This window comes from Mustela nigripes, chromosome 14 (assembly GCF_022355385.1).
Source record: "Mustela nigripes isolate SB6536 chromosome 14, MUSNIG.SB6536, whole genome shotgun sequence".
In the NCBI taxonomy this organism is placed as follows: domain Eukaryota; kingdom Metazoa; phylum Chordata; class Mammalia; order Carnivora; family Mustelidae; genus Mustela; species Mustela nigripes.
In genome coordinates this window covers 17,733,850-17,791,771 of record NC_081570.1, presented here as the reverse complement: position 1 = coordinate 17,791,771, position 57,922 = coordinate 17,733,850, and the positions used below count along the sequence as shown (strand labels likewise).

Here is a 57,922-nt window from a genome sequence, read left to right as displayed (position 1 = left end):
TCCTCCTCATCCCTGTCCAAAATACCTCAAAGACCTCACACACATATCAGCAAGGGTATATATATGAGAATTTCTTTCTTTCTTTAAAAGATTTTATTTATTTATTTTGATAGAAGGGGAGAGAGTGAGCACGGACAAGGGGGAGCAGGAGACTCCCTGCCAAACAGGGAGCCTGATTCCAGGACCCTGAGATTAAGGACCTGAGTGGAAGATAGATGCTTAACCCACTGAGCCACCCAGCAGCCCCCCTTTCTTTCTATCTTTCTTCTTCCTCTTCTTTTTTTTTTAATCAGAGAGAGAGAGAGTGAGCACAAGCAGGGTGCGTGGCAGGCAGAGAGAGAAACAAGCTCCCCACTGAGCAAGGAGCCCGATGGGACTCAATCCCAGGAAGTTAGGATCATGACCTGCGCCGAAGGCAGCCGTTTAACTGGGTGAGCCACCCGGGCATCCCTTGAGAGTTGCTTTCATTTTGTGTATGTAGTCGGAGCCGGAGGCAAACTGTATCTGCCATTAAGGAGATGGGTGAGAAGAATATGGCATGTGATAAACACTATGTGGTCGGCAGAAATAATAAACTGGATTTATATTCAGCAATATGGCTAGATCTTAAACAAAATACACCTAATGATAAAAGAAACAGAATATCTATATCACATTTACATAAAACTTACATAAATTCAAAACATTTATCCTTAAAGAAGATTGTGTGTTTTTCAAGACACATTCATTCATTCAATCATGTATCCACTGAGAATTTTTTCATTATTTATTATGCAAGGCACCACTCTTGACATCAGAAATACAGCAGCAAACAAAGGAGAATTCTGATTTTTGTGGAACTTACATTCTGTTAGAAGAAGACAGATAATGAAACACAAAACGAGGCCCACAAAATGGAGATTGTTGATAAGCCAGAGGTGCTGTTTTACAGAGGGTGGCCATGGAAGTCCTATCTGATAAGGTGACCTTTGAACCTACTTTTAAAGAGGAGGAGCAAGACTGTGGCTATGTGGAGAATTCCAGGCAAAGAGACCAGTAGGTGCAAAGGTCCTGAGGTGGGCATGTGATTGGCGTACTTTAGAAACATTAAGGAGATCAATATGGGGCTAGAGTGGAGTGAGAGAGGGAGCTGCAGGAAGTGAGAGAGGCTCTGATGGCCAAGATTCTGTTTGGAATGAAATGAGAATCCATTAGAGGCCTTTTAGCAGGGGAGTGAAATGATCTGGCTTCTTTTTAAAGGATTGTCTGGGTTACTGTGCAGAGCCAAGACTAGAAGCTGGGAGAGCAGGTGATGGTGCTGTAGAATATTGTGGAAAAGATGTCAAAGGCTAAAAGAGAAAAATGAAACAAAACAAAACACAGGCTTCAGGAGAAAATCTTTAAGGACTAGGAATAGGGAATACTTCTCTAGACAAGATATATATTTTTAAAGCATTAACCATAAAAAAAAAAAAAGAAGTTGATAAATTTGACTGCACTTTGTTCCTCAAAAGATACCACAAAGAGAGGAAAAAGACAAGTTGCAAAGTGAGAAAAGATACACAATTTAAAAATAGATCAGACTGGGGCACCTGGGTGCTCAGCCAGTCAAGTGTCTGCCTTTGGCTCAGGTCATGATTGTAGGGTCCTGGGATGGAGCCCCGCATCGGGCTCTCTGCTCGGTGGGGAGTCTGCTTTTCCCTCTCCCCCTGCCTGCCGCTCCCCCTGCTTGTGCTCTCTCTCTCTAATAAATAAATAAAATCTTTAAAAAAAATAGCGCAGACAATTTACTCATGGGTGGGTGTGAGAGAAATAAAACAATCAAGGATGGCTGAGGGTTTGAGCCTGAACAACTGGGAGAACAGAGGTGCTTGTCGCTGGGTGGGAAAGACTGGGGAGGAGGAACTTCAGGTGGAAAAAGCCAGAGTGTGTTTTGGGCTGTTGGAGATGCAGATTACACACCCAAGCAGAGCTATAGGTGGTCTGTTGGCCATTTAGGTCTACAAGTTGAGGAGAATTCCGATGATACTCATTTAGGAGTAGTAGCATATGGATAGTGCTTAAATCATGGAATTAGATAAAGTCACCAGGAGAATGAGCACCCATGGCCAAGAAGTCTGAGACCAAACCCTGAGAGGCTCATTATTTAGGAATAGGGAAGGTGATGAGGAGCTAGCAAAGGGGGCCCAGAAGGAATGGTCACTGAGGTCAGAAGAGAGCCAGGAAAGGCTGGGGTCCTGAGGGCCAGCAGGAAGGAGTGGTAGGCCATGCCCTGATCTGCTGTATGTGGTCCGATGTGCAAGGAGGAAGGAGTTGATCCAGAATGGATAATTTCGTGCGGTGATGGGGTTGAAGATGTCTCTGGAGAAGGTTCTAGAGAGACCAGGAAGAGAAGTGAGAGCAAGCAGAGACAGCACTTTTTTGTTTTGTTTAAATGTTTTGTGGGCAGAAGATCTGTGGATTTGATTTCTACTGGCCACTCTCTTGATTCAACTAGAGATCTGAAACACAGAAACTGTACAAAAATCAGGCTGTGAGATTAGCCACTAACTCCCCTCCTCCCCATCGCTCCCAAATCAGGACCATGGTTGATGTTTAACTGATGTTTATCCTTCCTCCTCCTGCTCCCTGCTCTGGCCAGGGCCCCGGTCTTCCTGGAAGCCGCCACCAACCAGTGGGACAGGGGAAGTCTGTGAGTGGCAGCTTAGTCCTCTGAGAGCAGGGGGTGGGGACACGGGGTGCACCTCTAGCACCCCTCTCTCTCCCACCTTTTCATGGTCCCTTGATCCTAAACACAACAACATGGTCCTTCTGATCCCTCATTCTCAACCGTACAGCCCCTGAAAGACTGCCCAACGTGGATGGTCCCCGTGCCGAAGTCACCCCTTCCCTGGTATACAACTCCTTCTTTTGGCAGATGTCCCTGCACAGCCTCGACACACCTCTGACCTGGAGGTCAGAGGCTGGAGGTTTGGGGCACCATTATGACAACTTGCCCCAGTAGCCCCAGCACCTCTAGAAGTGACCGCAGTGATGTCCCCTCCCCACTCCCCCCTCTCTTGTATCCCACTTCCTTTTTTTTGTTCCTCTGAGCTTTGCTTCTCCTTTTAAGGATGCTCCTGTCTTCCAACCCAGACTTCCACCTGTAACCCTGAATATGTGCATATCTTCCTGTTACATATCTCATGAATTTCTCTACCACAAGAGAGGTGACGATTCCTCCGACTGCCCACAGTCCCACAGACAAACGGGGCCCTTCCATGGTGCTCCAGAGAGAATAAGGAGGGACGAGGAGCAAGAAGGCATCTGCCAAGAATTCACCCTAGGCAAAACGGAACTAGATCTGGAGGGGAGCGTGGCTCCAGGAACATGGACTCCTCTGGGACAAGGAGGAGGAGTTGTGGACATGGGCACTATGGCCCCACAGGTCCAGACAGCCACAGTGTCCAGCTTGATGCCTGGAGCGGTAGACTCCCTATGGCTTCTATGGCTGTGCTCAGGGCCATGTTCATGTCCTCCATGGTAGGGCTACGATAGGAGTGGCCATGGTGCAAATCCTCATGTGAATGTCCATGGTTGCAGCTATGGGTATGTCATGACTATGGCCATGGCCATGGGTATGGCTGTATTCTTGGTGGAAATCCATCATAAGTGCCCATGACAATGGCCATGGAAGTGCTCGTGCAGGTCACCATTATCCCTGTGTCTGGTCACCATCACCCCCAAGGCCACCCAGGTCAGCAGTCCTGGAGGGGTGGTCCCCAGGCCTCTGGCCATCCAGCTGACCAGAGGGAAGGAGACAGTGACTTCATTTGACTACCCCTCTGTGGGATCTGCTTCTCTCCACTCATGCCCTCTGTCCACGACTATGGGCTGCTCCTCAACTCCGTTCTGTCCCCAACCACGTTGTTCCCAATGCCATTCCCGAGACAGCACTTTGGAAGAGTTTTGCTCTCCAGGAAAACAGAGAGGTGGCACAGTACAGTACCTGAAGGAGCCTATGTGGTCAATGAAAAGCTTACCTTTGTTTGACTTTAATATGAGACAAATTAGATAAATTAAGAGAAGTGTCTACGGCAAGAAGAAAAGTGGCAGTGGGGGTTCAGGGTGAAGTAGGGAAGACGAAATAAGAGTGTGGTCTCTGAACTCAAAGATGACAGCGCGCTATGAATGGAAGAGAATGGTAGAATGATTTCTGCAGAGGGCCAGCCAGAGGGGAGAAGCAAACAGAACAAAACAAACATTACCCTCTTCTCTCCTCTGATCTTTACTATGCAGAGCAAACTGCTCCATTCAAAGTCAAGAATACTTGGGGTGCCTGGCTGGCTCTGTCTTGGAGTATACGGCTCTTGATCTTGGGGTTGTGAGTTCAAGCCCCATGCTGGGTATAGAGATTCCTTAAAAATAAAACCTTTAAAAAACCCCAAACCCACACAAAGTTGTGAATGCTCGCACATTTACATTTTTTCCATCTCTTTTACTCCGATGTGCCTCCCAAGGCAAGAACTGGAAAGGGGGAAAGAATGAATAAATTGGCTGTTACAAGTCTTTGAGATTGATTAAGGCATCACAGCATTTTTAAGAGCCCGAGGGGCCACGGCAAAATTCATTCAAGGGTTTTGAGCAGGGAAGGGACTCTCTCTGCTCATAACTGGGCTGTCATCAGACAGAGGGCTTCACTTCACTAGAGACCTGAAAGTCAGTCTTGTTTCTACCTGCTTCTCCCAAGCGTGGGCTGACGGTCAAGAGTCTGGGACAGCAGCATGTGTTGAACTGCAGCGGTTTGCTTCTTTGCCAGGAAATTTTCTGGGCAGGGAAGGGGTGTTGGGGGGACAAAAGGCTACAGAGTTGATACAATGCCCCTGCTGTGTGCTCCCATCCAGTGGGCCCGAGGCAATTCCTGGAGACATTTTTGTTGGGTTACTGCACACCCACAATTAGCTACTTAAAAAAGGGGAAAGAACAAAACTTTGCAATTAGAGGGCTATTTAGAAAAGGCATTTAAAAACTAACAGATAACAGATGCACGTGTTACTTCTTGCAACTGGACTCTGAATTCTTCTCCCCTCCTCCAGTCTCTCCCACGCCAGTCCATTCTGCACACTGCAGCAGGATTAATCTGAAAGCCCAGATCTGAATTTGTCACTTTGACGCTCAAGCACCTTCAATGGCTCCCCACTGCCTTTAAAATAACCAAGCAGGGGCACCTGGGTGGCTCAGTGGGTTAAGCCTCTGCCTTCGGCTCAGGTCATGATCCTAGGATGGAGTCCTGCATCAGGCTCCCGGCTCCATGGGGAGACTGCTTCTCCCTCTGACCTTTTTAGCTCTCCTGCTCTCTCTCACTCTCTCTCTCAAATAAATAAATTAAAAATAAAATAAAATAACCAAGCATTGAAGATCCTTGATACTGGAATCTTTCTTCTCTTCCTATCCCCCCACCCCCCATCTCCCACTGCTCCCTTGGACATGTGCTAGACTAAAGCTTCTCTCACCAGCGGGATTCTCTTGATTTCTTGTCCTGTCCTCTTACTCTTCCCCGGATTCGCTCCGATTCAATCTTTCCACTCTCAGTTTATTATCATTTCTTCTGGGGAGCTCTTTTCCTACCTACCAAGCTCTGGGCGGACTAGGCACTCTAGCAAGAGGCTTATATAAAACCCTGGTGTTCCTTCTATCACAAACGTAATTGCTGTGAATTGTAGTTGTTGGTTTAACTGTCTTCCAAGCTACACAATAAGTTCTCTGAGGTCAGGGATCATAGCCATCTCACTCAGTACTGTCTCTCCAGGGCCTGGGATGCACTCGTGAATGTAGGCAAGCAAGAAAGAGCAAGTGAACTGAACAGTTGGCCTTGACTCCCAAGTTTTATTCTTGCTTTTCTTTTCCCCCACTTGACCAGTCTTTGCCACCATTCTTGGTCTACAAAATTTCTACCCAAACCACACATACTCAGTCACTGGATTCATAAGAAAGTTGACACTGCAGGACAGAATGGCCTTTTCAAAAAATGGTTCTGGGGGCACTTGGATGGCTCAGTGGTTTAAAGCCTCTGCCGTCAGCTCAGGTCATGATCTCAGGGTCCTAGGATCGAGCCCTGCATCGGGCTCTCTGCTCAGCGGGGAGCCTCCTTCCTCCTCTCTCTCTCTCTGCCTGCCTCTCTGCCTACTTGTGATCTGTCAAATAAATAAATAAAATCTTTTTTAAAAAATGGTTCTGGGTCAATAGGACATCTATATGGAAGAAAGGAACCTTGACCCTACCTTGCACATATACCAAAATCAATTTCAGATGGATTATATATATATTTATTTATTTATTTTAAAAGATTTTATTTATTTATTTGACAGAGAGAGATCACAAGTAGGAAAAGACAGAGGCAGAGAGAGAGAGAGAGGAGGAAGCAGGCTCCCTGCTGATCAGAAAGCCCAATGTGGGACTCGATCCCGGGACCCCGAGATCATGACCTGAGCTGAAGGCAGAGGCTTAACCCACTGATCCACCCAGGTGCCCTGGATTGTATGTTTAAATCTGAAAAGTAAAATAAGACTTTTGGAAAAAAACTTATGAGAAAAATCTTCAAAACCTTGAGGTAGACAAAGATTTCTTAAACAGGATACAAAAAGTACTAATTATAAAGGAGAACATTGGTAAATTACCATTTAGGTTAAAAAGTTCTTTTCATTAAAGCATACCATTAATAGACTTAGAAAGGCAGACACAATAGAGAAATAATAGAGAAAATTAATGAAACCAAAGCTGGTTCTTTATAATAATTAATAAAATTAACAATCTTTGGGGCACCTGGGTGGCTCAGTGGGTTAAGCCTCTGCCTTCGGCTTAGGTCATGATCTCAGGGTCCTGGGATCTAGCCCTGCATTGGGTTCTCTGCTCAGCAGGGAGCCTGCTTCCACCTCCTCTCTTTCTCTGCCTCTCTGCCTACTTGTGATCTCTTTCTCTCTGTCAAATAAATAAATAAAATCTTTAAAAATAAATAAATAAAAATAAAGGTAAGCCACAGGATAACAAAGATGAAAGACATATCCATAATGTACATAAAGCTCCTCCAAGTCAATAATGAAAAATGAAGACAACCAAAACCCAAAAAAGAGACAAATGGAAAAGTAACTTCACAAACGATGACGTCTAAAGGGCCAATAAACATACAAAAATGCTGGGGGGGGGTGCGCACCCGGGTGGTTCAGTCGGTTCAGCGTCTGCCTTTAGGTCAGGTCATGATCTCAGGGTCCTGCGATTGAGCCCTGTGTAGTGCTCCCTGCTCTGCCGGAAGTCTGCTTCTCTCTCTCTTTCTTTGCCCTCCCGCCCCCCCCCCGCCCCCGGGTCATGCTATTTTTCTCTCTCTCTCTCAAATAAATAAATAAAATATTTTTTAAAAAACAAAAACAAAACAAAACAAAAAACAAAAAAAGATCTAGTTCCACCAATCATCAGGGAATTCAATTAAAACCATCATGAGACAAACCATAAGTGACTCTTAATCTCACAAAACAAACTGAGGGTTGCTGGGGGTGGGGGTCGGGAGAAGGGGGGTGGGGTTATGGACCTTGGGGAGGGTATGTGCTATGGTGAGTGCTGTGAAGTGTGTAAACCTGGCGATTCACAGACCTGTACCCCTGGGGATAAAAATATATTATATGTTTATAAAAAATAAAATAAATAAAAAAATTTTAAAAAAAAGAAAAAAACATGAATAATTAAAATTTCTCTAAAATGAGAAAAAATAAACCATCATGAGATACCACTGTGGGCACATAGGAATGACTGAAATGCAAGATTCTGAAAATATCCTAGTGTTAGCAAAGGATGTGGAGGAAGAGGAACTCCCCTACGCTACTGGGAGAGGGAACATAGGTTGGTGCAACTCTGTTTGGCACTGCTGACGAAGGCTCAATATGTCTCTACCCTGTATAATACTCAACTGGAAATATTCCCCACAGAAATACGTACATGACCAAAACTGTTCTTAGCAGTCCTCCTCGTTACAGACCCAAACTGCGAACAACTTTTCTGTGCACTGAACAATAGAGTGAATAAACCAAAGGCATCCCTTAATGAAGGTGACCACAGTGAGCACCAACGACCTTCAGCTCCATGTGACACAATGAACAAATGTGACAGATGCCATGTTGTGCGAATGAAGCCAGAAACAAAAGTTTACACTGTGATTCTATTTTCGGACAAAATTGTTCTAGGGGGGTAGCAGTCAGGATGCTGGTTAACTTTTGTGGGACATGAGGCAGGTAGGCAGAGGATGGGAGCTTCCTGGATGCTGGTTACACAAGTGAGCTTGGTTTGTGAACATCTTACGAGCTGCACACATACGTGTGAGTATGTGTGTATGAGTGTGTGTGTTGTATTTCAATAAAATAAAAAACTTTACTTAAAAAAAGAAGTCCTCTCCATTCTTCCAGGTCCTTTTTGAAATACTTCCTCCTTGGGGTGCCTGGGTGGCTCAGTGGGTTAAGCTTCCGGCTTTGGCTTGGGTCATGGTCTTAGGGTGCTGGGATCGAGCCTCGCATCGAGCTCTCTGCTGAGCGGGGAGTCTGCTTCCCCCCCCCCTCTGCCTGCTTCTGCCTACTTGTGATCTCTGTCAAATAAATGAACAAAATCTTTCAAAAAAAAAAAAAACCACTTCCTCCCTAACGAAGTCTCTGAGATACAGGTCATTGGAGGCAACTCTACCTTCTCCATGACTCCATAGCACATCGTGGATCCCTTGATCACTTAGCGCCCACTGGAAGCAGGTGTAAGAGCAAGAGCTTCGGAGACCTGGGTTCTGGTGCAGCCACTTCCGAGGGGGGTGGCCGTGAACCAGCCTGTTCCCTGCCCCCACCCTAGCAGCCTCACTAGCAGCAGGAAGTGGCTGCTGGTTGAAGCAGAAAATGGAACAAGGTAGTTGCTGGAATTTCCAGAAGGCTAAAACTGGTCTCCGTGGAATGCTATCAGGTATGGGGCTTAAGATCACACTAAAGAGCCTATTTGGTAGACACCACAGCTGTTCCTGTCAAACTAAGCTCACATAGCCAGCTCAGCAGCTACAGGGCTGGACTCAAGAATGGCCCGTCATGCTGTTCAAGCTGCTACTGTTGCTAACTTTTGAAAGGCAACAAGCCAACCTACCTGCCACCAGAGCGTATTTTGCATGGTCTCTGACCCTTGATGTTACCAACTTCTGGCTTCAAAGTCCACTGTGGGGGCACCTGATCAGCAGGGCCTCTGGACTCCAGGAAGATGACTGTCCTTTTCAGCATTGACAGCAGGAGGTGGTCTTGCTTCTTAAAGTAGCAGACTCCCCAAACACAAGAAATGGTCACCACAAGAATGCCACCTGTCCATTGCATCACCCAAGGACATGTGACCTTCCTGTTCCTGTGTTTCCAGAGTAAAAATAGCGATGGTTCCTATACATGGGGATTGTAACAGTTAGAGGAGCTGGTAGGTATCCAAGACCCATCATGTACCTAGAACACACCAGAAGCTCAGTTAACTGGAAACTCCTTCATTGATGACTTGGGTTGCATTCTAAGGTCTACTTCACTCCCAGGGGTCCCTAAACCTCAACGTATCAGAGCATCTGGTGTTTAACAGCAGGCTCTGAAATGGGATTCCTTTTGTAACAATCAAGCTGTTATTAACTAACTAATAATTAAGTAATTAATCATGCTAACAAGTTTTCTCACTCATGGAAAGGCCGGTTGCTGGAACCCAGCTTCCCCATCACCTGTTAGCAGGAAGAGTACAATTTGCAACTGCTCAGGCTTTCCCACAGGACCGTATTTACATGGTTAGGGAAAGGAAATTCTTAGAAAAGGTATTCATTAACTCTAACATAGATTGACGTCAACTCAACAAATGTTTGATTTAAGTCTCTTTATTTTTAGACATTTTTCTTTAGATGTTTAATATCTTTTATTGATTCAGCGGCCAAATAAGGTGGCATCAGTTAGGAAAGGCACCTGACAGAAATGAAACACTCCACTGTGTTGCAAGCTCCCTGTCCCAGGAGACCGGTGGCAGACTCCTTGAGAGTGGGGACCGGAACAATGTGTTTAGTAGCACCTCAACTTACACATAGGAACCCTTAAGGGATGCTTATTGAGTTATCTTCATTCGTTAAAAGCAAAATATTAAAACCTCTTTCTTGGCCTCCCCTTACCTCTCAGACTCTCCCCCTCCTCCACTTCCAAGCTTTCATTTAGCAAAAGAACATATAACAAGGGATGATTCCTCTAGTAATTCCAGGAAGAGTCCAGTATGAGCAGAAGAGTTTGCTTTTAGGGCTGGAGCATTCCAAACAAACAAACAAACAAACAAATTTTTTTTTTATAAAGCAGAACACTTTTGGGAAAAAGTATCTATTTGGGGTTTGAGTCCTTTAGGAAATGCCTTTCCCTGGTTGGATGGCATTCCATCCCTTGCTCCTTGAGTATAAGGGTTATGGGATACGAAACAGGAATCCTAAGAGCTTTGATGGGCTCAGAAAGGGGTCCTTTGGCTCCAATCCTGGGAGCCCAAAGGAGGCTACCAAAGTGGCTTTGCTCCTAGTGTCAGTTTGGAGGTCAGACTCCTGACCTCTGCTCAGACACATGGACAAGCCTGTCCTTCTCCTGTTTGGCCCATAAAAGAATCCATGTTCTTTGAGCCAGGATGTTAGGGAAGAAAGTGGTGCGACAGAGAGAGGCACTTTGGAGTCAAAGATGTGGGTTTGTGTCTTATCTTTGCAACTTAACTAGCTGTCTGACTGGGGACAAGTACCCTTCTCTTGGAGTCTGCAATTCTCACCTGCAAACAGAACAAATAATTCCTCCCAGGGTTATTGGGAAAAAATAAATCCAATGGGATAATTTATGTGAAAGCATCTTGCCAAGTACCTGGTACTTGGTGGATATTTAAACACAGTCGGTAGGAAAAATGTTTGGGGAGGAGGAATTTGCCAGTATTTTTATAGTGGGATGACATGACTCCATGACCTTGGGTCAGCCTTCTTACCTTCCTAACCTTCAATTTCCCCTCAGAAGAGATTTCTGACTCCAAGAGGAAGAGACCCCTAGAATTTAAGGTCAAAGGTCAGACGGTGTCACTTTCTGCAACAGATTCAATATTTATTACCTCACTTCCAAGATGCCTTCAATTGTACGGTGCACAACTGAATAAAAAAAATAGCTTTTGGAGAGAGAAAAAAACCGCTACATTTATGGACCCATCAATTTAAAGACATATTCTGATTTCAGAATCATTAGCATGTGAACAAATATGTCTTACAGTTGAAGAAATACTGTAACAATAATGCCGGCTCTCCTTTATTAAGTGTCTGCTGAGTGCCAGGGACCACCTGAGTGGCTCTACCAAGTCCTTCACTCATTAAAGTCAGTCTGTTAGTCTTATGGTTAGCAAGCCCAATATGGAGCTTTCATGTGATTCTTTCAAGTCCACATGACCAGGAAGTAGGGCTTGGAAGGGAAGCTTTAATTTCAAAATGCTTTTCCCTCTCAATGGATTGTTCTCCGGGCTAAGAGTTAAAGAGATCAGCTCCGTACAGAGAAACACTTTTTGAATTTGGGGCTTCGAGGGTGACTGGGGCAGACACAGGTCACATAAACAGGGTTGTAATCTTACCAGTCTCTAATACTGGTTGTTGGAGGGAAGGTATGGCCAGAGAGAGAGAAGATTGCTCAGAATCCAAAGGGAAGCCAAGAAATGAGACCGAGTCAGGCTTAATCCAGCTCCAAAGGGAGAGGAGAGGCTCTGACCCGCTCCTGGCTCATTCAGGCCCACAGACACTATACTAAGCTTTTGGCCTAGAGGCCATCTTTCCTCAAGGTCACCCTATTCCTTCTCTGAGTCTCTACGATTAAGTAGAAAACTTTCGAGAAGAACTGTCTTTCCCATTACCTTTCTTAAAGACAGAGAATTCGGCTAACTGGTTGTCATGAGCTAGCTAGCAGTCATCTAGTACTGGAGCAAGTTATAGATTAACAAGTTAGTTTTTTGGTTAGTTAGCCCAAGTTAGTTCCCCTGTGCCTGATGAACGGCATGGAATATTTTGCTCTGCAAAGCTGTGGCTACATACAGCACTTATTATGACCGGACCTCAAGAGCAGACCCTTTGGTGATATACTTGGGAGCATGCTTGGACTCCTGATTCTAGACCAGAAGACCCCTGGGCTGTCTGTCTAGCAACGGTGGGGAAGACAGCTACACCCACTGCAGTGGATTCCCAGCACAGCCGTTCCTCATCAGAGCACAAAAGAATGTTCCACAGCTTTCTGAAAGGGTGGCAGCAGGGAAGTGGAGCAGCTAGGGTGGGGCAGGGCGGGGTTGGGGGGCTGCCTGAGCATCTGGACTTGCGTGAGATGCCCCTTGTCGACCCAACCGGAACGGGAAGGAACTCAGTGAAGCTGCCGGAGGAGAAATGTGCTTCTGGATCTTGAATGGAGAAGGCTCTTTGGACGGTGGCCAAGATAGCACCATGGTGGTGGGGGGCGGTCATCGAGTTTCCACGTGGACGTCAACAGGACTGAAGGTCACAGTAGGAGGGTGTTGGCTGCTGTTGTTGTTTGAGCCCAAGGCAGATGGGGAGGCTGGCTTGGGCCCCTTGGGCTCCAGCTCCCGCCTGGTCCTCATCTTCCTGGAATGAGATACCCATGCAATGCTTGAGTCTTTCACCTCCTATACCCTGTGATTTTGATTCTGGCAAGGACATTAACATAGATCATCATTAAATCATGTTGCTTGATTGCCAACCACAGAATTGTACAACTAACCGGAAGGTGCCTTAGACATCAGCTAGCCTGACCCTTCTATTTTTGTGCGTAACTTAGATTAGATATTGAAAATGCTTTTTCTCCTGTTAAAGAATGAGTGTCCTATATTAAGATTATATTAAAGACAAAATGAAAATACTATGATTTTTTTTCTATTCCCAGTTGGGGCAGGAGTTAAATTTTGCAGTTTCCTTACATTTGCCAAGTCGACTGCTAGAAATATTTAAGAACTTTTTGCATAATTGAGAAGAGAATGGACTTAAAATGTATATCCAATCTTTCATTTCACATGTCAGAAAATTCAATGACTACAACAATCATTAATTCAAACGTCTACATGAAATTTCATCTTATTGACCTAACAAGATGACCTAACCACCTAACCTTTTTTTTTTTTTTTTAAATTTCAAATGCTCAGGAAAGTTGCACAAATAGTACAATTCATACCTGTGTACCCTTCGTGGAACAATTCACTGATTACCAGCAGTTTGCCACATTTGCCTCTTTGTCTCTCTCGGTTCATTTACGCATGTGGACACACATATACACACAGAGAGTCTTTTAAAATCCTGAACTATTTGAGTCCATTGCAGATGTCACGCCACGTCGCCCCTGACTACTTCTCAAAACAAAGGCATTCTCCACGTAACCGAAACTCAGCTGTCCCACTTGGAGAGGCTTCCATTTTAAAGATGACACAATCAAGGCTCCGGGAGGTTAAATGACTTGCCTGCCTTTGAGAGACCAAAGACCGAGCTCCAGTCTCTGAGTTGCAGCCCCGGCATCATTGTAAACAGGGTGGGGTGGGTAGATCTCGCCCCAGATTACAACCAGGAAAGGGGCTCAGAGCGCCAGCAGTGATGGCCAGGAATAAAAGGCAGACACTGTGGTTGGATGCCACTTCCTGGTCTGGGATGGATCCAAACTGTAATACCCTCAAAATTTTAAAAATAACTTATTAAGCGTTATTATTATTATTACATATGGCGGTGTGAGTATTTTCTTTGAAACCACATGTACTGGGTTTAAAAATCCCAACTCTGGAGCACCTGGGGGACTCAGTTGGCTAAGCAGCTGCCTTCAGCTCAGATCATGATCCTGGAGTGCCGGGATCGAGTCCCACCCACATCTGGCACCCAGGTCAGCGGGGAGTCTGCTTCTCTCTCTGACTCTTCCCCCTCTCATGCTCTCTCATTCTGTCTCTCTCAAATAAATAAATAAATAAATAAATAAATAAATAAAATAAAATAAAAAAAAAATCCCAACTCTGCCAGCAAGGCTGAGTAAACTTGGGCTTGTTGGCTCATTTCTCAGTGCGTGTTTCACACCTACAAAATTGGGGGACATAGAATCACCCACCTGGTAGGGTTGTAGTGAGGATCCAATGAGTTAATACATACAGGGAGCTTAGAATCATGCCTCGCACATCATAAGAGATCAATAGATGTATACCATATATGCGTACATAATATATACATTTTATACACATATAATATATAATATAAAACATATATTTTATAAATAACATTATACAATGCATGTTGGCACCTCCTCAAAATAAAGATGTGTCCCCCCTCCCCCTGCAAAAACCAGCCAACCAGCAATCCCATCATGCGGACACACTGGATATTAACACCTGGCCCTGTAGAATTTGAATCCTTGGTTTTGTGTGTGTGACCCACGTGTGTAACTATAATGTACATATTATCTTTTTATACTTTGCCAGTATATTGTAAACAGCTGTCCTCATCAATAAACACACTTCTACGGTATCTTTTTTTTTTTTTTAATGGCTTCCAAGTCTTCTATGATGTGGTTGTGTTTATAGTCTATTTTGATTTCTTGCCTGGGAAAAATAACCTTCTAGCCAAGCTGGGACTTAAAGGTGATTACACAACATTGAGTCTTTAGGCAATCACATGATGTTCTTTCCTCCTATTGGGTCCCAGAAAGTGGAGCTGGGGGTATAGGCATTCCAGTATTTGTCCCCTTAAATACTCACATGGTCTGCTCAACACAGCCTAGCAGAGGGCTCTCTGAGAGAAAAAGACTGAATCATATTATTCCATAACTGTAAGTTACCTTACTGCAGTGTTCAAGGCCATTAGCATTGACATGATTATAATATTTAACAAATATTTCTGCAGGTACCAAAATATTTGGTTACCATGAAGCTCCTACAGGAGAACAGATGTCAAAAAAGGGCCCACAAAGGGTTAGAGCATTTGACGAAGGACTCATGGGTACCTCCTGGCACACGGCTGGCACCCACAAGTGTTAGCTCCCATTCACTCTGACATCACGGAAGGGACAAGACCATCAGACCCCAGGGCATCGCGTACCTGTTGTACATCTTCAGCAGGATCAGAACCACAGTGAAGATGATGATGACAACTACCACAATGGCAGCAACAATGGCTCCAGAACCTAAGAGGAGAAACGTGGAAATGGCAAATGTGCAACTTGAAAAAAGGGAAGCATCCAGAGACTAAGAGGGGGACCTCCACCCAGCACCTCGCATCCTCACTGGATCAGGCAGGGAGAGAATGTGCTGTCCTGGCACCCTGACTACTGACCCCAGGGCAGAGACATACCCAGAGCAGCAGTGCACCCCTCCCCCCAGAGAGCTTCATCTGCCAAACTCCTATCTCAAGCCATCCTGTTGTCGTCAGTCCTAACATAGCATCCAACTTCCTTTGTGAAACAGGCAAGCAAAACACCCTTCCCTGTTTTTGATAATACAAAAGCATTATTTCTGTAGTTAATTTTGAAACTAAAAATACAAGCCCAAAAGGGAACTCATTGCCCCAGGAACCACGGATCACCTACACATGCATACATGCACCAATGCCATCACGTATATGCAGGTATGCATATTAAATACCTACCCAACATTTTTTGAGTAACTGATTAATCCTGTCTGAAAACCCACCTCAAGGAAATAAAAGTGGAAAAATAGCACTTGATAAAAATGGAACCATGTTCTGTACACAGTTTTACAACCATAACCTAATCATCTTTCCATGTAATTACATTGTTTTTCATGATTTTGATGGCTGTGTAGACCTCCATTGTTTAGATGTGCCATAATTTGTTTACCAATGCCGTACTGAGGATATTTATGTTGTTTTTAATTTTATACCATGAAAAACAACGCTCTAATGAATGTCCTTGTGGCTTAATAGCATCTAATTTCAGTATCAGCAACCAGTTCCCATGGCCACCTCTCATTTCACGTTCAGAATCAACGTCCCTGTGTGAACTGAAACTGAAAATACAAAAAGAAACCCCCATAAAGTGTGTGGGGGGGCACATTTTAAGCCAATCTATTTGATTCTGGGGAGTTTATCTTAGGGAAGAATCCTATATACAGAAAAAGCTGCATGAATCAATATGCTAATTACATCATTTATATTCTAAATACGGGAATGATTCATTAAGGTATGGCATGCCTAACTCATGATATATTATACTATAATCTGAATGACATGTGGAGAAGAGGATATGGTATTTTGTACATACCCACATATACACATTATGTTGCAACCACTAAAATATATGCATAAAAACATAACGATGAGTAAAAGAAGCCAGAAATAAAAGGGTGTGTACGGTATACTTCCATTTCCATAAAGCTCCAAACCAGGTAGAACTAATGGCCAGTGGGCGAAGTCAGAATAGCAGGTTCCCTTGACCAGGTGGGGACAGGGTGGCAAGGGGCGCTGGGACGCCTGGGATCCTGGTGATGGATGGTCCTCTTCTTGATCTGCAGACTGGTGACCTAACCTAACTGTGTTCATTTTGTGAAAATTCACCCATCTGTGCACTTAGGATTTGTGCCTTTTGGTTTTTTTTTAAAGGTATGTAATGCTCTTATGAAAAGGTTTACTAAATAAAAACAAAAACAAAACTATGTCCAAATATTCACAGAAGAAAGACTGGAAAGAAAGAAAAGGACTGGGGTGGGGATTCTGTTATGGAGTAATTTTTTGTCTCTTTTCTGATGAGTTCTGTGATAATACTTTAATCCACTGTTTTTCAACATTGCCTGCATAACCCTTTGCTGAGGGGACCCTCCCGTGCCCTGTACAATGTTCAACAGCATCTCTGGCCTCCACTCACTAATGTCATTAATACTGCTTTCTCCTCGCCAGCTGTGACAGGCAGAAGTGTCCAAACATTGTCAAATGTCCCCTGATAGTAAAGTGGCCAGATAAAGTACCAGGTACTTATTTAAATTAAAATTTCTGACAAATAATGAGTAATTTTTGCGATGTCTCACCTATTACATGGCATGTCCTTATAGTGCACAAATACTGTTACTCTTCAATTCAAATGTAACTGGGTATTCTGTATCTTATTTTTGATCTCTGGCCATCTCATCTAGGGGGCAGAATCATCTAGTTGAGAACCCTTCTTTTAGTTAAATAAGAGCAGAATCGTTCCCATCTTGCTGATGGAGATTCAATCTACCCTGCATTTCCTTTCAGAACTGTTTTGAGCTACTTCGACAGGCCTCTCTCTGTAGGTGTCCCCACCTGGCCAGGAGCAGGCAGACACACAGGACCCTGTCCCAAGACTGACCCTTTCTGGGTCTCCGTGGAAGACCCACATCCTGCCAGAAATAGGTTTCCTGCCAGGACCATGGTCTGGAGCTGTCATCATTAGGGAAACACTCCACGTGTGTTGGGAAGCCTGTTCCACGTGCGGGGGGTACGTGCCAGACCAACAGAAAAGACGGAAACAGTCCCAACTTCCCCTCACGTGATTAACTGGTATTCTGAAGAGTGGTTGTTAAGTTTCCTTCCGGGCATCCCTTGTTCCTGCCAAATGTCTCCCAAGGACTACTCCCACCCCCACTCATTTACTCCTTTGTCAATTGATGGGTTTTGCCTTGTAAAAACAGTATGAAGAATATGAAAGTAGTTACATTGTAAGGTGACTCATTGAGGGACCTCTTACAGGAGAGTCAATGTCCGTTGCCCTCCAGACCCCAAAAGTCCCTGATGACAACAGGAGTCACAGCAGTAGTCACAACACTAGTCACATTACTACTCATTAGGTAGTTTGTGTGACTTGAGGCTATTCTAAGCTCCTTACGTGGTCATCTGGTTTAGTCTTCACACCATTCACGTGTGTGATGCTAAGAGTAGCTTCATTAATATCCCCATCTTACAGACGAGGAAACAGACACAAAGCTATGAGGTCACGTGCTCACGGGCCTATGGCAGAAGTGCCACTGGGGACCCAGGTAGTCTATCTCCGGAACCCACGCTCTTGACCTCAACACCAGGAGAAGACCACAGTTCTCATCCCACCATCCCTCCCCTGGCTGCCAAGCCAACTTGACCTTACTCTTGTACAGAAAGTCTTCTTCTCTGGTGGTCACGTTCAAGGAGAAGAAGGTAGTACCCCCCAAAGGGGTGGCTGTGGTCATCTCGATCCTGGGAAGAACAAAGATAAAATTTCATTTAACACCAGGGTGAGCTTTACAATGCCTGTGTGATGCCTCCTTTGGTCCTCACCTGGATGACCAGAGAAGAGTCAAGCAGGCGGTTTCTCTTAGCAGCAAGTAAACAAATACAAGTCCTTTCACTGTCTACTGTGGAGAATTAAAAATAATGTCTGACATTTGTAAAGAACTTCATCGTTCATGGTTGTTTAAATTAATTCAATAATATTTATTAAATTTTTCCTAATGAGGTTGTACCCAGAATGTCTAAACAGTTATCTTCTAGAAACTGTGTGAGGGAGGCGATGATTGCCATTTTCCTGATGAAAGTAAAGTCCCCTAGGCTTCATGGAGCCCCAAGTTCGCATTTAACCCAGGACACGGGGTGCGGCAGTCAGCATCTCGTAACGATGCCCAAAACGATGCTCCTGCTTTCAGAAGCTTTGCAATCTAGGGAGGCCAACATAAATAAACCAATAAGCAAGTAGATGGAAAATTTAACTATGCTACCAAGCAGTCAGGGACATAAGCCATCCCTGGCTGTGAAGAATGGTTTCAAGGACAAGCTAAATTTGCATGGGCCTTGAGGGACAGACATGGCTTGGGATGGCAGGACAACAAAGGCCAGGCCGCACACAGCCCTCAGCGGGAGGACAGGCCATGTGTGCTGAGCGTCCGCCAGGCACCGGGCCCTGTTACAGGCTTCACACCTGTATCAAGCTCACTCGTTAATCATCTTCTCAGTCATCACCTTTGGCTGCTGAGCAAACTGAGGCTCAGAGTGGTTGAGTGAAGGGACAAAAGTCACACAGTAAGGAAGACACAGAGCTTGGACCCAAACAGACTCTCTGAGGGCACAGTATAGCTTCTTTCCCTGATGGCGGCAGGAATCCAAATTCACAAGCCTGCGATTTTACACTTAAGGAGTGAGCCAGGAGGGACGCCGCTCATGCAACATCATGCCCTCAGGAACGAGTAATTGAGATCCTCCCAAGAAGTGTATTCTGAGCCTATGGTAGTATCCACACGTGCTCTGAACGACAGGCATTGAGAAGAGGAGGGACACGCACGAGGGTTTCCTGCTTCACTGTAGCTGCTGACAGTCTGGAGGCCTGTGAAGGATCGCCACCAAGGAAAGAATTATCCAGGCCTATTTGTCACGCTAAGAAGCCATGGGCTTCATGGCGGTCACTCCATCTTCCGGAGAAGAGATATTCTTTACACCTAACACAATATTTGTACACCAATTTGCATTTTTTCATTTTTAAAAAAAGATTTTATATATGTATTTGAGAGAGAGAGCGTGCACAAGCAGGGGGAGGGGTAGAGAGAGAGAGGGAAAGCAGACCCCCACCCCCAGCAGGGAGCACGATGTGGGGCTTGATCCCAGGACCCTAGGATCATGACCTGAGCCGAAGGCAGATGCTCAACCGACTGAGCCACCCAGTCACCCAATTCATTTTCTTCTTAAGATAAATATTTTAAAATTATAAATAATAATGTCATAGGAGTGCATGTACCCAGCACTCAGATGGAACGAATGTTCACGATCCTATTCTCTTCAGTTCTTCTTTATTAAAGAAGAAAAGCGAGACTCTGCTGAAATCCTTTTTCTACTCCTACCTCATTTCCTCCCTCCCCCCGAAGTAACCACGACCTTGACCATTAGTGTGTCTTCTTATCCAAGTTTTAAAATGTTTACCACGTCCGCATATACAGACTGTGGTTCTACATATTTACTAAAGAAATACTAACTGAGCACCTACTAAGTGACGGCCGCTGTGCTAGGAGCTGGGAACACACTGGTGAAAGGCCAGGTAGACTTCCTTGCCTCCAGACGCTCACATTCTAGTGAGAGAGAGACAGAGCATTCTCAGGCTCAAAAAAACAATAATCGTCTCCCAGTGCCCACACTTGAACAGCTGGCAGCGAAAACACTTCACTGGCTGTTTCCAGCCTCTCTAGTCTCTCTGCTCCTCACATCAACCTCTGCCTGACTGCCCTGACAAGGGACCACTCCATCCTCCCCCGGCATTCCTGGGCCTTGCTGCCCAGGCTCCGTGCCCCCCCCCCCCCCCCCCCCCCCCTTCCCACAGTGGACATCTCCTGAGAGTTCCCACCTCCCGGCCGCAGCTCCCCACTCCCCCAGCTCCTGATGGAAATGGGTCAGCGCACCTGAACTGGAGGCAGGTCGTCAGGCTGGGGCCTCTGGTGGCTGTGGCCTGTCCCACCCCATGGGGGCCTCAGCCTCAGAATGGCCCTCTCTGCCTTCACCTTCTCTGCCCTCCTTTAAGCCACGGGGCACTACTTAAAAACCCATAGTTCTTGTCTGTCCCTTCCTCCCAAACACCAGATCCTCAGGACTCCCATGACTTGGGCTCTCCCAAGGAGCCCTGTGTGGCTCTGCCTGACTCTTTGTACTGGTCAACCTTTCTTCCTCGCTGGGCTTCCTGTCTCCTGACCTCCTTCAACAGGCCCACTGGCCATGTTCCCCTGGTGGCTGCCTCTCCAAAATGAACACATCCTTCAGGACTGAGCCTAGCCATGCCTAAGAAGGCTCCCCCATCCCCTAGCCAGAATTAGCCTTTGGTCCTCCGTTCCCACAGCAGAACTCCGCAAAGAAGCATGACCACAGCATGTGTCTCAGTCGCTCTGTCTGGCAGTTAGCCTCCCATGTTCACTGCCGGGTCCTTGAGGGTAGAGGCTGTTTGGGGTCTTTTTTGTATCCTCCTCCTACGTCTCCCAGATAAACTGGCCGGTTCTTCTCACCTCTGCCAGGAGAAGTACGGAAGCAAGTGGCTGAACTTCTCCCAGCTTGGTTTGCTCGTTTGTAAAATGAGGTGGCTTTTCCCAAGGGAGCTGAGGGTTCAAGGTTAAGTATGGAAAGTGCTTTCAGTGCTTGATAAATGGCAGCTCTGAGTATTTGGGGGATGGGGGTGAGGATAATAGCAAATATTTGCTGAACTCAGAGCCAGGTGGCTCTCTGGAGCTCAAAACAAGGAAAAATTCTTTCTATAAAAATAAATTAGGACCCATATGACAATATGGAATGAAAGTCTCCCCCAACCCCTGCCCCCACTGCTACTCCCAAGAAGGAGAGGCACCTGCCCCCCACTGCCCATCATTCCCCCATCTGATCGTAAAGAGTTTTATGATGCATTTGCCTAAACCATCTGCTTCTACCCACACCAATATTAATCTGAGAAGACCCATAAATACTGTTTTTAATTCAATTCCTTTTAAAAACAGAACAAGAGAGACAAATAGCCACTGATCCAGGGTTACTTAGTGAGAGAGGCATGGCATCGTCACTGATAAGGCTAAACCCTGCCTGGGGGACACATCTCCTTTGGACCAACATGCACAAAAATGATAGACACCATCACCCAAGTGCCCACTCCGTGCCAAGACCTTGGGCCAGGCATTTTCTTTTTTAATCCATGCTTTGATTTAATTAGCGAAGGCCATGTAAAATAGGGTTTCCCCTCCCCTGGATCAGAGGAGGACCCCAAGGTTTGGGACTCTAAAGCTTTCTCTGCCCGCTTACACAGTCTGGAAGATGCAGAGCTGGCCTATGTACCTGGGCCTGCAAACTTCAAAGCTCACTTCACCAATCTGCTGCTCGTACCTGTGTGTCTAGAGGGGCTCCTGACAGGTTACAATGGAAAAAGGCGCGTGTGCACGCGCACACACACACATACACACACACATATACACACACACACACACTGACCAGTAACGCAGCTGCCCAAGGCCACCAGGACACAGATTCCTCCGCAGACCCTTCAAGGTGACCTCAAGGGGGCCTACTTCTGGGTGCAGACCTCCTTTCGGACAGGCAGGGTATTCTTTCTGAGGGAACAGTGAGTCATCTCAGAGTATATCTTGCCTTATGTCAGGCCCCAAGGCTCTCAATCACATCTCTGTTCCTGCCCCATCAGGGAAGGTGGGAGGGAGGGCGGTGGGACATTGATGGCCAAGGCTGTGGGTGTTTTCATGTGTGGGACCCAGCCATTCCTGTTAACCAAGTGAGGCCCAGCAAGGGCTTTTCAGTATCCAATGTGTCTGTTACCAGATCCATGGCCACAGAAAAGCAAGGAGGGGGCAGGGAGAGTGGGAATGGTTTTCACTAACAGAGGTTAATTTAATAATAATAAATAATAATAATAATAATTAATAATAAATTATGTGCCAACATGGTACTCAGTGCTCTATGAAGGAGGTCTCATTAAATCCTCATACCTCTTGGGTAAGGAACGTGGAATCACTGCCCCTTCTACAGATGAAAAAGCTGAGGCTCACAGTACAGAAGTAATCAACCTAGACTCACAAGGCTAACGGAGTGTCATGCTAGGATTTGTGCCAGGGTCTGTCCTACCCCATGGCCCCTTCTCCGCATATCCTTACTGGACAGCCTCCCGGGGAATATGCAAGACACAAATGGCCTGGCACCCAGGCCCTGAATCCGCAAAGCTTTGATGAGAAAACCCACATAGGCTGGGGCTCAGCTCTGCCCCAGACCCCTGACCGGTCCTGTCTGACTGGTCCCTGCTCTCAGCCACACTCTGAACCTCTGTCTTCAGCCTCTGTCTTCAGCCTTAATCGCATTTACAGAATCTACAAGGAACTGTTGTTCCCCTGGGTTGTTTACAAATGGTCCTGTGTGGGAGGTCAGTCTGGGAAGTGATGGAAGGTCAGGACCATTTACCCTCTGAGTCACTCCTCTCTGCCTATCCCTTGGTCAAATGTTCAAGCCGTATCTGGAAGATAAACATTCCCAGATCTCACCTCTTCCAAGTATCTCCCCCACTGCTCGGTCCCGTTGGAACCCTAGAAGTTCCTCCCTGGATAAGACAACAAAGATGCTACCAACACTGGCAGACCCCACTCAAACGGCCAACTGTAACTCAGAGTAGGTAACCCAGGAAGACCCCAGACCCACCAAAACACTGGGATTGATTTCTTCCCATTGCCCAAACCTTGGGAGATTCAGCATGAATTGGTTTCTCCCACAGACATGAACCTCACTACTCCCAATCAGCCCCTAGAGTTTTGTAGATTTTTTTCAGAAAACTAAACTTCATGTCAAAACCAAAATATCCTTCCTTATAATTTTCACCCATTGGTCCTAATTCTCTTGCCATAAAGGTACATATGCTGCGTCTTATGCACAACCCACCAGATTTGAGCACTTCTGTGTAAGAAAGGTGAAACCAAGCTTCAGGGATGAACAGCGACAGCGGTCCCAGTCAGCCCATCAATTTTACCTCCCACCAGTAGGTGGCGCCAGCAGCTGGCTACAGTTTATCCCGTTTACACTAACCAACAAACGGTTGGTACACGTCCTGGGAACCCAACCTATTTCTAAAGAAAGGAGCTTTACGCCCATGAAAACAGCAATGATATGTTCTCTGACCATTTTCTCCTCCAGGACAAATATACTAAGCTCCTTCAAACAATCTTTACAATGATCGTGTCCTTTGTGAGATCATTACTCTGTGTTAACGTCCCTGTTAAATACAGCACCCCAAATGGGACCCCTATCTCCGGGGTGGGGTTGGGGGGTTGAAATGTCCAGAAGGACATTTGTCTTGATACTTCTCAGACCTAAGCCTGAATTTTAGCTCTGTGACCTTGGTCGGACTTTCTTCCCCTCTTGGTTTCTGATCTGTGCAACATGGGTTGTTGTGAGAATTAACAGAGATCAAACGTGTAATACATTTAGAACAGTGGCTGAGCCCAAAGTCTACTGATATTCCACTGGATTAATGCAAACAAATAGCTCTTTACCCTTACAGGCTGTTGCAGCATACACACCCTATTGGTATACTCCCAAACCTTTTCCAGACTTACTCTCATGCTTGTTTATGGTCCATCAAAGCTCTGAGTTCGGTAAGTGGAAGAAGGGCTTTCTAAACTTCAAAGTGCTTTGGAAATACAAGGCAACAGCAGCCGCGTTATGACGGGACAATATTACGATAAGCTGCTGCCCAGTAACCAGGTCTCCATTACACTCCTGTGCAAATGTCATTTTGAACTTAAGTGTAAGACTTTGCACTGGCCCCTGTTAGCCTTGACCTCATTGGTATGGGCCCTCAGGAGAGCAAGTCCAGCTCCTCCTGGGTGGATCTCAAGACCTCCTGGTAGTGTTGTGACAGAGCACGCTGTCTAGGAGGTCATGACCCAGCGAGGGCTCTGGGGTCAGGGAGACCTGGGTTTTGATCTTGACCTCATCTCTGACCAGCTAGCTCTATGAGCTGAGGCACTTTTTAGGCTTCAGTGTTTTCATTTGTAAGGATAGCGTGCTATCTTGTAAGGCTGTGACAATCAGGGAGCTATAATTACCCAGCATGGTCCCTGATGGGTGGTGGGTGAATGGTCAAGGTCAGTTCCTAGCCCCTCTTCTTGCTTTTCTATCCTCAGTCTGTGCTCTCCCTGCTCTCCTTGGACCTTGAGCTCCCAGTTCTCTACCTGGTCAAGTGTTTGCTGATATGGTCAAACTCTATATGAACAGGGAAGTCAGAAAATCAGACCATGAAACTATGTCCCAAGGAGGGGATTTGAAGAGGGATTCACTAGAATTTCTGGAGGGTTCAACCTTCTCTTCCATTTCCACTGAGGAATAGTAAAACCTCTGCCAGGAAGGCAAAAATCCTCATGGGACTGGTAGAGCACGGGGCTTGCGGGGCTTGCTGGATGGAGAGGGCAAGAGCATGCCATAGATACCTAACTGGAATGGAATTGTTTTCTTTTTAAAAAAAGATTTAATTTGAGAGAGACAGAGGGAGAGAGCAAGTGAGTGTTGCGGGGGTCGGGGGGAGGTCAGGGGCAGAGGCAGAGGGAGAAGCAGGCTTCTCACAGGGAGCCCAACGTGGGACTTGATTCCAGGACCCCAGATTATGACCTGAACTGAAGGCAGACGCTTAATTGACTGAGCCACCCAGGAGCTCCTGGAATTGTTTCCTTTAAGATTCTTTCCTCCAGGGGTGTCTGGGTGGCTCAGTGGTTTATTAAAGCCTCTGCCTTCAGCTCAGGTCATAATCCCAGGGTCCTGGGATCAAGCCCCGAATCCGCCACTCTGCTCAGTGGGAAGCCGCTTCACTTCCTCTCTCTGCCTACTTGTGATCTCTGTCTGTCAAATAATAAATAAAAATCTTAAAAAAAAAATCTTAAAAAAAAAAAAAAAAGATTCTTTCCTCCAGTCAATACTGAGTGGGGATCACTGCCCCCCCCAACCCTGCCTAGCCCAGCCCTGATGACTGAGAGGCCTGATCAATGTCATAGTGAAGTCCTTTGGAAAAAGCAGGGGCCTTTGCATCCGGAAGCTCAGGTTTCAGATCCACCACATCTATCAAGTCTTAATGACCTGCCCTGTCAATGGCTTGAACATCCTTTATTTCTGATTTTTGGGCCCACATTCTAAATTTTTTTTTTTTTTTTTAAAGATTTTATTTTTTTTATTTATTTATGACAGAGGTCACAAGTAGAGAGGCAGGCAGGGAGAGAGAGGAGCAAGCAGGCTCCCCACGGAGCAGAGAGCCCGACGCGGGGCTCGATCCCAGGACTCTGGGATCAGGACCCGAGACAAAGGCAGAGGCCTCAACCCACTGAGCCACCCAGGCGCCCCTGGGCCCACATTCTAATGAGAGGTGCCCCCAAAGAGCTTCCAGCCAAGACGCAAGCCTGATAAGTTCCCTGTACCGAGAGATATAAATAGAAATCCCAGATGAAAGCAGTCACAAGGCAGATTTGTGCCTGGTGCCAAAAGGGCAGCACAGGCCGTGCCAGGAGTCGGCAGGAAGAAGACCTGTGGGCGTTGTGGCAGGGACTGACCGAGAGCTGGAATCTGACCCGCGGCTTCCATTTGCCCCTGGGTCTCGCCCTTGCAAGCCAACAGCCAGCTCCCAAGAGTCCTCAAACTCCACCTGAAGGCTCATGTAAGCCTGCATGTGTCCCACTGACCCCAAGGGAGAGAAAGGTTAAAAGGTTAAAAAGTTGATGCCCTTAAAGGAATAGGTTGGAGGGAAAGAATTCTCCCTTGACACGCCGTCAGGACGGGGAGTGACAGTTTAAGATGCCAACACAGCGCTAGGCACTGGGCTTCGACACGGTTGCTCTTAACACAAGGTAGGTTGTTTTATGGCCACTTTGCTGACAGACAATAGGCTCAGAGAGGTTAAGTGACTTGCCCAAAGTCTCATAGCAAGAGAGGGCAGGAGCTGAGGATCCAACTTGGACCTTCCACCTTGAGATTGCTCACAGCAGCCAAACCTCCCAGGAGGTAAGGAATATTCCTGGGGATGCTCTGGGGGTCCACAACCCTGCTGGGCCAGGACTGTGCTCACCCCTCTTTCTCCTTGTTGATGTTGTGAGCCCAAGAGGTACGACAAACATCCAGAGGGTGGCAGGGTTCCTGGGCCACGGCCCCATTTACCATTCACATTTCGTAATTCTTCTTTTTTTTTAAAAGAAGCCTGTATGGAATTCTTCTTCTTCTTCTTCTTCTTTTTTTTTTTTTTTTAAAGATTTTATTTATTTATTTGACAGACAGAGATCGCGAGTAGGCAGAGAGGCAGGCAGAGAGGAACAGGCTCCCTGCTGAGCAGAGAGCCCGATGCGGGGCTTGATCCCAGGACCCTGGGATCCTGACCTGAGCTGAAGACAGAGGCTTTAATGCACTGAGCCACTCAGGCTCCCCAATATTTTGTAATTCTGTGCTGTGGGGACCACCCTGGGAAAGGCAGGATCCCCCACCTCTGCCCATGAGCTGCCAGAGCACCCCCAGGTCTCTAGGCGTGCTGAGTGTCCTCAGGGAGGCAAATCGCCCCAGGCTGGAGAAGAACTAGAGGCCTGGCAACAGTTCCCTATCTTTTCTACCCCAAAAATGTCTAGACAACAAAGAAAATGTCTAGTCTGTACTTACATCTGTGGACAGAAGGTCGGCAGAGACGGGGACGGTGATTGCAAACAGGACGGTGATTGCAAACGGTGACTGCAAACAGGACCACGGCCCGTCCATCCAGGGCCTGCTGAGTACCTGCTACCATGCTGAGTTCTTCACATGTAACCTCTATTTTCCCGCGGAGAGAAGTGAGACTCAGAGAGGGCAGGTAACTGGCCCGGGGTCTCTGGGCTAATACAAGGCAGAGCTAGGAGGCATTCATTTCCTAGGACTGCGTAACAAATCACCACACACGAAGTGACTAAAAACAACAAAAAAATTGCTTTTCTTAGCATTTCAGAGGTCAGAAGCCTAAAATCAGCATCACTGGGCTAAAATTGAGGTGTTGGCCTGGCTGTGTTCCTTTTGGAGCTTCTAGAAGAGAATCTGTTTCCTTGTCTGTTCTAGCTTAGGCAGGTCACCAGCATTCCTTGGCCCAAGGCCCCACCGTCCACCTTGACCTCCAAGCTCACGGTATAGCATCTTCCTGTGTCTGTGTCTCTGACCTCTGCTTCCATCATGATGCCTCCTTCTCTCTGGTTCTCTGGCCTCCCTACGGGATTTTCGTGATTACATTGGCCATACCTGGGTAACCCAGGATCATCTCCCCATCTCATAACCCTTAATTTCATCACACCCGCAAACTCCTCTTTGCCATTAAGGGGACAGGGTCCCAGGTTTGGGGGATTAGGATGTGGATACTGCTGGGGGTCATCACTCAGCCTCACACATGGTAGATTTCGACTCTCATCTCACTGACCCCAAGGTTTGTACTCAATCCACTCCTACCTCCTCCAACGAGCCTGAAAAGGCATATCCTGCTGTCGTGCGGGATTCGAAGGTAGATCACATACCCAGGGAGCCGTGGGTACCAGCACCCAGCGGGAGGGAGTATGGGAGAAGTGCTGTGAGAGGAGCAGAGAAAGGGTCCCGGAGACCCTGGGCCGGCTAGCTGGGGCATAGCTGTGTGGGTGAGCTCGGGGGCATGGGGTGGGAGTGGGTGTGGGGCAAGAGGACAACTAGGCAGTCTTGACTGTCCCCCACCCCCATTGCCACGCAAGCTGTTTCCCATAAGCCTTAGCACCTACCTCCAACCTAAGCTTCAAGTACATCCGTCTGTAGTTCCTCTGTCCTGAAGGGCCCGCTCAGCCCAGCCTCCACCCATCTGTGTGATTTGTTAGTTAACTGATAACCAGTCTCAATTTCCCCTTTCCAAATCTCCTCCCTGCCAAAGGCTTAGAAAGTCTTTAGTCTTATAAATGCTCTCCCTGCTCTGCTCTGCTCTGCTAGGGGAGGAGGCGGCGGTCCGACCCCGCCCGAGCACCCCAGTCCCTTTACAGAATCAAGAAACCACATTGAGTGGGTTAGCCAGGCTCTTTCTCCCCAGACAGGCAGAGCCTTTGACTTCTTCCAGCAGCCCTCAGGCTCGGCAGTGACTTAGGGATGGTTTCTCTAGGCTCCTGGGCACGACAAATATCCCGGCCCAAAGGAAAATGAGAGATGAAGGGACAAATTGAGTGTTGCATCATCCCGGGAGAAACAAAGTTTGGGAACTATTTTTTTTTTTCTAATTAAGTTAGTTATTTGAGAGAAAGAAGAAAAAAAGATTGTGGGCATGAAGAGGGGGAGGGAGAGGAGAGGGAGAGACTCTCAAGCTGATTCCATGCCTAGCAGATGTGGGGTTCGATCTCCTGACCCTGAGATCATGACCTGAACTGAAATCAGAAGTTAGATGCTCAACCAATTGAGCCACCCAGGCGCCCCAGAACCATTTTTATCTTTTTAAAAACTGCAAAGGGGGGAGGCACCTGGCTGGCTTCATCAGTGGACCCTGTGACTCTTGATCTTGGGGTCGTGAGTTCGAGCCCCACTTGGGTGATTACTTAAAACAATAAAATCTTTAAAAACAAAATTGCAGAGGGTTACGCATAGTAGATGGAGGGCCAAGCTTTCATTTCTGCATCCTCCCCAGACCCCCGCAGAAACAGTAGAGGAATCAAGGTGTATACATCCTCATGGCCAAAGGGAAAGGAGAGAAGAAACCACACTGGAGAGAGGCCGTTCCAGGTTTGAAAGCTGGACATACTGATGCTTTCGTATTGATTCTGCAGCCTGGAAAAGGCAGAGGCCTAGTGAAACCTGTAGGGTGCGGGGGAGGAACCTGTAAAAGCGGATCATGTTGAAGCAGCTCAGGAAAGCTCATGAACGGGGGGCAACAGGTGCTCCCCAAAGTCAGGTGCCATGTGGGGCTGAAAAAAGGAAGACACAAGTCTTTAAGAGGAGCAGCTCAGCTCCAGCCCAGCCAGCCCCTGACCTCGTCCTCCTGGCCACAGGCCTCCTCGTCCTGCACGATCGGGTAAATCCGTCTCTACAGAGAGTGAATCAGGAGTTAGACTTGCACTGTCCAACATCACAGCCACACATGGCCGCCTACATTTAAGGGAAAAGTAAGTTAAAATAAAACAATACATTTTAGTGCCTTACTCCCACCAGCCACATTTCAAGTGCTGACTATTTCCCATGCCTTGTGGCCCTCTATTGGTGAGTGCAGTTCTAGAATGCGTCCAGCACTGCTCTAGACCCTGGCTGTCCAAAATGTGGCCCTTGGGTCAGCAGCATCAGCAGCTCTGAGCATCTTGTTAGCAATGCAGACTCTCAGGCCACGTCAGGAACACTAGACAAGAATCTGGACCTGAATCAGCCTCGTACAAGATCCCCAAGTGATTCAGGGCACAGCTGACTTCAGGACTCCGATCCCTGAAAGAAACCTAGCACTGGTGGGGGTTCATTCCTGGCTGGGAATGGGGCTGAGGGAAAGTCTAAATCATGCAGTGAGGGGCTCACCCTGTCCCCTGAGACCCTTGGGCCTGAACTGAGGCAGCCAGGCTTAACCTCTAAGCAGGAAATTAGAGAGGGGCTGGGGAGACTGACCAGCCAAAGAGAACAGACTAGACACTGATGGAAGTTACAGGAGCCTCCATGAAAGTGATGGGGGAGCAGGAGGCTGGCTGAGGACAAAGCAAAAGCTGGCGCCTTGCACCCCCTCTTCACCCTTTCCCCTCCGTAAGTGTAGCATCCCTCAGGCAGCCCTGACTGCCATGAACAATAAGCAAATAGTTAACTTGCAGAGCTCACAATCCTGCTAGACAGGAGTCTCCCTTGGCTTACAAATGTTCTAAATCTCACTAACAAAGACGATTGATAGCAGGATTGTGAGACCCCACCAAAAAGTCTCCCAAAGATCTTAATGTTAATGGCTGGTCTAAAGACAACATTGATCCAGCAGCAAGGGCAAGGCCTCCGGCAGGCCTGGAACATCCTGGCCCCTTGTAGGCCCTCTTCAGCATATGAAACTCCACTGACACCTCCCTTCCCCTCCCCTTCCCCCAACAGCAGGGTACATAACCTGCCATCCCTCACAACCCGGGGCAGCAGCTCTTCCTGCCCACGGGTCCTGTCCCGTGCTTTAATAAACCACCATTTTGCACCAAAGATGTCTCAAGAATTCTTTCTTGGTCATCGGCTCCGGACCTCAGCCCACCAAACCTCACCTAGGTTCTAGAACTTCATCAAAAGGACCAGGTTCTCACCAATCAGCCAATGAGGTTACTAGTTGACAAGCCCCCCACCCCCTAACCAGAGCACCTCAGGAAAATTTTTTTTTAAATAAGCTTTTTAGGGGCAACTGGATGGCTCAGTCGGTTAGGTGTCTGCCTTTGGCTCAGGTGATGATCTTGGGGTCCTGGGATTGAGCCCTGCATCCAGCTCCCTGCTCAGCAGGAAGCCTGCATCTCCCTCTCTCTGCCCACTGCCCCCCACCAACTCATGCACAGGCTCTCACTCTCTCTCTCAAATAAATAAAATCTTTCAAAAAAAATAAATAAATGAGCTTTGTAGTGCCTTACTCTTTTTTTTTTCAATAATTTAAAATATTTATTTATTTATTTATTTGACAGAAATCACAAGTAGGCAGAGAGGCAGGCAGAGAAAGAGAAAGGGAGGCAGGCTCCCCACTGAGCAGGAAGCCGAATTTGGGCTCGATCCCAGGACCTGAGCCGGAGGCAGAGGCTTTAACCCACTGAGCCGCGCAGGTACCCCTGTAGTGCCTTACTCTTAAACAAAAAGATAACCAAGGGCCAATAGACCAAGGGCCTCGAACAAATGAACAGACAGCAAACAAAACAAATGAACAGCTGGAGGCATTTAAAACAAACAGACGGAACTAAAGGCAGAAGAAAATGTCCTTGTTCTCAGAGAGGTAAGACCCCGCATCTATAAAGCAAATCAGGGTGCTGTAAGAAAAGAATATTCTGAAAACAAGAAAGGGTGCCAAGAAATAAATAAGAAAAGCCTGGCCAAACAGAAACTTTAATAGAAGGGTTGGAAGATGAGAAAATCTCTCAGAAAATGAAACGAAAAAGATAAAAGTAGGTCAGAACAGATTGCTCCTGGAGGTCCCACATCCTCTTAATAAGAATTCCAGAAATGATTAAAAAAGAGAAAATCGAAGAGAGGACATTATCAAAGAATCCCGGAAAATTTCCCAGAAATGTAGACCAGGAGCTTCCAGAATGAAAGGACTCTCTGAGTCCCCAGAACAGTAAGGACGACCCACAGTAGGGCTCATCATCATGTCTTTTCAGAACGTTGAGCGTAAAGAAAGTATCTCATACACCTCCCTAGGTTTGTTTGTTTGTTTGAATAGGGTCAAATGCAAATAAAAAGACCCACAATCAGATGAGAGGAGAATTTATCAGCAGCACTAGGAGCTCTGAGACAACTCTCCAAAGTTCTGAGGGAAAATAATTTCCAGCCAGAAGTGTACAGTAAGCCAAACTAAACATTGAGTGGAAAGGTAGAAGGACGTTTTCTGGCATGCGAAGCTCCAAAAGAAAAAAAAAAATCCCTCCCACCCAGGCACCTTTCCCCGGGGAAGCTCCTGGAGGACAGGCCCCACTAAAGCAGAGGAACGAACGAGGCGTGGAAGGACAGGGGATCCAGGGCCTCAGGGGGAGCCCGGGCGGGGCGGGTCACAGTCTGACTCAGGGGACAACAGAGGCCAGAAAAAGGGAAACTGGCAGATATTCTGATGTGTTGGTCCAAACTGAAAGATCTACTGTTCTCTGGAAAAGTCTGGGGAATGAATTTATGATAGAAAAGGAAGCTTCCCCAAAGCCTTATGGAACCAAATACCTCCCTCTGAACCACCCAATTTCTCATTCACCGTCCCCTGTGGTGGTGGTCCTGGGAGGCAACTCCTTGCGGTCACAGGACTCCGTGGGAGTCAGTCGGAAAACTACAGAGTCCACAGCCCTTTCTCCTTACCCAGAGGGAAACTGAGGGCCAGCGAGGCACCCAGGGGGTATGGAGAGATGTTGTTTCATTGATAGTTAATTTGGTACGGTTTCGAGAACTCCTCGTTGATTGATCTAAAACAAGATCAATGACAACAAAAGAAAGAACCAAACCAAACCTAGAGGAAGTGAGCTGGTGGGCCATCGGGGAGACCCCACCTGGCTCTCACACTGCCCTCAGCTCAGGTGCCACCTGCTGCGTGGCATGACGTTTCTAGAAGGCACAGACTGGGGTTTCTGAGCTGCTACCAACTGTCGTCCATCAGAGCGCAAACAAATAGATGAAACTGAGTTTGGAACCCCATGGACCTGGCAACTGTAAACTTCTGGGGGGGAATTGGGGGTGAGAGAGCAGGGCAAACACCAAACCCAAATGGGAACCAGCAACCTGCGGGAACCAAGTACCCCACCTCCCAGTGCTTTGGGGGGGGCTCATCATTGCCTTTAAGAACCAAGACCACTGTCCTCTTAGAGACTCCCGTAAATTGCATTCGTCCCTAAAACCAACCTTCCAATGGTCTCACTTTTGATTCTGTCTCTCCCTCTGCCTTTTCCAAGCACTTGGCTGACCTCAAAGTGTTTGTAATGAACGTGTTTAGGATGTAGATGCTGTCTGGGGTATCTGCTCTTGTACATGGAATTCGAAGAAACCTAGTCCTTTCTCTGTAATTTTAACGTGTGACCTTCTTGCCTGATCTGCGGAGCTCGCCATCTTAGCTATTCAACACAGACAGGGAGGCCTGTGCAGGAAGTAAGCACCCTGGGCTGGAAGTTAGGAGTATCTCCGCTACGTCCTTGCTGCGTGACCTTGGGCAAGTCCTTTGTTCTGTCTGGACTTTGGTATGTTGTCCTGCAAAACACACAGCGGGGACCCAGTGACCTCCGTCTCATGCGCCTTCCATCTTGTGACATGCCCAGCCGCAAATTTGGTTCAGGACATGGCCCCTCGCCCTTCCCAAATCTTGCTGGCCTCCCACACCCTCCATTCCAGAGGGAACACCCCTGCCCTTTCCTGCCCAAGCCCGGGCCTGGCAGGCACTGGCCTGCCGAGAGGACAGGAGGTGGGGAAACCACCCCAGCCGTTTAAGCTGCCGCGGTGAGAGCTGGCCCCTCGCCAGTCACAACAGGCCTAGAGCTACAGAGGGGCATTTGTCTGGGGGAACCCATGGTTTCTTTTAAACCTTCCCTCTGGTCTTTGGCCCGCTGCCTCTCTTTGCTCCCCACCCTCTAAGGTGGCAGCGCCAGGCCCCACCTTGTCCACATGTCGGGGGTGGGCAGGTGAGGGTGCTTGCAGGGGGCTCTCTGCTTGCAGGGAGCGTTTAGGAGGAGAGGGCTAGTCCCCGACACCCTTACCGACTAGGCAAGCCACCGAGAGCAAGAGACTTCCTCCTCTAATCCAGGCCTCAGTTCCCTCAGCTTTAAAATGGGAATGACTGTGCCACCCTCACTGCCGTGAGGACCAGATTAAATAAAATGAGGAATTTGCAAATAGTGTGTTGTGATAAAGGAAGGCATTTGGACTCAGAGGGACCCCAGCTCAAATCCCACCTTGGTCACCTCTCAACCCCGTCGCGGGCCACTGATTTACCTCCCATGAGTCTCGTTTTCCCCATCAGAGGGAGCCAAGATATGTGTGCAGTGGATCAGACTGTAAGGCTTGAACAAGAACTGACAGAAAGGGGCGCCTGGGTGGCTCAGTGGGTTAAAGCCTCTGCCTTTGGCTCAGGTCATGGTCCTGGGGTCCTGGGATTGAGCCCCACATGAGCCCCTGCTGAGCAGAGAGCCTGCTTCCCTTCCTCTCTCTCTGCCTACTTGTGATCTCTCTCTCTCTCTCTGTCAAATAAATAAATAAAGTCTTTATTTTTTTTTTTTTTAAAGATTTTTATTTATTTATTTGATAGAGAGAGATCACAAGTAGGCAGAGAGGCAGGCAGAGAGAGAGGGGGAAGCAGGCTCCCCACTGAGCAGAGAGCCCGATATGGGGCTCGATCCCAGGACCCTGAGATCATGACCTGAGCTGAAGGCAGAGGCTTAAACCACTGAGCCACCCAGGTGCCCCAATAAAGTCTTTAAAAAAAAAAAAAAAAGAACTGACAGAAAGTGCCCTGGCCAACAAAAGCATCTGAGTGAATGAAGAACTGGTCAGGGCTGCATCACGACTTCTGTGCTCCCCCCAGAATAAATTCTCATGGGCTTTAAATATTTTATTTTTCTTCCCGATGTGAAAAAAGTTGTGAGGAAAAAATGTGAAGAAATATGAGGTGATGTGAGGAAAAAATGGAAAACATTTTCTTCCTCTCTAAAAATTGGTTTTCTTCTCCCCTGATTTCCAAAGAAGTTAAAATCTTGGGGGGGGGGGCTTAAGAGTTTTTTAAGTTTTGTGACTGCTGGGCCTAGTGGGGAAACTGGCCCTGGTCCTGCTTCTGGGTTCTCTCAGGGCTGACCTGGCCCGGGTGCCACCTCAATGTCCTGGGGGCCCCCAGTGTCATCACTGAAGAATCAGCCATGCAACTGAAGAGTCCTAGAACCTCACACCTGCAGAGCTGAGCTCAGGGGGCCCTGTTTCTGCCGGACCCCCCCCCCCAGCTTCAGTGCTGGGTGAGCCCTGTCCTGAGGCTGATAGCCTGGGAGAATCCAGGGCCCCGGGTGTTGTGAGTTGGGCTTGGCTCCCAGGGAGCCGGGCTGGGGGACCATGGACACTTAGCAGGCAGGCAGGACGCCTCTGTTGGGCTCCTACCCTGTGCCCAGCATTGTGTTTCAGCTTTGTGTGCACAACCTCAATTAATCATCATTGCACACTTGCTGCCTTACACTCAAGGAAACTGGGGCTCAGAGAGGCCCAGTAACCCACCCAAAGTCACAGAGCTACCAAAGCAGGGGTGGGACCTCCCAGCACCCAGGAGCCTCCCAGCATCCAGCACTCCCACCCCCCGAGTCAGAGGGAACGTGGAAGAGACATGTAGGGTGTGCGCAAAGTGCAAGGCAGTGTGAGTCTGAAGTCCAAGGAAGTAGGAAAACGAGTAGGAAGCGGGGAAGGGTGAGCTAGGAGCCCCCCCACCCCGCATGGGAGCCCCCCCACATACTCCTGGGGGCGCTGAGCAGCACAGGCCAGGCAGTGAGTGTGAGTGTGGGCCTCCGTGGGCCCGTGTGTCCCCAGGCGGCCCCAAGGGAGCGGGGCTAGGTGGGGCTGTAGCTAAACACGCGGAGGTGCTTCATTTCCTTGCCCAGCTGCCCAGAGCCTCGTCTGTTTACCCACGAATTACAGCACATGCCATGCTCAGCCAAAGCCTTCCCGGTTCAGGGGCCATGGATGGCCTCGGGAAAGAGGGGTGCAGGGCAGGGGTCTCAGGCTCTAGAGTTCACCAAGGGGGTGACTCATAGTTGGGGAGAGCATCCCATCTCTACCCCAGTCACCCCACAGACAGGTGGAGTGAGACCCTCCCCCCCTTCACCCCAAATGTGACTCCCTACCTGCAGTGCAGCAGATGGAAGGGGCCTCTCTGCTCTCACAAGCCATCAAGGACACAGTCACCTGAGAGACCTCAGGAGTGACAAACCTGCCCTTGCTCTCCTCTGTCTGGCCGCCCAGTGGCCTCTCATCAGCCTGGAGGAATCAAGTCCTGACTCCCTAGCAGGTTTCTCACCGACCGACACGATTCAGACGTGTGCTTTCCAATGTGGGAGCCACAGGTCCCTGTGCCTGTGGAGTCCCGGGAATGTGGCGGCTGTGCCCTGAGATGTGTTGTGCCTGTAAAACACGCCTGGGATCTCGAAGACCGAGCACAAAATAACAGAATGGAAAATACCTTGTTAGCAATGTTGTAACACTGATTACCTCCTTGAGAATATTTGGGATATGCTGGGTTCAATAAAATGTATTCTCAAAGTTTACTTACCTTGTTTCTTTTTACTTTTTAAAAAATTTTCTTTTAGAGAGGACAAGAGAGAGAGAGAGAGAGAATCTTAAGCAGGCTCCATACCCAGCGCAGAGCCTGATGCAGGGCTCGATCCCATGACCCTGAGATCATGGCCTGAGTCGAAACTAAGAGTCTGACGTTTAACCTACTGAGCCACCTAGGCACCTCTTTTTTTTAAAGATTTTATTTATTTATTTGACAGACAGAGATCACAAGTAGGCAGAGAGGCAGGCAGAGAGAGAAGGGGAAGTAGGTTCCCTGCTGAGCAGAGAGCCCGATGCAGGGCTCCATCCCAGGACCCTAAGATCATGACCTGAGCTGAAGGCAGAGGCTTAACCCACTGAGCCACCCAGGCGCCCCTCTTTTTCTTTTAAAATGCAGCTCCTAGAACATTTAAAATGACACCAGTGGCACACCTAACATTACATTGGCCAACACTGATTCGCACTTTGTCCTACTCTCTTTGCTGCCTCTCCTACCACTGCTAACTCAATCACGTGTTCACTCATTCATTCATCTGGTATATATATTCAGTCATCGTGTTTGTCGGAGATGGTGCTGGGCGGTGGAGACAAAAAGGAAACAATACAGGCCCAGCATCTGAGCCCACATGGAGCTTGTGGACTACACTTCCATGATGACAATAGTTAACTGAGTCCCTTGACAATGATGGCATTAGCTAATCGAGCACTGGGATTTGAACTCTGGCTATCCTACATGGAGCTTACCGACTTCCGGAATGCTAAGCCCCAGGTGTTGTGCATGTGCGTGCGCACGCGCACACACACACACACACATGCACACACACACACACACACACCCAATAATGTTACTTGCCTCTACTCCTACCTGTGCTTCTCTCTGGGGTGACTTCCAGATCCTGTCTGCCTGGTGAACTCCTACTTATACTTCATCAGAACGTATGTCCAATGTTTTCCCCCAAAAAACCCCAAACTGCTACTTCATGAAGCTTGTCCCTCCTGCCCCTACGACCCTAAACTATGATGTGATTAGGCAATTATGTTCTTGTGTCAGTTTAAACATCACCAGTCTGTCCAAGCTTTTTCCCTTTCCCCTACCCTCAGGAGTTGTCTCACTTACCCTCTTTAATGCTCTTTGCTGGCTCAGACTGTCTTGTTTGTGAACCCACCCACCTCCCCAGACCCAAGCTCTGTGAGAACAGGGCGCTTGTCTTTTTCATGCAGAGCTGACAGCCCAGGGCCCGGCTGGCACCGTTCTTGGCACCTGGGAGGCACTGAGAGGCGAAGATAATGGCATGTGGGCGGTGCTACCACAGAGGCTCTGGCACTGGGCAAACAGGGTTCAAATTCTGCCCTCGATTAGCTGCTTACAGTCACCGTCAAGTGACTCAATTAGCTATTGTCGTCATTGTGATGACTTGGCAGCTTTCCCTGGTGAGGCAACCGGCTTCACAAGGGCCTAGGTAGTCTCTCAGTCACAGAAGCTGGTCTCATCTGGGGTTCCCTATCACAGGGAATGATACCAGCAACCCCTGAAGCTTCCAAAGCCAGAAATCTAAACTTGTCACCCATCCAACACCTTCATCGCTCAAGTCTTTCAAATTTATCGTCATTCCTTACAAATTTTCTTTCTTGTCTCCCTCCTCATCCCCCTCCCTGCTCAGGCCCAGGCTTGTGTTTTCTTCTGTGGATGCTGCCATAACTTCCCAACAGGCCCAGCCTCCCTCTGCCCTGGGCCCCCACAATCCTTTGTGATGAGCCACAGCAACTGCTAAAAATTTCAAATCTACTCCAAACTAGAACTTACAACAGTCAACAAGTCTTCCGTGCAGTATCTGATCCTGTAGACCACTCCAGTCTCCTCTTCATCTGAGCTCAGCCCTGTTAGTCCTTCCCATCCCTGCCACAGGGCCTTTGCATGGGCTGAGCCCTACTGACATGTCTGATACTTTACCCCAAGTATCGCTTAAAAAAAAAAGAAAGAAAGAAAGAAAGAAAGAATCACTTTAAATCCCTGTGCTGTGCACTCTCACATCTCCGTGTCCCTGTCTCCCCATAGGTCAGTAAGCATCTTCCCTTTGACAGATGGTTGTGTCCTGTACGAAACTGAGGTCTACAAGTCCAGGGGCTGTGTCCATTTTTATTTACCTTTTGAATCTCTAGGGCTTTGAAAACTGTTTGGAACATTGCAGGAATGAACACCCAGTTGCTGAATGAAATAAACTGGCTAAGTGAATGAGCCCCAGGGGGTTCAGTAATTGCGCCTGAAAGGCTGCATCCTGAGCCAGGGTCATGTGCACATCACGTGGCTCATGCTTTCCCGCCACATGTGGCTGCCACGGTGATGCAGATGAGACACAAAGACACAAGATGGGGAGTGAGTGCCTGTGTAGCTCAGAGAGAGGGTGAGAGGTGGGTGTTGGAGGTGGGGAGGGCAGGCTGTGGGGGGTGGAGTCTGAGTGGCATCATGGGGTCACTAAATTCTTGGGTGGGAAGGGCAGAGTGACCTGGGTCTGAATCCCAGGAATACAGTAATAGCTGATGCTGGATCTAAGTGCCAGGCTCCCTACTAAGTCCTTTATGTTTACTGGCCTATCTCATCCACCTGAAGTGGAAAGCATATTAGCCTTTAAATTTGTTCGATATGGGGCGCCTGGGTGGCTCAGTGGGTTAAGCCGCTGCCTTCGGCTCAGGTCATGATCTCAGGGTCCTGGGATCGAGTCCCACATCGGGCTCTCTGCTCAGCAGGGAGCCTGCTTCCCTCCCTCTCTCTCTCTCTGCCTGCCTCTCCATCTACTTGTGATTTCTCTCTGTCAAATAAATAAATAAAATTAAAAAAAAAATAAATTTGTTCGATATGGAAACCGAGACCCATGGAGGGTAAATAAATTGGCCAAGGTGACCGATCGAGACGGGATGTGAACCCAGGCAATCTGACTTAGAGTCTGCCCCACGCTTTGAGGGTTTGATGTTAAGAATAAGCATATAAGGGGGCGCCTGGGTGGCTCAGTGGGTTGGGCCGCTGCCTTCGGCTCGGGTCATGATCTCAGGGTCCTGGGATCGAGTCCCACATCGGGCTCTCTGCTCAGCAGGGAGCCTGCTTCTCTCTCTATCTCTGCCTGCCTCTCCGACTACTTGTGATTTCTCTCTGTCAAATAAATAAATAAAATCTTTAAAAAAAAAAAAAAAAAAGAATAAGCATATAATGAGTAGTTCTTATGAGCCAAGCAGTTTTCTAAAAACTTTGCAAGTTTTTATTTGTATACTTTTTAATTTTAATTTTCTTAAAGATTTTATTTATTTGAGACAGAGAGAGAAAGAGGGGGTGGGGGGAGGGTCAGAAGCAGCAGCAGATTTCCCCCGCTGAGCAGGGAGCCTGATATGGGGCTCGATCCCAGGACTCTGGGATCAGGACCGGAGCTGAAGGCAGACGCTTAACCGACTGAAGCCACCCAGGCGCCCCGTGTAGTTTTTATTTTTGTAACTCCTTTCATCCCATAACCCTACTGAGGTGGGTATCGTCATCTCTGTCTTACCCATGAAGAAACTGAGGTCCAGAAGGGTTAAGTAACTTGCCTGAGATCACACAGCCAACAAAAGTGGTGGGACTGGGTGGAGCCCAGGCAAAACACCCCAAGTTCCTGCTGTCAACCACCACACTTCTGTGCTCCTGCTCAATGAACGAGCTTCATTATTCTTGTTGTTATTGTATTTTACCGGGATTTTGTAAGGTGAAGAAGGGAGGAGTGACATTCTAGCTGGGAGGAACAGCAGGAGGGGAGATGGGGGTCGGGCAGGGGTGGGGATGAGCACATTCAGGAAGGGAAGTGTACGATTTGGTGAGGGGATGGGCCGGCGCAGTGGAGCTGAGTCTAGGGAAGGCCTGAGCACTCGGCGGCAGAGGAACTTGCTCCACAGGGAGAAGCCAGCAGCCCTGCTCTCTCAAGAATCCCTATTACAGATCAGAGTGAGGCATCTGAAAACTAGAAGCACCAAAGCCAGGCTGACCTGGCTCTGCTGGGTGCCCTTGGGAAAGTTACTTAACCTCTCTGTACCTCCATTCCTTTCTGTAAAATCCAGGTAATAAACAGAACCTCCCTCTAGGGTTGCTGTTTGGGTAGAGAGCCCAGATGTCCATCGACTTATGAATGGATAAAGAAGATATGGTGTATGTGTGTGCGTGTGTGAGAGATGGAATATTACTCAGCCATCAGAAAAAAATGAAATCTTGCCATTTGCAATGACGTGGATGAGGCTAGAGGGTATTATGCTAAGTGAAATAAGTCAGAGAAAGACAAGTACCCTATGATCTCACACCTATGGGGAAATTAAGAAAGAAGACAAATGAACATATGGGGAAGGGAGAAAAGAAAAAAAAAGGAGACAGGGAAATAAGCTGTAAGAGACTCTTAACAGAGACAGAACAAACTGAGGGTTGATGGAGGGAGGTGGGTGGGGGAACGGCTCAATGGGGGATGGGTATTAAAGAAAGCATTTGTGATGTGCATTGGTATTGGATGTTAAGTGATGAAAACCCTGAATTCTACTCCAGAAATCAATATTGCACTGTATATTAATTAAAATTTAAATTAAAAAGAGAGATCGGGACGCCTGGGTGGCTCAGTTGGTTGAGCAGCTGCCTTCGGCTCAGGTCATGATCCCAGCGTCCTGGGATCGAGTCCCACATCAGGCTCCTTGCTCCGCAGGGAGCCTGCTTCTCCCTCTGACTCTGCCTTCCACTCTGTCTGCCTGTGCTCGCTCTCACTCTCTCTCTCTCTTACAAATAAATAAATAAAATCTTAAAAAAAAAAATAAATAAATTAATTAATTAATTAAAAAGAGAGATCGATCATGAGTATAAAGCCTCTGGTGTAGTGTGTGGCAGGAAGCAGCCCTTGAATATATTCCCTTCTCTCCCCACCCCCCACCTTCCAGAAGATTCCCCCAAACCTCCAGTCTCACCAGAACCGAGGCCAAAACCAACGAATGGTCTAGAACCACCAAGATCCCTGGAGATCCCAGGTCAGTAAGATGAGGAAGGAAGAAGCAGAGAGGAAAAGGTCAAGCTATCCAGCTTCAGAATGTGTCCAGTGCTGAGAAAAAAAGGAATAATTATAATGTAGTTCCTTCTCCTTCCTGCTGTGTCAACTGGGGATTATATAACTGAAGCTCTCTGTGAGCTACCCCTTAGGGGCCTCCAGGAGGCAGGGTTGGCCGTGACATAAATAAATATTTCTTTGCTCTCTGCCCCCGGGCTCAGGTTCTGAGCAAACACCACAGCCTGCCCCCACAGCCACGGAGGAAGGTGGGTGAGGAGCGAGCTCTGGGCTGGGAGTCAGGAGACCGTTGCTCCCGGGTCCCCAGCTCTGCCTCAGAGGACATGGATGTTAGAGGATGAGAATTGCTTCTAGTAAATGCCAATCACTTAGCCTCGCTGATTAAGCCAGGCCTGTGGAAGGGTTCTGCCTACAAAAGTCACTTAGCAGTGCACAAACCCTAGCAGAGAGCCTGAAGAGTGGGCACCAGAGATACTGGCTTCCTTGTCCTCCGAGACCAGCCCAAAGCCTCCCCATTGATCTCAAGCAGGTTGGTCTCTTCTGAGAATCTTCAAGGCCTCTCATAGAGACCTGGGTTAGAGCACTCAGAACACTGAAGTGTAAATGGTGGACAGATCTCTGTTCTCTTCTATTCTAGGCGCTCCCTGGGGCACAAAGCCTGCCTTGGAGCCATACTGCCCACACTCAGCCCTTGGGGAGGGGGCCCGCCATGGAAGAAGACACCTGACTGAATCAATGGAAGGCAGCTATGCTCACCACTATACCACCAACGCTGCACACCTGACTGAATCAATGAATGAGTGGGAGGCTTCATGGAAGAGAGGTGCCTATGCAAATGCCAAGGATGGGTCAGCTCTGAATGTGCACTGAACTCTCCAGACTCTGGCTCCCTGAGCCCCAGAAATGGTGATCGGAGTCCCTGCTCACCTCCACGCTCTTCCTCCGCTGCTTTCACTTGGACCTGATTTCACTAGTAAAAAACCTAGGATGCTTGGCCTCACAAAAGATTTGGGGGCCATGAAGAGTCCAAGAGGGGATCTGGAAGCCACGGCACAGAGATGGGGAAACTGAAGGACTCCCTAAAAATCTGCTTTCACTCCTCTTCCTGCTTCTTTTCTGGCTAGGACCGGCATCCCACCTCCCTTTACACATTTTGTAATGCAAATAGCATACTTCCTCCTTGTAAGGGACAAGGAGTTAAGGATTATTCTAGAAGAGACAACACCTAAGGAAGGACCAAGTGAGAATGATGGAGACAAAAGCTATTGTCCGTATCCCAGACCACTGGTGCTGGAAGACATCTGGATGCCAAGACCCTCTGTCTCCTAGGAGTTAACCCCTGGGCCCTTGTCTTTGTTCTAATAGGTTCCCAGATGCCTGACAGGACACATACACCAGACCACTGTCCTCAGTGAAAACCCCCAGACCCCGAACAAAGACGAGACCCCCTCCTTCCTTTCCTGAGTCTCCCAGACAGTCCGTCTATAACTGCTCTCTCTACATCTTCCAGAAACTCTGTTTTCACCTCCTACTGGCTCGTGTTTTATTTCTTACCTTTGTGAAGTCAAGGACCCTCTCTCTTGGTCCTGTGCAACCTCCTTCGGGTCCCCAGACCTGGCCTGTCAGCATCAGAAGGAAGGAAGAAATTCTGGAATTTCTAGGGTATTCCAGGGGTTTCTGAATTGTAGACTTACTTGCGTGGTCCCTGGCCTGGGCACACACCCAGCATACAGTAACTGTCCAACCGTTCAGTGGATTGGGGGCAGTGGGGTAGGGATATGCTATGGTGAAGGGACAGAAGCCACCAGCCTCTTCCTTGGGGACTCACTTGTTGCAAAAGTAATTCTAAGTATGGAGACGCTAAGACCTAGTTTTCTGCTAGGTATCTCTCCCTGACTTGGTCTTGGCAATCAATATCTTCTGTGAACTTTCCTCAGTCTTCTTCACCAATACCTGTCTCCTCCCTTCTTTCCATCCCAGGCAAAGGGAGCTAATTCCTTTCTCCCAAACTCACCAGTGCTTCCCTTCCTGGGAAGCTGGCTGCACAGAATCTTCCATCCCCCATGTGATTCTCAGCGGTGTGTCCCTGTCACTCCGCCCACCAAGAGGCAGGGTCTACTTCTTCACTGCCTTGAATCTAGGTGAGCCCTGGACTGCTAGGTTCACCAGAATTTGGGGGACAGCCCTTAAGTGGCAGCTTCTGCTTCCTGGGTGCTTGCTCCTGGAAAGTTCCCTCTTAGAACCCAGCTGCCATGCCCTCAGAAGCCCCAAGCCTGTGGGGAGGCCATAAGTAGATGCTCTAGTGGACAGCTCCAGCTGTCAACCAGTGTCAGTGGGCGGCCATGGGAGTGAGCCACCTTGGACACCCAAGGACAGATGCCAGCTGCATCTTCAGGTGTCTGAATATGTCACTGAAACCAGGTGAGACCCCAAGGGAGAACCTCCCAGCTGAACCTGGTCCACCTAAAGAGCGATGAACAAAAAATAATAAATGGTTGTTAGAAACGCCTAAGGATCTGAGTGGTCGGGTCCCCAGCAACACAGAAACAGCCCATGACTCCAAGACTGTGTTCCCACCTTTACCAAGCTAAACCTGCCTCGATCGTGAGGCCTAACTGTCCCCTCCTCCCCAGGTAACCTCGGCCACCTCAGATCACTTTTTTTTTTTAAGATTGTATTTTTTTATTTGACAGAGAGAGACACAGGGAGAGGGGGAACACAAGCAGGGGAAGCGGGAAAGGGAGAAGCAGGCTTCCCGCTGAGCAGGGAGCCCGATGCGGAGTTTGATCCCAGAACTCTGGGATCATGACATGAGCTGAAGGCAGATGCGTAAGGACTGGGCCAACCAGGTGCCCCTCTGATCACTTTTAATAACTGTTTGCACCAATCATGATGACTTTGTACTGAGATTCCTGGACCCACTTTTCCTTTAAAATATTTATCAGTTTAGGCACCTGGGTTGCCCAGTTGGGTAGGCCTCAACTCTTGGTTTCAGCTCAGGTCGTGATCTCCGAGTCATGATATCCAGCCCTGCATCGGGCTTCATGCTCAGCACGGAGTCTGCTCAAGACTATCTCCCATTCTCACTTCTCTCTCTCTCTCTCTCTCTCTCTCAAATAAATAAATCTTTTAAAAAAATGAAGTACCTAAAAAAATAGGGCACCTGGGTGGCTCAGGCAGTTAAGCATCTGCCTTTGGCTCCCATCATGATCCCAGGGTCCTAGAATTGAGCCTCCCATTGGGCTCTCTACTCAGTGGGGAGTCTGCTTCTCCCTCTCTCTCTGCCCCTCCCCCTGATCCTTCTCTCTCTCTCTCTCTCTCATGATATCCAGCCCTGCATCGGGCTTCATGCTCAGCACAGAGTCTGCTCATTCTCCCACTCACTCTCTGAAATAAATAAAATCTTAAAAAAAAAAAAAAAGAAATGCAGCTACTATAAAAGATAGGCAATAAACCAAGCTACATTCTATCTGAAGTGAAATTACTGAACCAGGGGGACCAAGAGTTTAAAGTAAAACACGGTAAATCATACTAAGGAGATAAAAGCGAACAAGTGTAAAACAATGCAGGAACAAGAAGTCATAGGTGAGAACAAAGTCAAAACATGAGCTATGAAAAACAGAACATTTAAAATAAAGGGAACAACAGATGTGTAAATATCAAGATGCATACACGTGAAGAATTCACTAGTTTAGTGCAAAGTCGGATTAGGACTGTTCCCCCAAAGCAGGAAAAGATAAAGAGGTAACAAAGGAAAAAGAAGAGCCAAGAGGTGGGGCGCCTGCGTGGCTCAGTGGGTTAGAGCCTCTGCCTTGGGCTCAGGTTATGATCCCAGGGTCCTGGAATCAAGTCCCTCCTCAGGCTCTCTGCTCAGTGGGGAACCTCCCCCCTCCCCCCACCCCCCAACCCTGGGCCTTTGCCAGACTCTCCGCCTACTTTGTAATCTCTCTCTATCAAATAAATAAATAAAATCTTAAAAAAAAAAGGGGAACGAAAAGCTGAGAGGGATGGAAAGTAGGGATCCCAAAAGGAAAGGAAAATACAACTGGAGAGCTGGGGAGAGGAAACAAGGAATGAATCATTGGAGATTAAATGTTCCAGAATTAAACAAACACGGATGGACTCAGACTGAAGGGGCTCCTAGACTAGCCAGCAGTAGAAATAAGGAAAAAATCCACAAAGACAGAGAGGAAGAGCAGGGAGAGAGAGAAGTAACATAGTAACATCCCTTACAAAGGAACAAGAAGCAGACTGCCACCCCTGGGTAACAAAAGAAGTCATAATGTAATTAAGAATTGAAAAGAAGACCCTTTCAATCCAGCATCTTAAAGCCAGCCAAGATGTCATTCCAACAAGAGGTCCCATAATAAAAATATTCTGAAGCAAATAAAGCTGCAGAAGGTGGAAGACACAGGCCCACACTGAAGATCCTCTTGGAGGAAATACTTAGACAATAAAAGAAATCCAGGAGATTGCAAGAACTAAGGGAAACAGGCATTTCAGGCAAGCTATGGAAACAGTATTTGGCAGTTGAGGTATGAAGGGGTTTATACACCTGGTTTATACATCGTACTAGAAAGGCTGGAGAATTCCACAACGCTGCAGAACTGGCCAGACTGGGGAGCTGTGGATGGCACCTGCCAAAATCAGGAAAGCGGGAGAATCCCGAAGCTGCTCCAAACTGTCAAATTTAAGAACACAGTGGCCAGGACTGTGCGATCAGGATCTGGAAGCTGACTGGCTGTCCCTGAGCGATCTTGGAACTTGGAATCTGGCTCCAGTGTTAGCGGCATCCTCGCTCATCTCTTCAACCAAGAGAGGGCCAGCCTTGGGCTCAGACACGGGGTAACTGTCTAGCTAGAATTTAATGACACCGATCTGCTTCTTTGGTTATCTTCTGTCGACGGCAATTGACATTGTTTTGTTTCTATATTCAGAAGTGATGGAAATTTTCTGTTTCAAATAAACTGATAAATATTCTGTTAAAGATTTATTCACTCATTTGAGTGAGAGAGAGCGAGCGAGAGCATGCACGATCTTGGAGGAGGGGAGGGAGAGGGAGAAGCAGATTCTCAGCTGAGCGGGAAGCCGGACTCGGGGCTCTACCCCTGGACCCTGGGATCGTGACTTGAGCTGAAGGGAGATGCTCAACCGACTGGACTACCCAGGCGCCCCAGTAGCTATATTTCTTAGGTGTCTAATTACAGTGTCAGGTGGGTTCAAGTTCCTCTGGGGATACCAGCTATCTCTCTGGTACTGTACTGTACCCTGGGGAGGTGCCAAAGGCATAACCAGACAGGAAAAAGATGGAGAGCCATACAGACACCCTTGGCCACCCCCTTCTGGCTGGCACTCTGTCTGTGACTATCAGGCTGCACCTTCGAGTTCCTAGATGGGCAGCAGCCTGGGTAGGGGGTGGACTCTCCAAGTGGGACTCCACAGGCTGGGGGTGGGGGGGGGGTAGGTGGGGTGTGGATGGGACAGGGAATGCCTGGGCCTCCACCTGTCCAATTCCTCACTCTAGCTCTGAGCTGTCCCAGACTACCTTGGGGTGCAGCAGCCAATTTTTGCTGCTGGGGCAGGACTGGAAGCCAGTAAGCTTCCTTAAAGAGCAGGACAGAGGAGATTTTTTTAAGACGTCAGGCTCTGGGATCAGCCAAACATTCATTCATTCTGCTTTGAAGGCTCATACCTACCAAGCCATTGTGCCAGATGATGGGGGGATGATGGGAAATGGTCCCTGCCTTCATGGAGGTTAGGCTCTGACAATCAGCTAGCCGACCCCAGGCCCAATCCTGGCACTGCCACTTGGGTGACTCTCACAGTCTTCCTAAGCCTCAGTGTCTTCATCTGCAAAATGGAAATGATCACACTATCTATTCATACTGACAGTGTATGCCAAAGGAGTGGCACAGTGTCCAACCCCAAACCCTCAGAGGATGCAAATGTGTTAATAATAATAACAATAATAATTTATTATTTAATTATTAGTAATAATAATCATTATTATTATTGCCTAGGATACTGATACAGGGGACCAGGTAGGAACCTGAAACTATTTCTAAAAAAAAAATAAATGGATCCTCTTTGTCTTCTGGGCAAACAAGTTCTCCTTAGGGTCTGTGATTAGAGAGATGGCCCATGTGGAGCATCTAGAGCTTTGAAGAAAGAGGATCCAGTGATTTTTTTTTTTTTTAGATTTTATTTATTTATTTGACAGATAGAGATCACAAGTAGGCAGGACAGCAGGCAGAGAGAGAGAGGGAAGCAGGCTCCCCACTGAGCAGAGAGCCCGATGTGGGGCTCGATCCCAGGACCCTGGGTTCATGACCTGAGCCGAAGGCAGAGGCTTTAACCCACTGAGCCACCCAGGTGCCCTGGATCCAGTGATCTTGACCCTTCAAATGTTTAGGTCAAAAAACAGCAAGGCAGAGAGTGGGAAGATAAACAAATCAAGTTCCGAACTTTTCCACAGAGAACTATTAATGCCGCTCTAGGTGCTAAGATTTCAGATAACCTTTTTTCTTTCTTTCTTTTCTTTTTTTTTTTTTTTTTAAGATTTTATTTATTTATTTGACAGACGGAGATCACAAGTAGGCAGAGAGGCAGGCAGAGAGAGAGGAGGAAGCAGGCTCCCTGCTGAGCAGAGAGCCCGATGCGGGGCTCGATTCCAGGACCCTGGGATCATGACCTGAGCCAAAGGCAGAGGCCCAACCCACTGAGCCACCCAGGCGCCCCTCTTTCTTTGTTTTTAAGCTGCTAACAGCAGTGCAGTGAGGAGACTAGGACTCCCACAGCAGCGGGCTTCTGCTGGAATCCCAGCCCTGCCAGCTCCCGGGCCCATGTTGCCATCGGGCACAAGGGACAAAATGCCCAGAGCCTACGAAAATGTTTTCATTTTTTTCCAAATCAGAAAAGAAACTTTAAGGTTGAAGAAAATCATAAAAAAAAAAAAGAAGAATTATTTATTCGAGAAAGAGAGCGCGAGCACAAGTGGGGAAGGGGCAGAGGGAGAGGGAGAATGTCAAGCAGATGCCCGTGCTGGGCGTGGCTCCCCACGAAGGGCTCAGTCTGGTGACCCTGAGATCAAGACCGGATCGTGAACGTGAGTCAGGTGCTCAATCGACTGAGCCAGCCAGGCTCCCCAAACAAAATGCTTTAATATACCAATGCAGCCAGAAATATAACTTTTTAATATTTTTTTTATGAAGTAAGGGGCCCTTGAAGGCAAAGTTGCCTCAGGCCCAGGAAAGTCTGAATGCATCCTTGGTTGTGTCTGTGACAACCAGTGAGTGACTTCTGTCTCTGAGCCTTGGCACAGAACTAGGGGACACGACTGCTGGCTTCCTGGGATCCTGTGGGTGTTACAGGCCGCGAGGCATGTGGAGCGTTTAGCAGCGTGTGTACACACCAGCAAGCACTTGGCAAAGAGGAGTGATACTTTGACTCCCTCCATGCCAACTGCAGGGGCCACCATAGATGGAATCTTCGGAGCCAGCCCACGGTGCCGTGCTGGGGGCCTGCAAACTCTCTTTGCACCCAGCAGCAAAGAGAGCAAAGTCTGAATCCCCAGCGCAGGCCAGGGGCAGGTGTTAGCCCCAAGCGGAATGAGTGAATCAAGTGTGATTTGCAGAGGAATTAAAAAATTCTGATGCTGTTTGCCCGAGAGGTTGGCTCAACAGTTCCCAAGACACAAGCTTCTCTCAAGGGGAAGGGGAACTAATACCTATTAAATGACTGCTGTGGCTTCTGTAGCTAGTACCCTCTCTAATATATTACGAAACGGAGGCCCAGAGAGGTGTCGTGGCTTGAACAAGATCTCACAAGTCCAAAGCAGAGGCCCAAGTCCCTGCTCCTGGCCTAGGCTTGCTGCTGACTTCTGCCCGAGGCCACCCTGGGGCAGGGCACACTGGCCTCTGGTGTCAGCACTGACCTTGAGATGCCAGGTCTCTACCATCATCTGCTCCACCTCCTCGAGGGCCCCAGCGGCTACCACAGGACCCAGCAGCCCCGCCGAGGGCCCCCACAGCTCAGGGGCAGCCAGCCCAGACAGGAGGCCCCGCAGCCAGCCTTCCCGCTGGCAGAAGACCAGACCGCTCTGTCTTAGAGACTGGCACACCCTCTTTTCCTTCCTTAGGCCAAACTGCAGCCACCACCCCTAGGGAGGTTCAAACCACACAAGTTCCAGCCCCAGGGCCACATCCCCCAGCTTTACCTACACCCCAGCCCTGCTCAGGAATCCACAGCTGATCGCTTTCCCCCCTTCCTTTCTTCCTGCCTCCTCCTGGCTGCCTAGGATCTAGAATTCTGATAAGGCATTTGTTCAAGAGAAAACAAAGAGGGATCCCTCCTGCCGGATCCCAAAGCAAAGAGCTGGATGCCAGAAGCCAAGATGTCCACGACTGACAACTGCATCAGCTGACTAGATGCAGGTGGGGAAGGTGATAGGCGTGGGGCCTGGTGGCTGTCCAGGACAAGTAAACATGCCACTGCCTCCAGGCGGCCTCTGGGGGCCTTTCTGGGGAGGCCTGCAGAGTATGCATCTGGACACAGGCGCTCCTGACAGCAAGAGTTCAGCCTAGGATAGAGAGGTCCCTATTCTAATGATTTCTCTTTAAGATCAATATGTATCTTTAAAAAGACAAAGTGAACATACGTGACTTTCTGTCTTTTTTAACTAAAAGGTTTCACTGAGCCACTTAAAATCCACTTTACCTTTCTTTTTTTCTAACTTTTCATCCCATTTTATTGGAAGATCCGAAAACGAAGGCAAGTGTGGCAGCATCGTCAATTCCCAGAGAGTTTCAGGGCCCTCTGTAGCGAGACAGCACATGCAACAGGAGACTTGGGGTCCTCCCCTGCCCCACAACGCTCCATGGCTGAGCACATCTTACCCCTGATTCTGCACCTTTTTTTTCTTTTTAAATTTTATTTATTTATTTGTTAGAGAGAGAGAGAGGGAGAGCGAGCAAGCACAGGCAGACAGAATGGCAGGCAGAGGCAGAGGGAGAAGCAGGCTCCCTGCTGAGCAAGGAGCCCGATGTGGGACTCGATCCCAGGACGCTGGGATCATGACCTGAGCCGAAAGCAGCCGCTTAACCAACCTAGCCACCCAGGCGTCCCTGATTCTGCACCTTTCAATGGCGAGTGCCCTCTCTTACTGCCCAGGGTCCCTGTAGCCCTTACAGCCTATGACCCTGTGCACCAGGAGCAGTAGGACGGGGATCAGCGGGGACGCTCTTCAGAGCCGCGAGGGTCTCTAGGGCACTGACGGATCCAGGGCAAATGGCAAATTAAACCAACGATTATGAGCAACTATGGGAAGTGCCATGAGGAGACAGTTTGAGCCTGACTTTTTTGAGGGCGAGGCCTCCTGTCTTCCGTGGATACGTTCCCCCAACCCTCACCTTCACCTTACGTCTTTGCTCCTCACACCTTCCTGGTCACCCCGGGGACAGAGAAACCCAACACGCACTGCCTTTCTGGGACTTCAGAAAAGAGAAAGGTCCCTCACTTTGCTTAGAGGATGGTTCTACCCCCAAACACACAGCTCGCTCGTGGCCTGAGGCTGGAGTGGCCACAGTCCATAGTGTGATCGGGAGTGCGGGAGCCCCCCATGAGGATTTGCTGGTGATATAAAACCATTACAGCAGATTCCTCAAAATGTGGAGCACCTTCCTCTGACCTGGCTCATTCTCTGCCTGGCTCATCACACACACCCAGGGGCTGGCTCCCTTGGCGGCACCATGCTGCCCCTTTTGGCCACCTCACCATGACCCTGCATGGAGACGTGGGGGGACAAGGTGAGGAATGCCTCACCCCCACAAAGGGGGCCCGGGGCTCTCTTCTCTTGTCATAGTCCACTCCCGTCAGGTACCCAGCACCCCGTCCTCCCCTTAGCCATGTAACTTTGAGATGGACACTTACAGGATGTGCAAAGGCTATCTGACCTACCTGTACTTCCAGCTCCTTCCCCACCCCTGTATGGCTGTTGGGATTCAGGATCTCAGGAGTCTGAGTGCCCTTCCTTACCTCTATGCTCTGGATATGCTCCTGTTAGCCTTCTGCCCCAGACGACAGAGGTACCCTGATCTGTTACTTTGGGCTTACGTTCACACTGTCTCATCCACCTGCACCATCGTCAGCTACATCCATCTGTTAGCATCTAGCCATCTCTAAATTCACTTATTTGTTGAGTACTTGTTCATTCATTCAACAACTATGTAGTGAGACCTACTATATGCCAGGCACCATACTGGTTGGTGCTGGGAATTTAATGGCGAACCAAACAGACATTGTCCCTGTCCCCAAGGAGCTAGAGTCTAGTGGAAATTAATAGTTTGTGTTTGTTGAGCGCCTACTACATACAGACTCTGTACTAAGTACTTTATATGGATTATCTGACTTAACCTTTCAGAGAAACTGCTTCTTTTAGGGAATACATCAAACGGGGCCATAGAGGAATAAAGGTTAAGTTAGCCACAGGCTGAGGGGCAAGGCAAGATTCCAATGCCTAGGTTGATTGATGCCAAACCACCCTTCCTTAAGCACAGAGCTTTTTTCCCCCAGCTCCACTCAATCCCATCTCCTCCAAGAAGCTTTCCAGATCCTCCTCCCAGACTAGAGGACTTCCTTGGTCCCTCTAAAGGAGACCTAGTATTTAACTCACCCATCTCCTTGTCCCATCAGGGACCCACACCACAGAATAGTAGCTGTCCCTACGTCTTTCCTCTGGAGCAGCTGCTCCAACGTGTCTACTCAATTTGCTGATCTGACCCAGCCCTTGGGTTCCTCCCCCTGGTGTGGCTTTTCATCTCACAGAATCACTGATCTTCCTCCCGAAGAGGTCGCCCCATGAGGCCCACCCATCAAGACGCCCATTTCACAGATGAAGCAAACACAGGTCCTGAATGGTTTCAAGTCCCTTCTACCTCCTTGCTGAGTCTCAAGCTCTCAGACCGAGGCTTGGTGGGGAAGGGGGGCGGGACAAGGGTATGACCTGCCTACTGGATACCCGGAATATCAACCCCCCAAAGGCAGGTTAGTTCTCGGGGCGCTTCTCCGCGCTTGGCTGAGCGTGTTCGGCACTCTGGGCACCTTACGCGTGCCCAGAGTGCCCGCGCGAGATGATCAACTTTCCTCCCACCGACTCCGATCGCTGCCCTCGCGTGCCCACCGCAGGCCCTTCCTCCCACGAAAGTGGAGCAACTCGGGGAGCCCTCATACCCCACGCCCGGGCTCTCCTGCACCAAGCGCGGCCGGCAGGTGGACCTCGAGCAGCAGCGCCCATGCCGAGCCGCCCGCGCTCCCTGCAGCCCCGGGCGTCCCGGAGTCCCGCGACCTCTTACCTGCCCGGGCCAGCCGCCCGCCCTGCGCCGCCGCCCGCTCGCCCTCCCGCCGGCGCCACCGCGGCGGCCCAGGCTCTACCCGCCGGGGATCCCGCCCCCGGCCCCGCCCCACCCGGCGCAGGTGATCCTGGGGAGAGGCCGAGCTCGCCCCTCGGTCCCGGGGCCTTGGGGACCGCCCCGGGGGGGGGGGGGGGCAGGGTCGGGACACTGGAGTGGCGGCGCCTCCCCGTGGTGTCCTCGCGCCTCTCCCGGACCTGGGTCCTTTTTGGAATCCCAGGTGGGGCACCACGGGGACGCTCCGTCCCGCAGGCCACCTATGCCAGGTCAGACTTCTCCAAGGGCCAAAAGGGAGAAAGGACCTTGGAGATACCCCAGGGCAGATGGAGAAAGATGTCTTTAAAGTGGGACTGCGTTAATCTGATTGAAAGATTTGGGGGCAGGTTGGGCTTTAGACCTATTGCAAGCTATTACAAGGTGTTTGATAGCTCGAAAGGGTCAAAAACTCTGCCTTGTGGAATCAAGGCCCATCTCCTCTTTAGGACTGTGTGGTTCATTGCTGTATATTTCCTCCTGAAACCCCAACCCCCATCCCTCCCTCATCCTCACCCCCACACTAAGCCAGCACACCATAGGCCTTCAACCAATATGTACAGAAAGAGGGAAGGGGTCTTAGAAGAATCCCAAGCCCCTCTCCTTATATAAATAGGGAAATTGAGGCTTGGGAAGCAGAGGTGAGTTGCCCAAAGTCACACAGAAGGTCAGTAACAGAACCAGGAACACAGTCAGATTTCCTCATTCTGTTTTCAGGTGATTTCTTGAAAGTGTAAGGTTCTGGGCGACTGCGTTGCTATGGACCCCCTATGAGATGCTGTCCACACCTTGACAGTGTCCTCCCAAGTTGCCTGAGAACGAAGAGTCTACTGTGTTTTCACGGGAAACTCCATGGTAGTATTTATTAACAAAGATTAAGAAGTGTAATTCTGGGATTCTACTTCCTCAGCAAAGACATAAGACAATCCTTGGCTTCAAATAGCTTTCCATGTGATGGGAGAGGCGGACCTGTCCACGAAGCAGGGGCCATGAAGAAAGGAGGGGAGCCCAGGGAGAGACCGCTCAGGCTCTGAGATCTAAAATCTCTGGGGCTACTTCCAGATGCTACTAGAAGCTCTTGCTGGAATCTGCTTGGGGTCAAGGGCTCAGCACTCAGGTTCCTATCCTGACTCCATTGCAAGACAGAATCGGTTTTTTAAACCTCTCTGAGACTCCGTTTCCTTTGGTCGGATGAAGATAACATACTCACTTCAGCACAGTTGTGATGGGACTTAAAAAAGATAATGTTTGTAAAATACTGAATAAATGGGAAACTTCCTATGCTAAGTGATAGGGGCTAGGGAGGGGGGTGTGCTGACACAAAGGAGACTTTGGCATCCCTGGGTTGGTCCACCTGTATGAGATTTGATGACCTTCAGCTTTCTGCCATCCAGGACTTGACCCCCACCTTCTGCTTTCTCTGTTAACCCAGGCTAAACCAGCCACAGGACACCCACCACATCAGAAAGCCTTGCACACATCAGAAAGCCTTGCACACACCTACAGTGAGGGATTTAGGAACAGAACCCCTCCCATCCCCAGCCCCCCCCCCCCCCCCCCCCCATAAATAGTTGACTAGGGTCAGACACCTGAGCCAAGCCCAGTGAAGCAGAAATATGAAAGGGAATCTTCCTTTTTCTGGGTATGCAATCATGAAGTCCTCCCAAATGTTCACCTCTGGCTGGGCACTCCGCAAGGCAGGCCAGAGTCAGTGGAGGTTGTGCCCCACCCTGTAGATCTCACCTTCCAGGAAAGGTGGGAGAAACAGCTGATACTCTAGCACAAAAGATGGCAACACAAGAGAAAGACAACCTGTGAAAAGTCCCTTGAAGCAAACAATAACATGCTGTCACTGGTCACTGTAAGTGGGAGACAGGGTTCCTTTAGAAAGGGAGGGTAAGGACCATCTGCCAGGAGAAGACAGGTGAGATGGACCTGAAGGGTGTTAAGAAGAAAACCACAGGCCCAGGATGGAGTCACTTATGCTAGGCCTTGTCACCATACTAGGGCTTCAACCGAACCTAACTGCAGTTTCAACCCTCCCCCAGAAATGAAGTCTTCACTGGTCCGTCAGGAATTTTCTGGTCAGCACCAGAAAAAGTGAGGAAATCTGTCACATGGGCCTTCTCTATCCCCCTAAGGAAGATGAGGTAATGTGCATGATAAAAACCCCTGTTCTTCCCCAACCCCACAAGGAAAATGACCTTGCCTGGAACAGTACTTTTTTCTTTTGCTAATAACAGTACTTTTTTTTCTTTTGCTATAGAAAACTTCTGTTTTGTATGACTCCTCAGAGCTCCCCTCTACTTGCTAGATGAGATGCTGCCTGACATGAATCACTTAACAAAGCCAATTAGATCTTTAAATTTATATTTTTATTTAAAAAAAATTCTTTTTAAAGCAGGACAAGCAAGGAGGTGTAGGGAGCACTGGAGCTGGGGCATTCCTGGAGGAGGGAAAGTCCATAAGGCTGATGTGGTTGACCAGAGTGGGGGCTGAAGGCAGAGTGGACAGGATGAGGTCAGAGGCAGGCAGAGGTCAGATGTTGTGAGGTCTCACAGGTTACTGTGAGGCGTACATTTCATTTCATGGACTTGGAAGGCCAGGCAATGACCTGATCTGACCTATGTTTGTAATAGACCTCTCTGGCTGAGAAGAACAGATCAAGGAAGCCCAGATGGGAGGGTGGTGTGGAATAATGGAGTGGCAGTGGAAGTTGTGGTCAGATTTGGGATATATTCTGGAAGACGGGCACACAGGAATTGCTGAGGGGGATAAAGATTTGAAGAAGGCCATGGGGTGACTGCTGATGAGTCACGATGCCCTGAGCAATGGAGGCTTCCACGACCAGGATTATGGGCCCCTCTTTTGGCTGAGCTGGACACAACTTGGAGACATTCTCATCTCTCTGGGATCTCACACCCATAGAGCCCCAGCCCAGAGAGTTGAGGAAGCATGCCCACATCCTGGGTAAAAACAGAGGTCTCCTAGCTCCCAGTCCAGAACTGGTCTGACCATGAGCTTTCATTTATTTCTTGGACAAAATCAGTGCGAACCTCAATAAAGGAAACCTCATTTGACGTGGAGTCAGGAGGCCAGAAGAGGAAGCTCTCACCCTCTACCATTCCTCATCAATTGCAGAATCAATAGAAAGACACAATACCTTGCATTCCCCACGGAAGGAAGCCCGCACTTTACTTCCCAGGCGTTAAGAAGGAAGATTTTTCTCCTTGTCCGGCAATAGCCTAGACAATGAGAGACTGCCACAGCTCACCCAGGGAAAAGCCACTACTCTTAGAACTCCCAGGTTTTTCCAATGGAATTTTTGTTTCTAACAGCCCTTCCCAACACCCTGCCCTTTCCTCTATAAAAGAAGGTTCTTCTTTGTTCATTGGACTTGCCTATGGGTTTTCCATAGCCTGCAGGTCCCCGAGTTGCAATTTTCTGCTTTATGGAATAAACCTTTTTTGCTGGTAAAATAACTGACAGTTTTATTTGTGTGGCTAACACTAGGAACAGGGCACCTGAGGTGCCACATCAGGCCACATGTAAAAATTAGGAATGACCACAGTTCCAAGTGATGGAGAATGACCAAACCAACTGTGCTTCATAATAGAGGCACCAATCATAGAAATACTCAGGCTTCTGCAATTTATGGAACTGTGTGGGGGTGATATTGTGATTTATAATAAGAAATGTATATTTTGGTTTTCACCCATGGTTCCTGGATTGCAGCTCCCCAAACCCTTAAAATTTCCTGATTAGAGCCACAGTGTCATCTTTGGTTATAATAGGTGGCTTTGTCCTCAGTTCTTGAAATAGCTTCAGAGTAATAAGGGGGAAATGGATGTCATCTGTTATTCATAACAAGCCCTTTTCAACCACACCTGAGTACATGATAACGAAATGATTTTTGGAAAGTCCCTAGTTCACCTGAGGATGGAAGCTGGTTGCTGGAACCAGCCAAGTTAGAGAGTTGGAACTTTATTGCCCCTCCCCATCCAAAGAGGGAAGAGGGGCTGGAGGTTGAATCAATCACCAATGGCCAATGATTTAATCAAGCATGCCTGTATAATGAAGCCTCCATTAAAATCCAAAGGAATAGAGTTTGGAGAACTGCCACATTGGTGAACAAGAATATGTCCCCATGCCAGGAAGGTATCACACCCCAAAATTCCAAGGGGACAGAAGCTTCTGTGCTCAGGACCCTCCTAGACTTCACCCTATATATTTCTTCACCTGGCTGATCATCTGTATCCTTTAATATCCTTTTTAATAAATAGGTAACCTAGTAAGTAAACTGCCTGAATTCTGTGAGCTGCTTTAGCAAATTAATTGAGCCTGGGGAGGGACCATGGGAACCTCTGATTTATACCAGTTGGTCAGAAGCAGAGGTAACGATCTGGACTTATGACTGGCAACTGAAGGTGAAGAGAGGGAGATAGTTTTGGGGGACTGAGTCCTTAACCTGTGGGATCTGATGCTAACTCCTGGTAGATAGTGTCAGAATTCAGTTAGATTATAGGACACCTATCGGGTGTTGCAGAATTGTTTGGTGTGGGGACGGCCTGCCAACACACACATTTGGTAACCAGAAGTGTCAGAAGTAAAGAAGTTTACTGAGAGTAGAGGAGACACAAGAGTGTGTTTATCCATAAGAGAATCCATAAGTAGAGAATGAAAATGGCACAGGCCAACTCTGACAACTATATAAAATATATGTCCGTATACTGATTAAGATTTGAAGGGAGGGGCACCTGGCTGGCTCAGTTGGTATCTTAGGTGCTTGGAGATTGAAAAATAGCAAACAGCTGCTCTGTCCATATGGAAAATACTCAAATGCACCGAGTCATTCATTCTTCGTTAGCGAAGTCATCCTTTCCTTGTTATTACTACAAACTAGCCTCCTGAGCACCTGAGATTGTACCCCGTTGGCCAGGACCGTGCAGCTCTCACTTCTCCCTTCAAAGCCTTAATCTGCTGTTTATGGCTTTTGAGATGGTTGCTAGAGGAAACCAGAC

At 48.3% G+C, this 57,922-nt stretch overlaps 1 protein-coding gene across 9 annotated transcripts; it reads right to left on the bottom strand.

The window, feature by feature from the left end:
* Window positions 1–11,074: 11,074 nt before the first annotated feature.
* NCMAP (non-compact myelin associated protein) lies at window positions 11,075–52,868 on the bottom strand. Of its 9 annotated transcripts, XM_059376658.1 has the most exons (7): window positions 52,812–52,864; window positions 43,018–43,082; window positions 27,137–27,283; window positions 21,947–22,065; window positions 18,117–18,205; window positions 15,104–15,188; window positions 11,075–12,625 (listed from the first exon to the last, which is right to left on the bottom strand). In XM_059376658.1, the coding sequence occupies exons 3-7, from the start codon at window positions 27,230–27,232 to the stop codon at window positions 12,484–12,486; spliced, it is 531 nt and encodes a 176-aa protein (XP_059232641.1). In that variant the 5' UTR covers window positions 27,233–27,283; window positions 43,018–43,082; window positions 52,812–52,864; the 3' UTR covers window positions 11,075–12,483. The 9 variants fall into 9 exon arrangements, with proteins under 9 accessions (XP_059232641.1, XP_059232650.1, XP_059232642.1 ...); XM_059376667.1 differs by lacking the exons at window positions 21,947–22,065; window positions 27,137–27,283 and adding an exon at window positions 19,980–20,061; XM_059376659.1 differs by lacking the exon at window positions 43,018–43,082 and having other exon boundaries at window positions 52,812–52,830.
* Between the last annotated feature and the right edge of the window lie 5,054 nt (window positions 52,869–57,922).

Coding starts and splice junctions, on each gene's coding strand:
- NCMAP (XM_059376658.1), bottom strand. CDS start 27,232: ATGGACGGGCCGTGGTCCTGTTTGCAGTCACCGTTTGCAATCACCGTC. Junction 18,206..21,946: donor CTTGGGCAGCTGCGTTACTG/GTCAGTGTGTGT, acceptor TGTTCTTCCCAG/GATCGAGATGACCACAGCCA. Junction 15,189..18,116: donor AGAAGACTTTCTGTACAAGA/GTAAGGTCAAGT, acceptor TTCTCCTCTTAG/GTTCTGGAGCCATTGTTGCT.